Source organism: Podarcis liolepis (genome assembly GCF_965112155.1).
Source record: "Podarcis liolepis genome assembly, chromosome: 8".
Classification (NCBI taxonomy): domain Eukaryota; kingdom Metazoa; phylum Chordata; class Lepidosauria; order Squamata; family Lacertidae; genus Podarcis; species Podarcis liolepis.
In genome coordinates this window covers 9090218-9162306 of record NC_139560.1, presented here as the reverse complement: position 1 = coordinate 9162306, position 72089 = coordinate 9090218, and the positions used below count along the sequence as shown (strand labels likewise).

At 44.4% G+C, this 72089-nt stretch overlaps 1 protein-coding gene across 2 annotated transcripts; it reads left to right on the top strand.

Moving 5' to 3' along the window:
• Nucleotides 1-53784: 53784 nt before the first annotated feature.
• On the top strand, nucleotides 53785-70064 carry LOC310713080 (solute carrier family 2, facilitated glucose transporter member 5-like). 2 transcript variants are annotated; one of them, XM_083516811.1, is made up of 13 exons: nucleotides 53785-53896; nucleotides 54686-54788; nucleotides 55593-55688; nucleotides 56204-56355; nucleotides 57729-57853; nucleotides 58160-58312; nucleotides 58412-58537; nucleotides 62278-62465; nucleotides 62807-62917; nucleotides 63440-63541; nucleotides 66388-66463; nucleotides 66573-66700; nucleotides 69730-70064. In XM_083516811.1, the coding sequence occupies exons 2-13, from the start codon at nucleotides 54699-54701 to the stop codon at nucleotides 69895-69897; spliced, it is 1515 nt and encodes a 504-aa protein (XP_083372937.1). In that variant the 5' UTR covers nucleotides 53785-53896; nucleotides 54686-54698; the 3' UTR covers nucleotides 69898-70064. The 2 variants fall into 2 exon arrangements, with proteins under 2 accessions (XP_083372937.1, XP_083372938.1); XM_083516812.1 differs by lacking the exon at nucleotides 55593-55688.
• Nucleotides 70065-72089: the final 2025 nt, after the last annotated feature.

Below are 72089 nucleotides of genomic sequence, written 5' to 3'. Positions count from 1 at the left end.
AGCTAAAAGTTGCTAACAGTGATTTAGAAGGTCTCTTGTCCTCTCATGCCTGCTGTGTAAGGGTTGGATCTGGTTGCCTTATGGTGGAAGAAATGCCCTTTGCACATGCTCGGAGGTACCTTTTATTTCTTCTTCTTTTTCTTTGGTGATCACTCGTAGCCAAGTAAGATTGTCTTCCATAAACATGGTTTTAACAATGAGTCCGTATGTGACTGTGAAGGCCAATTCTGGACCAAGAAACACCAGGACTGGTTTGATGAGAATGACAATGAGATTGAGTGCATGGTTGACAAGAAAAAGAAGGCCTTTCAGATCTGGCAAAGAGATAGAAACTGTGCCACTAAGAAAAAAACACCCTATGCCAATGCTAAGGTTGAGGTTCAAAGAAGAACCAGAGAACTAAAAAAACACCTGGTGGATTAAAAAAAGCTGAAGAGATCCAGCACTTAGCCAACACAGAGTTTCTTTAAAGCCACAAAGACCATCTATGGGTCAATAAATCATGGCATATGCCCCCTACGCTCAGCAGACGGTACCACACTTCTAAAAGATAAAGAAGCTATTGCACTGCGCTGGAAAGAACATTCTCAACATCTCCTTAACCGCAACTCCCATCATCTTTAAGGTTTCAGTTTAGGTTACAACAAAATAATCATATGGTTATGCAAACGAGCTGGGTTCAGGAGTTTTTTTGGACGTTCTCCAAGTTGGTGAGGTTCATTTGACAGCAGCAAGAAACTGAGCCTCTGGTGTAACCAGTCCAGTCTTGTGGAAGATTTTGGCACCTTCTGTTTTAACATCTGCTGAAAAAGGTAACCACCCTCATCATTTCATGACCAAGGGGACATTGAAGGGATGGGACTCAGAGGCTTTGTAGGTGGCAGAAGAAGACCTCAGGGGCATTCATGTACCAGCGGGCACACTGTGGGTGCCGAGTTGCGAGGTACATGGATGACTAATTCTGACTATAGCCAGGCAACGCCACTTCCATGACTATAGCCAGTCAACGCCACTTTCATATATTCTCTCACTTATCAGAGCACATTTCTAAAAGTGTGTATCTTTTCTTAAAGTTTCAGTGGATATTTTGATACATGTGTCAAGAGTGTTCTTCTGTTCCTTCGCTGTTCACTTTTATCCTGCAATCCATTTCATCTCTAAAAGGAGTAGACGATTTGCAGAAAAATTAGGTGCAGCGTATATAGGTAGGTGTAAGAGCGGCTTCAGTATTAATAAGAGGGGGTGAAAGTGTATTTCACCTATTACAAATATGGATGGATCAATAGGTAAAGGTAAAGGTACCCCTGCCTGTATGAGCCAGTTGTGTCCAACTCTGGGGTTGCGTGCTCATCTCTGTGGGATGTAAACACAGGAGCAGTCAATGACAACATTCCTAGAGTGTACATGTTAGAACATGGGGAGGGATGTCTGTCCAGCAAGCAGGTAAACTTCCTGGGGACGGACTTCCTCCGCATGTGACCAGAGGTGGGTGTGGCTCCACCTGTGCAGGTAATGACAAAAGCACAGGGCAGGCAGCCACTCTCTCTCTCTCTGCCATTTTCCTTCAAAGAAGAAACATCTAAGGATGCTCTCTTGGCTCCCAGCCAAGAGAGGAGATAAGGACTATCTTGCTACAAGATAGATTCTGAATGTATGTAACCTTTTTAAGCTGTCTGCCTTCTGGGATCATATTGTGAACAGAACGTGAGTAAACTCTTTTATACTTTTATAAAGACTGTGTCGTGTCTTGTATTTGAAGAGGGAACAAAGGGGAAATTACCAGAGTAATTATTATAGAGGTTCTAGCAAACCTGTGCAGACGTTACCGTTGCGAACTTAAAGGGGAATGTCTATAAACTCTGCTGATATTTTGGGAACTTGTTAGCACAAGTTGGATAAGGATAGAATTAGTCAATATATCCTCTCCTGCACCCCTGAACATTCCCACAATCTCGCTCTAGAGGCCGTGAGCCGGCGCCGTCCGAAGACACTTCCGGGTCACGTGGCCAGCGTGACGAAGCTGCAGCTGGCGAGCCAGCACCAGCGCAGCACACGGAAATGCCGTTTACCTTCCCGCTATAAAGCGGCCCCTATTTATCTACTTGCACTTAAGAGTGCTTTCGAACTGCTAGGTGGGCAGGAGCTGGGACCGAACGACGGGAGCTCACCCCGCCGCGGGGATTCAAACCGCCGACCATACGATCGGCAAGTCCTAGGCGCTGAGGTTTTACCCACAGCGCCACCCGCGTCCCTTGGATGGATCAATACTATCTATCTAATCTACACCTCTTCCACATTTTACCCATAATTCTGCTCCATTCTTTCCCCACATTAATCTGAAGACACCCCCAACTTCCCCTCCACAAAATACTTGCTTAAATATGTATTTCTTCCACTCACAACACATGCTTAAATGTGCATTTCCCCTCAAAAATTCAGTAGATATTTTGATATATTTCAAGTGCCAAGAACAGTGGTGCAACATCTGGAGAAATATGAAATCCCCTGGGTGGTTAATGTCTAGTCCATACTTCTAAGTCTGAGCAGGGTAGAACAGAGAGGGCATCAGGTGGGCCAATTTGCATGGGCATACGATTTTGAGGGTGCTTACTCTGTGTCTCCCGGGTATACAGTGGTACCTCAGGTTAAGATTTAATTTGTTCCGGAGGTCCGTTCTTAACCTGAAACTGTTCTTAACCTGAGGTACCACTATAGCTAATGGGGCCTCCCGCTGCCGCCGCACGATTTCTGTTCTCATCCTGAAGTAAAGTTCTTAACTCGAGGTACTATTTCTGGGTCAACAGAGTCTGTAACCTGAAGTGTCTGTACAGTGGTGCCTCGCAAGACGAAATTAATTCATTCCGCGAGTTTTGTCATCTTGCGATTTTTCCCGTCTTGCGAAGCACGGTGTCGGGAAAGTTTTGGAAAAGCTTCAAAAATCACCAAAGTCTTTAAAAACCTCAAAAAAGGCTACCACACCGCGTTCTATGAGTTGCTCCTCGAAGTCAAGTCGCAACTGTATTAACGGTGTCAAGAAAAAGGAAACAAACTTGCAAGACGTTTCCGTCTTGTGAAGCAAGCCCATAGGGAAAATCGTCTTGTGAAGCAGCTCAAAAAACAAAAACCCCTTTCGTCTAGCGAGTTTTTTGTCTTGCGAGGCATTCGTCTTGCGAGGTACCACTGTAACCTGAAGCATCTGTAACCCAAGGTACCACTGTATTACTGAAATGGGGCTTACATTCCCTATCTGGCCAGTTTCCAGCTTTGTACAACCTTGAGTCTGAGGGGTGTCGATCAGGTCATTTAATACAAGAATTCACAAAGATGGGCAGAGTTGCCCAAACTATAGGAAGCTGGGGTAGATTATGTTGACATTTCCATTCCACCTTAAGGAACAGGCATGGGATTGTTGTGCATCACATGTATGTTTACATTCCAGCACAGTATGCTAGGAACTTCGTTTGTGTATAGCTATTGCTTTTAGCCGTTCTCTCTGAGACGACACGAGAGAGAGACGACATGTTTCTTTGTCCTGAATTATGTTTAATAAATATGTAATTGTAGTATGACTTCACAAACCTCATGCCTATTCTGTGTGCACAGTACATTCTGTGAATAGCGTGCCCTGGCTTTTGAAGTCCAGGTCACTGATTTATGTCAGAGCATGGGCCAATGGATGGAGGTGGCACAGCTGGGGCTTGCCAGCTAGCCTCCCGGCTCTCTGCATGCCAACACATTGTGCCAGGGTAACCTATCCCGATTCCACACCACTTTCAGGAGTGGGGCTGCTGCCACTGAATTGACCCAAGCCTGGCAGAGAGAAAAAGAAACCTTTAAAAAATAGTTTTTGACTTACACCACACTTTTTGCCAAAGTAGCATCTGCTACATTGCTGTGTCATATGAATGAGCTGAAAGGAGACAGGAGTAAAGGTAAGCTTCCCCAGCCACATTTTGCCCTCTCCTCCACAATCCAAAATGGCTGCTTTTCAGGGTTTACCCCAGATTTGGCCCAGCCAGCTGAGCTGAAGATCTGCTTACTCTAAATCCCCCTTTATCGCAGCCAGTCTTGGATCTGGATTGCTCCTTCAATCCCTTAAGCACCCTTATCATGATACTTGGAGTATAATGTGACAGTCTTATCACTACAGGGTGGGAATAGCCAACATGGTGCTCTCCAGATGTTAGGCACTCCAACTCCCATCAGCCCCAGCTAGCACAACCAATGGTCAGGGATGATGGGTGTTATAGTCCACAACAGCTGGAAGGCACTAGGTTGGCTACTCTGGACAAGAATGACTACTCCCCATAAATACATACCTTGAGCATTAGAGGTGAGGGTCTTTCAACTGTCATATAATCTTAGAGTTGGAAGAGATCCAAGGGCCATGTAGTCCAACAGCCAGCAATGTCCTAGCTCTGTGTTCGAAACACTAGTTAAAGCATATTAAAAGTAAAGGTAAAGGGACCCCTGACCATTAGCTCCAGTCGTGGCCGACTCTGGGGTTGTGGCGCTCATCTCGCTTTACTGGCTGAGGGAGCCAGCATACAGCTTCTGGGTTATGTGGCCAGCATGACTAAGCCGCTTCTGGCGAACCAGAGCACTGCACGGAAACGCCGTTTACCTTCCCACTGGAGTAGTACCTATTTATCTACTTGCACTTTGATGTGCTTTCGAACTGCTAGATTGGCAGGAGCAGGGACCGAGCAACGGGAGTTCACCCCGTTGTGGGGATTCGAACTGCTGACCTTCTGATCAGCAAGTCCTAGGCTCTGTGGTTTAACCCACAGCACCACCCGCATCCCATATTACATATTAAAGCATATTACATCATGGCTAATCCTAGAATTATAGAGCTGGAAGGGTCAAATTGTCCAACTGCCTGCAGTGCAGAGTTCACAGCTAAAGAATCCCTAACTGAGATCCCATCTCTGCTTAAAGACCTCAAATGAAGGGGAGTCCACCACCTTCTCACATAGTCTGTTTCATTGTCCAACAGCTCTTCCTTATGTTTATTCAGAATCTCCTTTCTCGAATCTCCTTTCTTCCTTAGTTCATTTGATGTTGAAAGTTGAGTATGCAAGCCCCATGATAGAAACCGAGCAATGCAAGCAAATGCCAATGGGTATTTTCTATTCTGGATATCTAACGCTTCAGTGGGTTTCGCTCACAATGCCTGTGCTTTTGAATCCTTGTGCTAATGGATGCACAGAATCTGATTTGCTTTTAGTATCTAGCTTGTCACATCTGATTTCCTAAAATGGAAATTTAAGCATTTGTCTTTTTCTTCTCTTGTCGTACAGTTGTTGACATGGGTTGAAATATTTATGCTCGGTAGTCTATGCAGTGAATAATTGATATTGTTGTACTGCATGCTTTGCGTGGTATGGGATAGCCATTTAAAACCACTCTGCTTCTCGCATGCCTCCCCCAAGCCTCATCCCCATTTGCTTCCAAGCTGAGAAAGAAGTCAAGAAGCTGCTTTCCCTAGCTTTTCCACAACATTTCCACCTTAAAGCAACATTTAGGAGCACAGGAAGCTGCTGTATACTGAGTCAAACCATTGGCCTACATAGCTTATTATTGCCTACATTGACTGGCAAAGGCAAGCATCTTCCCCAACCCTGTCAGAAGATGCCAGGCATTGAACCTTGGGCCTTCTGCATGCAAAACAGATGCTCTACCATTGAGTGAATCCAATCTGATTTTTCTCCCTTAGGAAAATTCTGAAGAGGTTGCATCCACCTAAGTTTTCATAAGAGAAGATCCACTGAAAGCAACTGATCTAAACTAGTCATGTTCATTAATTTCAGTAGATCTACTCTTGTTCTCCCAGGAGGTAATGATGGCCACCATCTTGGAAGGCTTTAAAAAGAGCAGACAAATTTGCAATGGCTGTCCAGTGCCTCAATGCCTGAGGCAGTAATGTCTCAAATCCTGCTTGCAGGTTTCTTGCAGGCATTTGGTTGGCCACTGTGAGAACAAGAATATGGACTAGGAGAGCCTTTGGCCTGATCCAGCAGTCTTTTCTTGTGTTCTTAGGACTAGCACTGTATGCAAAATAAATTTACCATGGTGGCGTTCTACAAATACCTGTACCTATGAATGAATTTATTATTTCAGTCACAGACCAGTTCCAGCCCACATGCAATATCAAGGAAGTCATAAAACATGACAGGGATACATTTGAATTTGCAATTAGGTATAACAGGGACATGGGTGGCGCTGTGGGTTAAACCACTGAGCCTAGGGCTTGCCGATCAGAAGGTCGGTGGTTCGAATCCCCACAACAGGGTGAGCTCCCGTTGCTCGGTCCCTGCTCCTGCCAACCTAGCAGTTCAAAAGCATGCCAAAGTGCAAGTAGATAAATAGGTACCACTCTGGCAGGAAGGTAAACGGCGTTTCCGTGCACTGCTCTGGTTCGTCAGAAGCGGCTTTGTCATGCTGGCTTTGTCGGCCAATGTCGGCGGCTTTGTCGGCCAATAAAGCGAGATGAGCGCCGCAACCCCAGAGTCGGTCACGACTGGACCTAATGGTCAGGGGTCCCTTTACCTTTTATAACAGGGACAATACAGATATAGCAACAGTTAAAAATATATATAAATTTAAACTAAGTCACTAAAATATAACCTAAAATTATCATTTTAGGCCTTAATCATTATGATAGCACAGCTTGTTCCCTAAGTTTTATGGCAATTGCACAGAATCTGACTACCTTTAACGTGATCTCAGGATCCTTGCCCTCTACCAGGGATTTTAGACAATGAAGTTTGGATTCATTTGGAGATTTTTGCATAGCAGGGGTAATAAATACCGGGTGTATATCCCCGTAGAAACAGCAGCGTAAAAAGGCATGAGGGACAGTTTCTACCTCCATCAAGCTGCAGGGACAGACTCGTTCCGCATATGGTTTACCCTCGAATCTGCCCTGCAATAAGGCAGATGGCAGCACGTTGAATCCAGCGAGGGTAAATGACCTTCTGTATTTAGGTATTTTGTATTTAGTTATTATTTTGACAAATATTTTGCTGGGGTAAATCCTCTCCCATTATCTGTTTGTATCTATTTGTGGAACACCACCATGATAAATTTACCTAGGATTGCATACAGTGCAAATTGCCATCAGCATGTGACTGAAGCAACAATCAAAGTGCAGTGAGGGAGAAGATCCTCTTCAGGTGTAAGAATACAGAAAGAAGCTTAAAAGAGCTTTTGATAAGTTTAGAAACATTTCTCAGGCGGACAGAGGACTTAGGTGCCTAGCAGGAAAAAGTTTGATGTCTAGGTCTTGTTCCTCTCCTCTATCCAACCTTTGCCACTGAGCAAGTTCTCCTTATAACTCTGTATAGATTACTGAAATTGCTCTTTAGCAGCAGCAAGCAAAGTAGCAGTTGCAGTATCAGGGCTGAAATGAAATGTCCACATCGTGGAGACATCCAGTGGAATCTAGCCAAGTCAGAATCCATTCTAAACAAGCTGCTTTAATTGCTTGGCAGGATAAAATATTTGCTGAGGCACTTAGAATTGTCCTGAATGACAGGGGATCCTACCTTTATTACAGCCACATCACTCAAACTGTTGTAAAGTCAAGTCACATGTCAGCCGTTCCATCACAAACTTCAATTTCCAAGGCGTAATATCTCAGTCGTTTCAAATTGCATTGGGATGAAGCTCAAAGCACGCAGTGTCAGTCTGGGTGAAACGTTATTTAATCAGTAACAATTGGGTTAAAATCCCTCTTGCAGAGTATAAAGTGGGACACAGTTTGGTCCTTGGCTCTTCACATGTGCACTCCTGCTTCCCTTCACAATTTGCTAAATGAACCACTGGAGCAACATCAGCAGGGATGGAGAGACAAGGATGTAAATGTCCGGGAGTAATCCAGGAATGGCTTATGGCAGAAGGTTCCCATTTGGAGTTTTCAGACAGAAACTGAATCTAGGTTGAAGCTTCAGACTGACATTTTCTAGCACACTTTGAGGTGATGATATCCAGGGGTCACTGAAAACCCTCCTTAAAATTGGTAGAGAATGATGTTTAGACAGGGATGGGGTTCCAGTGCTTACTGAGTGATATGTGCAGCAGTTCAAGAGCTGTCATGCTCCATGAGTTTCCTCCAGGGTTAGAACCTCAAGGAATGTACATATTACCGTACTTCTGCACCAGAGTGCATCCTCCTCTTTGATGCATTCCCCCAAACCAACCTCCATCCAATGCGATGGGAGATAACTCCAAAGTTATCTCTTCTTTGGGAAGAAGTACATTCTTTTGTCTGTCCTGAATCTTCCAACTTTCAGCTTGATTAGAAACAGAAAAGCCTTCTCTCTAACCTCCCCCCACCCCATCCCGCCATAATGAAGGCATTCTGCTAGGACAGATTAGTAGACATATCTATTGCTACAAGGCTGCTGCATTCATATGGTGGCTATTTCCTACATAATATTTCTACCAGGCTGTTTTTAGCATATTTCACCCCTTTCTTCTCGCTCAAAGCACTTCCCCGGCTGACAATCTAGGGTGAGGCACGTATGATGAGACAATCACACTGTCCCCTCAGTTCATTGTCTTCTCTGAGTCTGTGATCAGACCTGCTATCTGCCCTCTGAGCAATCAAGGTTAAGAGGTTGAAATCAATGTCTGCCGAGCCCCAATTTCTAACTGTCTCCCTTAGGCAATGGATTCAGTGACGCATTTAAGATTTTGTGGTTTCTTTGCAGAAATACATCTGAGAACAGAATTCTGAGAGGGGGCAGATCTGCCTCTTCTGAGACAGCAATGCTTGAGGGATTTGATCTTTGTGAATTCCAAGATGACCTGATCTGATATACAGCTCTGGGCTAATGAGTAGATTTGACCTTAGTCACACTTCTTGGATGTCCTAATAAAGTTCTCAGAAAAATGGAAAGAAAAAAGGGTCAAAATATGAAAGAGTATATGGAGAGAGAGAGAGAGAGAGAGAGAGAGAGAGAGAGAGAGAATCATAGAATTGAAAGGGACCCCAAGGGGCATCTAGTCCAACCCCCTGCAATACAGGAATCACAGATAAAGAAACCCTGATATATGGTCATCCAAACTCTATTTAAAAACCTCCATTGAAGGAGAGCCCACCACCTTCTCAGGTAGTCTGTTCCACTGTCAAACAGCTCTTACAGCCAGAAAGTTCTTTCTAATGTTTATTCATAATCTCTTTTCTTGACTCTCCTTTCTTCCTAGTTCATTCCCTAGTTCATTCCCTCTCCCCATCCTAATGTTTAGTCAGAATCCCCTTTCCTGCAAATTTGAATCAATTGTTTGAAGATGGCTATCACATCACCTCTCACCTCTTCATTTTAAGAGAATATACCCATACCTATGTTAGGGTTCTTGCTCCGTGTTTGCAGTCATGAGATTGTTGTCTATCACATGACGGTGTATGCTTTCATTCCACAGTGTGGGTAGTGATGGAGACAGGATGTTTTGTGTTACTGTGTTCTGTGAAGTGGGACTATTGTCCTTTGTTCTCTCTCTTTGCTGTCGGATGAGAAAGAGGAAGGAGCTAAGTCAGAATGCTCTGAGTGTATTATATATAAATAAATGTAGATTAGCCAAAATGCTGTGCTACTGAGTTCTATTACTTAAACTGTGAATGCTCTGCAGGATCCATACGTGTGCTGATGCTTCTTGGTATCAGTCGCTGAGATGTTCGGGCTGGAGAAAGCTTTTGAAGCTCCTGAACGATCGACCAGGAGGGAGAGAACATGCCAGTAGGATGGTCCTAACAACCTATATGTTGGAGTGTCATGCACACTATAAGGTAAGCGGAACAAAGGACAGTACTCAGGAGAAGAGAACCTGCCTTGTCTGCAGAGAACCTTGGATTTGATCTCAGGGATAACAGGTACGGCTGAGGGAGACTCATGTCTGAACCCACCATAAGGCAGCAGAAATCCCAGACCACTGAGCTACAGCCCTTCAGCCCATGAGGCTTCATTGTCTGCATCCTTGAACATTTATTCTAAACATGCATCACTATGATTCTTTGAAAGCTAGTCCAAATGGCTTCCTCGGAGCTCAGCATGTAATGTTGACCTGGTATCCTGGTATTTTTCAGGACCCATCTGAATGTCCCTTTGTTGTCAATACCTTTAGATCTTTTTCATTACCAGAACTGTTTAATACTAAGCACAAAAGCTGCGGGAAATATTCTGTAAACAGTTTCCTGAAATGCATCACAGATTATCTGTGTTGCTATGTTTGATACTCCTGCTGAGAGAAATGGACATCTAGTTAAAATAAATTGTTTTGAAAGAAGCGGCAATGGAAGTGCAAAATCTTGAACTGATGGGGGCTGAGGAAGAGGTAAAGGGAATAATCAGTTTGCCTTGGTGACTTGCTGCAAGGAAAGTCAGCTTTGATATATACAAGTTTTGCAATAAAACCAGACGTGTGTTTCGTTTACTTATTTAAACATGTACAAATGACACTTCCAAAGAAAACACAACAAGGTGGTGTAACATAGGAAAACACCATACTACAAGGACAATAGCAAAATAATAATATACAGTGGAACCTCAGAAGTAGAACGTAATCTGTTCCGGAAGGACGTTTGACTTCCAAAATGTTTGAATTCTGAGGCGCGGCTTCTGACTGGCTGACAGCTAGGCTTTTTTTGCAGATTGGAAGCCGTGTCAGACATTCGGGTTCCAAGGAACATTCGAAAACCAGAACACTTACTTCCGGGTTTTTGACGTTCTGGAGATGAAATGTTCTGGAGCGGAGCAGTTCGAGAACCAAAGTTCCATTGTATCAGTAAAAAATAGTCGGGGGGAAGAAAAGGCTATGTTCCAAGGCTATGTTTAAAGAATACGGTTTTTAAAAGCAGGGATAGTTCTTGCCAGACTCCTATTGTCAAAGAGTTCCACAGGGCTAAAGGCTTGGTCTCTGGCAAAGACTGACTGAATCTCTGGGACATGGGGGACAACCAGCAGTGCCTTCAGAAGATCTCAGTGATTGAGGTGGAACAAATGTCATTCCATTATGATAAATAGTGGCAGATGTAAGGGGCTTCAGATGACACACACACACACACACACACCCTGACACATACATTCAACCACATATGAAGTGTCTGGATGCTGGATCAGGCCAGAGGACCACCTAGTACAACACCTTGTTCTCACAGGGGGCCAACCAGATTCCTATGTGAAGTCCACAAGCAGGAGCTGAGCACTACAACTGCACTCTCTCCACTTGTGATGTCTAGAAACTGGTGTTCAAAGGCATCCTGCCTCAGAGTCGAGGCAGAGCAGAGCCATCATGCCTAGCAGCCAATGATAGATAGCACCATCCTCCATTCAAAGAACGTGAGAGGGCACCAGGGCACTCAAGTGCTCAGCATATAGCAGGAGGAATATAACGTGAATTTACTTACACGGAGACAGCTCCTTCATTTGAGTAATGATCTTGATTGAGCCAGGTTGCCCCTCATGCCAAATATCCTGGTACACATGTACACCTACTAATGTGTGCCAGATGTGTGGACATTGGGGGTGGGGGAATGAAAGGGTTATTGTGGTTGTTTTAGCAGCAGGCTAGCCCATATGGTCCTCTGACACTCCCTCTATAGCATCCTCACTCTGTTGCCCAGCAGATGCTTTCAACTTCAACTCCCAACATCCTATGCTAGTATTGCCTATGCTTGGGGATCATGAGAGTTGTCAGCAATAGTCTCCAGAGGGCACCAGGTTGGGGAAAGTCCTAAGGTCATGAATTAATATAGCTAAAGCCCATGATATGCGTGAGAGAGAGAGAGAGAGAGAGAGAGAGAGAGAGAGAGAGAACATCTTTAAGCCTGTCTTTCTCAAAATGACCTTGCCCACAATACACCAAAGAACTCCTCCAGAAGAACAGGATATAAGATGTGAATCTAGTTGGGTGAACTATGGAGGCGGTTGTTTCAACCAAGAACTCTAGCTAGCTGGGGCTTAATGTAGTCTCACAAGGTTCATACTGCATGGGGTACTGACTATGGCACCAACTTGGATGTCTTTAAAAAAGAATTAGACAAATTCATGGAGGATAAGATTACCAATGCCTGCTAACCACAATGGTTTTGCTATATTTCCACTGTCAGAGACAATATGGCTCTTCATACCAGTTGCTGGGAATCACAGGATAATAATAATAATAATAATAATAATAATAATAATAATAATAATAATAATAATAATAAAATAATAATATAATACTAATAATAATAATAATAAAATAATAATAAAATAATAATAAAATAATAATAATAATAATAATTTATTTATACCCCACCCATTTGGATGGGTTTCCCCAGCCACTCTGGGTGGCTTCATTATATATGGGCTGCCTTCAGATGTCTTCTAAAAGTCTGATAGTTGTTTATTTCTTTTACATCTGATGGGAGGGCATTCCACAGGGTGGGTGCCGCTACTGAGAAGGCCCTCTGCCTGGTTCCCTGTAACTTCGCTTCTCGCAGTGAGGGAGCAGCCAGAAGGCCCTCGGTGCTGGACTTCCGTAAGAAATTTGTGCCACCTTAGGAAGTCCCTCCACTACACACCCTTAGAAATAGTTTAAATGCAGATTATGGGCTAAATACCAGATGCATCTAATAACTGGGAAGAAAAAGAAATTTCTATAATAGTTAACTGCTAAGAACATTTGTGGGGGAGGGAAGCAGAGAGAGAAATGCCAGGGGAAATGTTACTGCTCTAAAACAGAGCAAACCAGGGACTTTGCAAGTTCTTCTTATGTTCTTCCTATTTAGGCTTCTTTCTCCTTCCTGGAGTGATTCTATCCAGTCACTGATCATGTAGAACCTATGATTTGACTGAGGTCACTTAGCGCAAATATATCATTCAAAGTGAGAGCAATACTTTTTTGATTATCAAGGTCATCCGAATCTATCAGAGGTCAGACATAAGATGGGGAAACTGCAGAATATCATGTAGCCAATTAGATTTGACCCCTTGCTTACATAATTTATGACAAATGAAGTCTATCCAAAATGAGGGCAGCACTTTCTGAATATGGGAAGGATTTTATCCCGTTTTAAGGCAATCCCAAAAATTACCCAAAGAGAGATACTTAGCCATGGAAATGCTCACAGAAACTTGCAAGGATCCCTTTCCTCTAAGTCTTACTGTTGACATATCTCTCTCACAACCCAGATGGGCTTTTTGTTTCCTGCTGAAAGGGAACAAAAAGAAATTAAGTCAAGGAGCTCATATCATGAAGTTGGCTTTGTTTCAGACAGCTGGGAAGTTTGATTTGATATGACAGGTTAGCTTTCCGGGCAGTTTACAAGATGTCATGAAATCTATCAAAGAATAACTGGTAAGCTCCCTTCGCAGGCTCTGAAATTCCGCTGCAGCCGCAGCCTAGGTGGTGTTTTCTGAGCAATATGAAGATGTTACACTGGTTTCCCATCATGTTTGATGGCAGAAGAAACCTAAAATTATCAGTCTACAGCAACACAGTCTGGGAAACAAGAGCAGCTGTGGACAAGAGTGAATATGGGGCAAATGGGGACACAACCACCCTTTTGATTATTTTGATTTCATTATTTAATTTCTATACCGCTTAGTATATTTAAAATATCTCTAAGTGGTGTACAAAAAACTGAAGCAACAGCAGACATCTTATTACCAAAATACACAGTTACATTAAAAAAACAACAACATTAATACAAAGTTACTAATATATAGAGAACAGTGTCAATTCATTTTCCTTCTGACACACTCTGAGCCACCAGGTTCTCTTCCAGGGTCCAAACAAACTCTCAGCTAACCCACAAAAGTCTCACAATGAGAAGAGCTCCTGAAAACACTGGGCATCACCCTAGTCTCTCACTCTAGGTTTGCTTTCTTATGGGCCGGCCCAAGGTGGATGACACTTTCCCAGGCTGCTCACAGCTATCCCATTCAATTGTATTTGCCACACACAGTTCCATGTGCAGCAGGTTGGTTTAGTATCCCAGGGAGTCCATGTTGGGAATCTGCATACGTGCAGCTACACACAGAGCCAATTAGGGTTTGGCCGACAGCCAAGGCAATGTGAAGGAGTAAGCCTGCCTAGTGATACAGAGGCATGGAGACAGTTCCATGATTGGTCAAGCTCTCTCACGGGAATAATGATTAATGACCTACTAACTGGAATGTGTACTAGAACGAGTGTGTCAGTGTAGGAGTTGTGAGTCGTGTATGAGAGAGCTAGTCAAAGATCTGTGTTCTGTTCTGTTCCTGTAAATAGTCCACTGTATATAATAAACACCTAACTACAAGTTCTTGGTTCCTGCTTGGTCCATCCTGTCTGCAGCCAAGTTGCCAATTGCTTTCGTGAGCTCTGTGTTTACTCTGCTAGGTCTGGCTAAGGTCCTGCAACTAGTCAGAATTGCGTAACACCAATAGGTTTTGCCAATAGTCCAAAGAATGGGGAAAGGAGCCCTTCTATGAAAGAGGTGTGGAAGCTGGCATAAGAGCCACTGGGCTCAGTTCAGTCAGCTGGGTCCTGGGGCAAATACACCAGCGTATCTCTGGCTGAGCCAAGGAGAGGAGTGCTATAGATCAGCTGTGCCAGGAACCTCCCACTTCAGCTAAAGTTCCACTGGATTCTAACCCGTTCGTTCTGCTGGATCTTGCTATAGAATTGCTTCTGAGCACGCACACAAAGACTCTCTCTTTTGCATTTCCCAGCAAACTAGCACTTAAGGCTTATTGCAGTATGTTAAATTTAAAGCCAATTAAGCACAATGCTAAATCAGTGGAAATCATATTTCGGGATTTATCTACAGCATAATGAATACCATGTGTGGTGAGAGAAAAAAGGGGATTTGTACTGAATGAAATAACAAAATGCACTGGCAATTTGTGCAGTTCCCCCGCCACCCTTATGTCATACATCTTCATTATTCGGAAAATCCTCACTCTAATCTTTCATTGTAGGAGCATTATAAGAACACCTAAATGTATTAACTGACTACGTCTTCTTTTTTATTCATTCCTCCTTCCCCCTCCCTGCCAGCGTTTTTTAAAAAGGATGCATAATCCAGGAAGAATTCAACCCAATAATCTTTCCAAAGAAAGACATGGGAATTAAATCTCAGAAACTGACTACTTGTGGGAAAGGTTTTAGAACCAGCTGTCCCTAAAGCTTTCAAGAAGCCTGGCAATCTTCAAGATATTGATAGCGAGCTACTCAATTTCTACTCGTGGTTCTTGCAAGTTGTCAGGCTGAGTTGAAAAGACACCTTCATATATGGTTGCACACACACACACACACACACACACACACACACACCACAGATGCTTCCAAAAACTTTCCTGGTCTTACTTCCAAAGAGGAATCAATGCATGTGAAATCCTTCCATTTTTACCCATGTTTTATTCTTCATTCTTGGGTACAAATCACTGCTTGTGAACAATTCATCACTGTCTCTAGTTGATTCGCATCTTTTCTACACTCTGTGTTAAAGAGGCATGCGATGGTGCTGAAAAACTTGATTGTCTTAATGATTGAATCAATATTCCTTTTGTGCGGTCACATCTCATGTAGGAAAAATGGGGGAGCTGAGCTGCTAGCTGGAGTATGGTTACTCTGATGTTGGAAAGCTCTGTATTGGTTGGTATTTGTTTTCCAGGCTCAATTCTCAGAATTCTGAGATCCCCAGTGAACTCTCTCTGTTGGTGGTCCCCCACAGCTCAGATGTTTGCCTTGGGGGCTCTGTGTTGTGGGGCCGATTCTGTGGAAGTCCCTCATTGCTGAGACCTGAGCTTCTGGTGCTTGATGAAGACCTTTCTGTTTCAGCAGGCATCTTACAAATAAGCTTATACAGTGGTACCCCGCAAGACGAACGCCTCGCAAGACGGAAAACCCGCTAGACGAAAGGGTTTTCCGTTTTGGAGGCGCTTCGCAAAACGAATTTCCCTATGGGCTTGCTTCGCAAGACGAAAGCCCATAGGGAAATCTCTGGGACAGCGGGGAAGCGCAGCGCATTTAGAAGCGCTCGGGGAAAGCAGCGCACTTCGCTTCTTTCCCCGGAGTGCTTTTAAATGCGGGCGGCTGGGAGGGAATCCCTTGGCCCCCCGCCGGACTTCCCGAAGCTCTTTTGAAGTCCAGCGGGGGGCCAAGGGATTCCCTCACCGCCGCCCGCATTTAGAAGCGCTCGGGGAAAGCAGCGCACTTCGCAGCTTTCCCCGGAGTGCTTTTAAATGCGGGCGGCTGGGAGGGAATCCCTTGGCCCCCCGCTGGACTTCCCGAAGCTCTTTTGAAGTCCAGCGGGGGGCCAAGGGATTCCCTCACCGCCGCCTGCATTTAGAAGCGCTCGTGGAAAGCTGCGAAGTGCGCTGCTTTCCCCGAGCGCTTCTAAATGCGGGCGGCGGTGAGGGAACCCCTTGGCCCCCCGCTGGACTTCCCGAAGCTCTTTTGAAGTCCAGCGGGGGGCCAAGGGATTCCCTCACCGCCGCCTGCATTTAGAAGCGCTCGGGGAAAGCAGCGAAGTGCGCTGCTTTCCCCGAGCGCTTCTAAATGCGGGCGGCGGTGAGGGAATCCCTTGGCCCCCCGCTGGACTTCCCGAAGCTCTTTTGAAGTCCAGCGGGGGGGCCAAGGGCCAAGCGAATGCCTGCAAGCCTCGCGCACCCGGCAGGAGGTCCCGCCGGGCGCGCGAGGCTCGGGGCGGCAGCCTGTCACCCGAAGCATGGGGAGCCCTTCGGAGAGCTCCCCTTGCTTCGGGCGAATGCCTGCAAGCCTCGCGCACCCGGCAGGAGGTCCCGCCGGGCGCGCGAGGCTCGGGGCGGCAGCCTGTCAACCGATGCACGGGGAGCCCTTCGGAGAGCTCCCCTTGCTTCGGGCGAATGCCTGCAAGCCTCGCGCACCCGGCAGGAGGTCCCGCCGGGCGCGCGAGGCTCGGGGCGGCAGCCTGTCACCCGAAGCATGGGGAGCCCTTCGGAGAGCTCCCCTTGCTTCGGGCGAATGCCTGCAAGCCTCGCGCACCCGGCAGGAGGTCCCGCCGGGCGCGCGAGGCTCGGGGCGGCAGCCTGTCAACCGATGCACGGGGAGCCCTTCGGAGAGCTCCCCTTGCTTCGGGCGAATGCCTGCAAGCCTCGCGCACCCGGCAGGAGGTCCCGCCGGGCGCGCGAGGCTCGGGCGGCAGCCTGTCACCCGAAGCACGGCCGCCCGGAGCTTGCGGGGCGGGAGGTGGGAAGAAGGGCCTCCCCTCCCACCGCCAGCCCTCAGAACAGCCTTCTGAAGGCTGGCAGTGTAAAGAAAAGCCCCTGTCCCCCCCCCCCCAGCCTTCAGAAGAGGTCGGGGGACAGACTGTCCCCGGACCTGGTCTGAAGGTGGTTTCCCTAGGAACGCATTAATTGATTTTCAATGCATTCCTATGGGAAACCGTGCATCGCAAGACGAAAAAACCGCAAGACGAAGAGAATTGCGGAACGAATTAATTTCGTCTTGCGAGGCACCACTGTAATATAGTCCAAAAATACTGATAAAAATACACTTCAGAAGCACATAATCTCTTCAATGCCTTGCTAAATTCTCCCTGGAAATCTTTAGCAATTCTGCTTTTTCACATTCCATGCACTCCTGACACTGTTACATCAACAGCACTATTCAGTCATCGTTAAAAACACTTATTCTATTCTAACAGCTTAATGCTACCTTAAGACATTTTCCTCTCAAATGCTCCTTCTAATTATGTTTCTCATAAGACTGATTGTACAAAGGACCACATTTATTCTGTTACAACAGTCTCCCCTGCACAGTTCTGCTTCATATTATTGTTATTAACACAAACATCTGCTACTAAAACTTTAAATTGTAAGCCTTTTTATTACATTATGCATGCAATTCCATATTTACAAATATTGTTAAAAGAGCACCCTGTGTCTTGCAGAGATGCAAGGGGATGCAAAGATATAATGAATAAGAACTTTTTATCCTTAGTGTAATAGGATTTCTTTTTAATTGAAATCTTTATTCACTCGTAGAAATGGAGGTGTAGAGATACATTTTTTTTTGTTATTGGGGTTCTTAAGTATAACATGGGTATAGACACATCTGTACATAGCTGTCAACTTATTTGGTGGGAAAGTCCCTTATCCCAGCGCCGTGTCCCGCTGCTGTCCCTGATTGATGATGTCCCTTAAATTTCCCGGGTTTCAAAGGAAGCAGCTCGTCTCCCTCCCTCCCTGCCGGCAGGCTCCAACTGTGTTGCTTGGCTGCGTTGCTCACCCAATAAAGAGTCTAAGAACGACTGGGGGGTGGAGCTTGCATGCCTTGTGCCGATCAAATCGGCCACGTTGCCTGGGGACTCGCCTTTGCTCAGCACTTCCCAGCAGAGAGGTGACGGCGGTTTTCCTTGCTGCATCCCCTTTGCCGGGTTGCTGCGCTGTGTGAACCACTGCTTGAGGCTTCGTTTGGCTGGGCTTTCTGCCTTTGGCTCGGAGGGGCTCAGAAGTTGAACATAGCTGTGCTCGCAAAATCCCTTATTTTGGCTCCTGATCCCTTATTTTTGAGGCTGCTGGTCCCTTAGTTTCAAATCTGTAAGTTGACAGCTATGCATCTGTAGCTCTCCTACAAACCATTTAATATATATATTATTTAATATATATATATTATTTGCAATGTACTCCTATTGGTTGAGGGAGGGGGCAGTCACATGGGACTGGCATGTGGGGGAAGGTACATCATGGGCATGTGAGCAAAATCGACTTACCAGCATTGTGATGCAGCCTGTTCCTTATAGGGGCTAGGTTGGTGAGTTGGCGCATCCCTTATTCCTGTTGGTTGGGTAGTAAGCAGGGGCATGAAAATAACAGAACACATTGGGGAATCTTAAACATGAGTCTGTACATTGTAGGGACTACATCTACGGTGTCTGCAGTGACCTAGGAGAACCAAATGTCCAGTAAGGACTCCAAGCATATTCCTTGGCATCAGGGTTGAAGGGGCAGTTTACTACTGAAAACATTCATTCATTCATTCATTCATTCATTCATTCATTCATTCATTCATTCATTTATTTCTATACAGTAGTACCTTGGTTTGCATACGTCTTGGTTTGCATTCTTTTTGGATTACAAACATGTCAAACCCAGAAGTGCGTGTCACGGTTTGCAACCTTTTTTGGGATTACAACCCATTTTTAGGGGGTTATGAACAAATTTTTTTGGGAGGCCCCATTGGTGAAAGTGCACCTTGAGTTACAACCTGTTTTGGTTTACAAATAGACCTCCGGAGCAGATTATGGTTGTAAACCAAGGTACCACTGTACTGCTTTATATTTTTAAGCGGGGGGGAAAACCTCAAAGCGGTTTGCAATCTACGTTAAAAAATCAAATACAACCATCTAGAATAAAATGATAGCTCACTTGGTTAGAGCATGATGCTGATAATGTCAAGGTTGCAAGCTTGATCCCTGTATGGGGGACAGCTGCATATTTCTTCCGACTCTATATGATTCTATTCCAGGCTTCCTCAACCTCAGCTCTCCAGATGTTTTTGGCCTACAGTTCCCATGATCCCTAGCTAGCAGGACCAGTGGTCAGGGATGATGGGAATTGTAGTCTCAAAATATCTGGAGGGCTGAGGTTGAGGAAGCCTGTCCTGTTCTATTCTATGAAAGTAAAGCATGCATTCCAAGCAACGTAGTGATCAGGAAGCGAAAATATTTTCTGAAAGATTTCAAAATAAAACATTACCTCTCAATGGACCCCTCACACTGGAGGAAAGCCCCCCTTTTCATCTATTCCTAATGGTTGTGAGGTCATCCCTTGTTCCTACTGGTGGGGCAAGGGGTGGGCCAACTTGAAAGGACTAGACACACTGGAGAATTTTAAACGCTAGCCCAGCAGTTGAAGGGACTACATCTGCAAATGAGCTCTACGTAAATCCATGTTCAGGGGAAACAACGGAAACAATTGAAATTAGCACCCACAGCTTAGGTCACGAGGACTTAACACTGGTTCCATCAGATTGGGGGCAATGAGTCGGTCATGTACATAGGTCACGCAACATCTTGAAACAAACTTTTCCCCATTTTTTTTAAAAAAATATATAATTTATGTAAAATTCATATTAAATAATATAGGCATTATTTCAAGTCATATAAGCTTTATAAAAAGGGGTGGAACATCTGGTGAAAATGTGGTAGGTCACCTGTCACTTTTTTGATGCAACATAGTAGTCCCAATATTCTTTAATTTTGATTTTATAATTACATTCATGTGATTTGTGAATGTGGGATGCTAGGCTTTAGAATTGTTTCATTTTACCAAGGCAAGATATTTACAGATAAAAGTACTTCCCTCTCCCCTTTTCTCTCTCTTTTTTTCTTGTTAAAGAAGGTAAAATCCCATGGCTACAAATTATTGATTTCAAGATAGGTGGCTATTTGTGTTAATTTCCTCCCTTCCCCTTCTGCTCTTAAAAAAGAGTGAGAAAGATTCCACATCAGTCAAAATGGATGTTTTACCTGAAGCCACTGTTAAAGTCCAGACCAAGTTCATTCCAATGAACTGAAAAGTAAAGTATTTTTAATTTTACCTCCAATTATATCCAAGAAGATGAATGAAGCAGGGCAAATCCTTGATCAGAGCCAAAAGGGAGTCATAAATCATTCACTTAGATGATCAGATAATTTACAAACTCCTCAGGGCTTTGTGGGAATGGACAAGAATAGTTAAAACCTGTCTCTTCGCCACAGAACTGGGAGTCTGTGATAAATTAGAATCTGTCTTTTTTCTCCTCTCCAGTGATTGTCTTGAATACAACGGATATGTCCAGGCACCGGTTGCTTAATTGCAGATGGAACCCTCTCTCGCACTGAATCAATTCCCATCTTTTGTCAGGAGATAATGACAACAAAGAGCGCTTCACCTTGAACAGCTAACAGGCTGTTCCACTCCGGGTCAATGAGAATGGATTCATTTCTCCAAATGGGTAGGAGGTCTAATTCGACTGGCATGCATGAAGTGGTTTATTAAACATACCATTCTTTTTTTTAAAAAAAAAGAATGCATGCATGACTCACATCCATATGAAATGGACAATCTCTTGCCAACTTGCATTTTTAAGGTAAAAAAGGACTTGGTACTTGGAAGCGTCTGTAACACATTTTGTTTGGCTAGAGATAACATTTATAAGTAGATCAGCTGTTGCCTGTGCAGAGAATCCCTACCTTTTCTAACTATGACCATCCAGATGTCTATGAGAAGCGCATAAGACAGGACATGAGTACCATAGCATTCTCCTCACCAATGATCCCAGGCAACAGGTCCTCAGGAGAACTCTGCCTCTGACACTGCAGCCTGCTGTAGATAACATTTACCTCTGCAATAGTGTACTACAAGTCAGATGGATTGCTTAGGGTTGGCATATTTCAAAAAGTGAAAAATCTGGACACAAAGGTTGTTGAGCTTTCTTTCAGAGAAGTTGGGGGAAACGACACTGTTGACATGGGTTGCCATACGGCTGGAAATAATTTTGCCAATTTTCACTCGAACACTACTTCTGACTGCAGTATTCTGGGTATGCCTGGGAAATGGCAACCCTAGCATTGCTAGATCTGACCAAGAGGTCCATCTAGCCCAGGGATGGACATCCATGTAGGCTCTGAGGGTCACATGAGTGAGGGATTGCCCACTCACATACATGCAAACACACACAGCCTTCCATCCATCCACTGTCACACATGCACTTTCTATCACATATATGAACGCACCTCTGAGTTCGGTGCAAAAACAGTGGGATACAAATGTGAATAATATCAGATTACCAGGTGCGGCACCATCTGCTATCTAGCATACTAGGATCCAGTTGATCTCTGGCTCTGTTTGTTTTGGCTATGCACTGAGCAATGAATGTGGTCCCATTGCAAGGAATCAGAGGATGCTCTGTCCATTCAAACTAAGTGTGCCCCGCTCCCAGCCAAGGAAGCTCAACCTAAGTATCAAGAGTGGTTCCTACCAAAGATAATCCTCATAGTAACTGCTGTACAGGAGAGTTTTCCCTGTCATAACCAATACACATTATGGATCATGTAAATGCAACCCTAATTAGTCCCCAGTTCTTCTATCACATTTAGAATCATAGAATCATAGAGTTGGAAGAGGTCACAAGGGCCATCGAGTCCAACCCCCTGCCAAGCAGGAAACTTTAATGCAAGTAGACATAGTTATTTAGCGTTAATTAACTCTGGACAGTAGCAGAGGCAGCCTCTGGCAAGCGTCATCCCCTGGTAATTGGATTAAGTCGAGATTTTCATTGCCTGGCAAATGTCTCCACCTTTTCCCAGGAGAGCCATCTCAGTCACGCAGCAGCATGTTCTGACCTCTCATGCCTAGCCAGCCACTCTCTGTCAGGGAAGCCATATTGCAATGTCTAATGACAGCTCCTTGACGGTTTCCTTTGTCTCTTGATGTCCCTTCCACCCTGCCCTGACCTTCAGAAGATCATCTTCTGTGTCAGAGCACATGCATGTCTTGAAGTCTCTCCATTATAACTGGGCAACTCTCAGTCCCCACTTTATTCAGCCAAATAATATCTTCCGGGAAGGTCAAAAAAGTTGGGCCAAATTCATTGGTTGCCCATTGGAACAGGTACTGTGGAAAGCATGGAGCCCACCAGTAGGTGGAGCCAAACCAATTCAGCCTCCACTGGTTGAATTCTTTAGCCTAGCACTACTTTATAGTGCTTCCTGAGAAAGATTGCCAATGACCAGCCAGGGTGGATGGAGTTCCCCCAGTAACTGGGAAACCTTTAGTATCTGAGGCAGAGGTGGGTGAGCAGTGTTCCTCCAGATGTTGGATTCCAATTCCCATCAGCTCCAGGCAGCATGGCCAATAGTCAAGGATGATGGGACTTGCATTCCAGCAACATCTGGAAGGCCATAGGAAGCTACACCAATGTCTAGGCCAAGTGGATGACAACTGCCAGACCAAGTGCTGGAGCACCCAGTTCTACTCTAGCAGATAGTTGCTGAGTTCTGAAATATGTTTTTGCACAATCCCTAACATCAGTAAGCCAAGCTTGTTTTCGCCAGCTTTGCTGGCAATTCCGTTTCGGGCTTTCAGCCAGGCTTCAGCTTAGGAAGAACAACAGAAATAGAGTTAATGGTAAAGAATAAAACAGTCCAGAGCTCTGCGCTCAGGATTTTTCCTCTTTGATTTGCGTATTCATAATCCGATTTGAAGTCAGATGCCGGGTGGCATATGTCTAATAGAGGGAGATGGGATGTGGAAGCTATTTAAAAGGATTAAAATGATACAGTGTATCACTGGAAATGGCAAGAAGGTTGGCTTCCTCTTCCCTTCATTAGAATTTCGCACATCAATCCAAAAAGTTCCAGGAAGAGATCGAGGCAGGAAGAACTTACACGGGGAAATTTTAACGCTTTAATTACTTTTGTGGGTGTTTTTTTTTTAAATGTTCCCTCCGCCCCCGCCCCCCGCCAAGTCTCTTTCATTTGCTTTCAAAGGAAGAAAGCTAGATACGTCGGGAGCTGGTGAGAGTTAATTTGCAGGTCTGGCAACAAGAGCAAAATAAAGCAGGTATTCATGAGCTGGAATGATGAGAGGGATGAGAGTTTTGCACTGGCACAGAAGTGGTGTTCAGAACAGATTGCAAGTGGAAAGGAGCCATCTCTACAAAGGAATTACAGGCACCTGCTTCCGGCACTGATTGGGCTTTGTGGGAGTTTTGGTTCCGTTCTTCTAGTCCCCATAGTCCCCAAGGCATAGAAGTTTCAGAGCGACCAAAGCTGAGCACATTCAAACACCCAAAGCACATTTAAAGCACATCCATCCCACAGAGAATCATGGGAACTGTGGTGCTTGGCACTACAGTTCCCAAGAATCTTTGGGAGGGCAGATGTGCTCTAAATTTCTGGTGTGTTGCATAAAGGTAAAGGGACCCCTGAACATTAGGTCCAGTTGTGTCTGACTCTGGGGTTGCGGCGCTCATCTCATTTTATTGGCCGAGAGAGCCGGTGTACAGCTTCCGGGTCATGTGGCCAGCATGACTAAGCTGCTTCTGGTGAACCAGAGCAGTGCATGGAAACGCCGTTTACCTTCCCGCTGGAGCGGGACCTATTTATCTACTTGCACTTTGACGTGCTTTTGAATTGCTAGGTTGGCAGGAGCAGGGACCGAGAAACGGGAGCTCACCCCATCATGAGGATTCGAACCGTCGACCTTCTGATGAGCAAGTCCTAGGCTCTGTGATTTAACCCACAACGCCACCTGCATTCCGGCGCAGGTTGGGCTGAGGGAACGTGACCGACCCAAGGTCTCCCAGTGAGCTTCATGTCAGGGTGGGAATTCAAATGTTAGTATTTATATTGTATTTGTTAGAAAATGTATTTTACAAAGCAACAAATGATACTAGGGGAGAAGGAAAGCTACGTAATGTAACAGCTGCAAAATCTTGTGGCTCCAGTTAGGATCACAGATATATCTCTGTGCTGTATTAGTAGCAGCGGAGCAGAGTGAACCCTCTGGATATGAATTTAATTCATCCTAGGGGTCTGTGTGCACCTCAAAAAATCCGTATCCAGAGGTGCTGCTTCTGCGCACGCATGGGGCACAATAGACCGCTTCTGTGCATGCATGAGTGGCGAAACCTGGAAAAATACTTCTGGGTTTGCCGCTTTCGCAACCCAAAGTTTACATTAGTTGAGAATAAAGTAACCCAAAGGTCTACTATATATAACTAGGGGTTGTGCCTCTGCTCACTTAGCTCACCAACCTCCTTGCAAAGCCACCCCCCCTTTACTCCTTGAGAAAGCTACTGAATCCGTCCCTTTACGCCTCATGCCAACCCCATCCTCTTTACTCCTCGCCAAAACCACTCCTCTCATTTACAGTATTTTATACAGTTGGGGGGGGAAATGCACCAATAAAAGAAAGATCCATTCAAAACTCATTCTCTGTGTTGGCATGCAGCCAAGGAAATGGGGGCAATTGGTAGGCCCCCAGCTGGCTCCAGCCCACCGGCCAGTGTGCCGGGTGAACTCCGGTCCTTGGTGCAGCATGAATCTGCGGCCCAAGCTTTAGAAGACTGAGCAGAGCAACACTGCGCAAACAGAAGTGGCACGGGAGGCTGTGTGAGCATACTTACAAGCAAGTTTATTCAGCGTAGATCAGGACAAAAGGAAACATGTCTGATCTCCTTCGTATCCAAAGCAAAGCAGCTAAAGCAAAAGCTATACACAAATGGAAGTTCCCAGCATACTGTGCTGGAGTGTAAACAGGCATGTGACACACAATAATCATGCCTGTTCCTTAAGGTGGAATTGAATATCCCAACACTCTGCGAATTTACTTTGAGAGAGAGACCGCAGCATCCTTGCCAAAGGGCCACACTGGAAATTTGCAAGCTGGAACTTCAAATTAACTTGCCTTCCAATCGGCGTAACTGGGAAGTCTGACAATAATCATCTTTGGGAATTGTGACAGTTCTCCTCTCGCCTGCTGAGTCCGGAGGCCAGCTGGGTGACCGAGAATGCTGGCATTGCCAGCCCCAAATGTCCAAGAATTATGAACCAGGCCTTTCTTCAAAGCTGTGATATTTTAAAGAGAAAATAAATGTGGCTTTCCCTTTTATTTGCCTTCTGCTTTCTGAGATTTTAAGGTTCGCAGTTGTTACACATAAATGACAAATGTTGCCTCTCCCTTTCTGGCAAAGAAAGTTTGAAAAGGGAAAGGTTCCTCAATGGCAAATATAGAAGAGGCAGCACAATTGGAGGCAGGGATTTCATGTTTATTAAGAAAATTTAGATTCTGAAAGCCCTCAATGTTGCATAAAAACATATTTTTCAGGCAGGGCACATCAAAGCATCTCTGGTGCCCCACTTGTGCCTCCCATCTGCCCTCCCCCCCAAGCAGTTCCCTTCAGATATTTTTGCACTACAATTTCCACCAGCACCTCCAAGCACAGCTGGTGACCAGGTTGGATAGGAGCTGTAGACCAGCAACATCATCATTGCCAGAGAATCCTGGGAGCTGCCGTTTACCCCTCACAAAGCTACAATTCCCAGCACCCTTAACAAACCACATTTACTAGGATTTATGGGGGGGAGTAATGGCTTTGAAATGGACATGGGTGGCACTGTGGGTTAAATCACAGAGCCTAGGTCTTGCCGATCAGAAGGTTGGCAGTTCGAATCCCCACGACGGGGTGAGCTCCCATTGCGTGCTGAGGTCCCCCAAAACCCCTACCCCAATAACTCAGACATCACACGTAATTTTTGTTTAAGGTTTTTGGCATAATTTTGGCCACAACTTTATTTTTATACAAACTGAGAGTGGTTGCTTAGGCATTGGTTATGACTACCTGTCCCCCCCCGCCTTGGGGGGACAGCACTGACTCCGTAGCCAGTCCCGGAGGAAGCATGGTCAGAGTCAGCTGGAGCTGCGTCACAGACTCTCACTGCTCCGCGCATGTTCCTTGAAGCTTACGCGGCCCGCACCCTGCCGTCAGGGTTTGGACGAGGGGGATGGTAAGCTTCAGAATTCCTTTAACGGAATACCCGTCTGCAGCAGCATTGGAGGGGCAGGCACAGCCAATCCATACCCCTCCACCAACCAATTTTAACCAATGCCTAACCGCCAACCTTACAAGTTGTGACGATTTGCTAAGCAGTAGGCAAAACCCAAAAGGCACGCACTAATCAGCCAATTGGACAAATTCCTACTGGGCCCCCGCACCAAGGCGAACGACCCCATGACAGGCAGAGCAAGGTCAAAGCGCAAGCCCAAGCAAGGGAGGGCGGGCGGGAGATCCGATGTCCACAGTGAAAGAGAAAGAGAAAGCTGTGGACCCTGCTTATATAAGGGGTCTGACCCCACCCCTAAATTGGCAACATCAATTTTGCCCCAGTAACAACTTCTTCCAATCTGCTCCAGCCCATTGCCATCAATGGCCTGGTCACTAACTGGGGGTTTTGTTTGGCCCCATCCGCAACACGTGCTCTCTCTTTTATGAGAACACGCTTTGTTCGGTCCCTGCTCCTGCCAACCTAGCAGTTTGAAGAACATCAAAAGTGCAAGTAGATAAATAGGTTCCGCTCTGGCGGGAAGGTAAACAGCATTTCCGTGCGCTGCTCTGGTTAGCCAGAAGCGGCTTAAGTCATGCTGGCCACATGACACAGAAGCTGTACACCCGGCTTCCTCGGCCAATAAAGTGAGATGAGCACCGCAACCCCAGAGTCGGCCACGACTGGACCTAATGGTCAGTGGTCCCTTTACCTTTACCTTAATGTGCTTTGATGTGCTTGAAATGTACAGTGTGGGTTGCATACCCTCCAACATCTCTCCAATGAAAATAGGGATGCCCTATTCCACAATAATAATTAATATAATGTTGTTATTTATACTCTGGGTGGCTTCCACCATACACAAAAACATAAGAAGAAGAAGAAGAGTTTGGATTTGATATCCCGCTTTATCACTACCCGAATGAGTCTCAAAGCGGCTAACATTCTCCTTTCCCTTCCTCCCCCACAACAAACACTCTGTGAGGTGAGTGAGGCTGAGAGACTTCAAAGAAGTGTGACTGGCCCAAGGTCACCCAGCAGCTGCATGTGGAGGAGCGGAGACGCGAACCCGATTCCCCAGATAACAAATCTACCGCTCTTAACCACTACACCACACTGGCACCACACTGGAACATCCTAAGGAAAAGCGGGACGTTCTGGGATCAAATCAGAAACCTGGGTGGCTTCTGTAAGTCCAGGACTGTCTCTGGAAAATAGGGACATTTGGAGGGTCTGGGGTTGTAGTGCAAAGCTGTATACAGAGCCCACTTTCTTGATGACACACAGAGAAAAATGCTCTTTCTGAAACCTGTGGATCTAGATCTATATGTTTCATGACCTGTCTCTTGTGGAATGGGCTGATGTAATTAGAAAGGGAGACAGTATCAATCATTCGGCTAATGGCCTTTCTTTTTTCTATCATCAATTACTCTGAATTTCTCAGACAAAGGATCAGACCAGCCCTACCTCCTCACAGCCTACGATGCTGTCACCACGGCTAATAGAATTTTAAATCTTCCGTTGCACAGAGGTTCCTGCAGAGCCTATTTGGCAACTGCCAATTAAGGGGAAGCCAATTTGTGTAATCTCAGTGGAATTAGCCATAGATTTTCATAAATGTGGTTAAGGGTCCCTTGTCTGATTCAGAGCCATTCTTCTGACATTTGCTCTGTGCTGGGAGGGGAGAGGCTCTCACACACTGACGCTCAGTTATGACTGGAGCTAAAAAAAACATGCATAGTTCTACTGCCAGCTGAGGGTTAAAAAAGCCTCTTGTAGAAAAGAGCAAATCATACAAGCTTAAAAAAAAGGAGTTCTCGGCCAGGCTTAGATATGGAAGAGTTTGTGCTAAAGTGGACTTGCATCGGTTTGGAAAAGATTCAGCGGGGTTTCAAAAAGAAGAGCCATAGGAACCCATTGGGAATTTCACCCAGAATACCAAACCCACACATAAAAGGACATATTTGTCATTTATACCCCACCCATCTGACTGGATTGCCCCAGGCACTCTGGGTGGCTTCCACCATACACAAAAACATAATAAGGGAATTCTACTCAATATTGATCCAGAGCAGATTCCAACGTATAGTAAAAACTTAAACATATTACAAGATTCCCAAAAAACAGACCAGAGGCAATTAATATTTCATCCAGCAGAGCTTTACTGCTACTTGAAGGCAAATGAGCATAATGGTCACAAATCCAATACAATCAGGATTGGCACTGTCCATAAGAAATCCAGACTTAAACTTACAGTAACTTATAAAACCTTAAAACTAAGCATACAGTGGTGCCTCGGGTTACATATGCTTCAGGTTACAGACGCTTCAGGTTACAGACTCTGCTAACCCAGAAATAGTACCTCAGGTTAAGAGCTTTGCTTCAGGATGAGAACAGAAATCGTGCTCTGGAGGTGTGGTGGCTGCGGGTGGCCCCATTAGCTAAAGTGGTGCTTCAGGTTAAGAACAGTTTCAGGTTAAGAACGGACCTCCGGAACAAATTAAGTTCTTAACCCGAGGTACCACTGTACTATGTGTAGAACACCACACCAGAAGGAATAGAGATAGAAAGAGAAAGTGAAACCCTGGCTCCTTCTTGCCTATTTTTGTAGTCAGCATAATCTTGACAGACGAGATCAGAGAACCAGTTTAAGTCAGCTGTACTCAGCTTCTCTGAAGGAATAACCCAAACATCATGAACCTCCTGCTTGTTTCTTTCACACAGAGAATCTTCCAGAACCCTCTTGAATTAATTAGAATAGGAAAAACCTCTACACATCAGATCAATACTTTATCCGCTAAGAAATGCAAACTGACATGACTGACCCAAGGTCAGGCAGTGAGCTTCAGTAGCAGGCACAGAGCGGTCCAAGCCAGGATCAAGACCATGGAATAGGGGGAGGGGAGCTTCAACAATCTTGATCAGAACTGCCTCCTACTACAACTGGTGACTGCGGTGGAAGATAAGTTCCCACCAAGGAGAGCTTTATTCCCATTGTAAATAGCAGGTCAGCAACTGAGAGAGAGAGAGAGAGAGAGAGAGAGAGAGAGAGAGAGAGAGAGAGTGTTTTTTTCACAATATACATGGATAGCTGTGATAGTACGTTTCCGATCACAGTTCAAAGTGTTCGTGTTGACCTTTAAAGCCCTAAAAGGCCTTGGCCCAGTATACCTGAAGGAGCGTCTCCACCCCCATCATTCTACCTGGACACTGAGGTCCAGTACCAAGGGCCTTCTGGCAGCTCCCTCACTGCAAGAAGCAAAGCTACAGGAAACCAGGCAGAGGGCCTTCTTGGTAGTGGCGCCCACCCTGTGGAATGCCCTCCCATCAGATGTCAAAGAGAGAAACAACTACCTGACATTTAGAAAATGTCTGAAGGCAGCCCTGTTCAGGGAAGTTTTTAATGTGTGACATTTTGTTGTATTTTTAATCTTTGTTGGAAGCCACCCAGAGTGGCTGGGAAAACCCAGCCAGATGGGCGGGGTACAAATAAATTATTTATTTATTTATTTATTATTATTATTATTATTATTATTATTATTATTATTATTATTATTTCTCCATTGCAGGAGATTGGACTAGATGATCCTCTAGATCCCTCCCAACTCTACAATTCTTGACCCCATGACACAAAACAGAACCATTAGCAAACAATGCTGGTCTGCCTCATAACAATGGAGTACGCCAAAGACAATAGGTTATTGTTATCTGCATCACAAAGGCAGCTGAAGGTATCTCCGCTGTATGATTCAAGGGAGGGCAAGAGTTTTTGTGGTGGTCATTTATTGAAACAACATATGAATGGAAACTGTGTGCTATCAAAGTGATTACGTTTAGCTTTTCTTGAACAACCCTCCCAAGTGTTTTATTATACCACCCAGACTTCATTGGAAATGCAATCCCCTTTTTCTGTTATCTATGCACATAGTTTTAGCAATGAAAATTTCTTCCATTGGTTTACATCCCTAAAATAATGATTATGACTGTGATTAAATGTAATAGTTTGCATGTTTTTAATCCAACTCACTGAGTTTGGATTTATGTTTGCGGGCAGAGAAGGCAACAGTCCTCAGAGAATTCCATTTTCTGTTTTAAAATCATTTCATATTGATTTTTAAAACACACACACACACACACCAGAAATAAATAATAACAATTATATGGGTCACGTCTGCAAGCAGCACTTACAATCAATGTCCACATCTGTTCAACACAGCCACAGTGAAAAGCTGACCATATTATTCAAGGTGGGAGAAAACTTGCAACTTTAGTTGGATTGAAAGCTCTGAAAAGTGAAAAATGAAAAATATTCTGAGGTTGATCTATGATACCCTGATTAAATTGAAAACTCTTGCTGGATGTTCCCCTCTCCCCAAAAATACCTCTTTTACAGCACCCACAAAGTAGACAGCAAGAACATTAATGACTGATAACAGCACCTAAATAAAGCTTTAAGTCTGTCTACGGCGGCTTCACTAGCGAAACGACACTGAGATTTTTGCCTCAAATAGCTAGCCAGTGAGTCCACACCAATGGAAAAAAAAAAAACAACATTCAGCTTATATCACCTGTGACTGGCAGACTAGGAAAATAAGATTTCCTTTCCAGGTCTTGCTGAGCACCCCTAGCAAAGCATAGGATCAGATTAGCACAGGTGAGCTAGGGGAGGAAATAGAGGATAATTCCTCCAGCATCCTCCAGGCCCAGCTGATACAAGTTGTTCAGAGCAGCCGAGGAAGCTTAAGAGGAGATATCCTGCTAAATGAAGAAATAATTCCCCCAGTGTGCTTTAGGCAGGAAGGGGAGATTTATCTGTTCCACTTTGAATTTAAAGTTGTTATTGGGGCCTGAACATTTTTCCTGGTGGAAAGAAAGTGATGAGTCCAAGCAGAGAACAAGAGAAGCATCTATTTCTCTGGAGACTTAGCATGGCGGCCACCTTGTGGAAACGGACAAGGTGTGGACGGGAAGAAAGACTGGTGTTTTGTGGCAAGCTTTGGTACTCATCAGACTGAGAAGAGCATTACTGAATCAGGCCAAAGGCCCATTTTGTGCAGCATCCTGTTTTCACAATGGAGGTAGAGGCCATCCATGGCTACTGTGCTGCCAAATACAGCAGTTCTTTCCAAGAATATCAGGGCAAAAGGAATGAGGAGGTCGAAGGGGAACCAAAACAGTTTTATTAACAAATAAACAGCAGGCATTCAAAGCATAAAACAAAACATACCCGACAGGGGCTACCCAATCTCCCCTTCAGCTGCCCTGAGCCCCAGGTAGAGCAGCAGGAGAAAGACCCCGACCGTTGGTCTCCCAGCATCAGGTCCTTTGATCTGGGTAGAAGCTCTCTGGGCCCCTCCCACCTATGGCTTTTATAGCCTGCCTTGATGTAATCAAGTGCAGCTGGCATTAATCATGAGCCCAGGACCCTGAGATGGAGCTAACACAGAGCGGCTGAGAGTCTCCCACTACCTGCAGCCGGGCATCCAGCCAGCACTTGCAACACAGAAGAACCCAAGAAACTCCCGACAGGTGTGTGAAACACAAGAATCCTGCAGACTTCAAACTGGGGATGTTAAAGGGAAAGGGACATGCCTCCTAACTCCTCAAAATACAGTTTGTACAAAAATGTGTACAGAGAGATACATGTACATAAATTGTCCACATATGTTGGTGAACATAACATACAAAGGTGCAGTATATTAGGGAACATTGCTTTGCAAAAGTGTATATACTAGGCAAAATTGCACACAGCTATGTGTACCTTAAGAGAAATTTGCACTAAAATTCTGAAGGATTTTCATGAGGTCCCCTTTAAAATGAAATATAATAAAACTACAGCTGCAAATTTAGACAGTCTCGGATTGCAAAAGGAAGGCTATTAGAATAGCTTGTAGTCTAGCTGTCAATCCACAATTGAGAGTTTATGTTGGGCACCCTCTCCCGCCTATGGCAATCTGGGTGTGTTTGACCCCACCAAAGATGCTGTCTTTGGGGTAGGAATTTGACACCCCTGGGAAACTTTCTCATCCTTTCATCTGTACAGAATTGATCTAGCCTGAATATTTTAATGATTTCTTCATGTACTTTGACTCTCTTGGTATGTGCACACACACATCCGTATCTGTATCTTTATGAGGCTTTGCCTTTTGACACTTGTTATTAGAATATCATCCGACTTGATCATGTGTAAGCTTTATGGAGGCTTAGCTGGCTTTGCAGTGACGATGTCAAGAGGATTTCAGTTCTGCTTGTCTGACAGATGTCAGTTTATACCATCACCACGCAAACGTGCCTCACCTCCTACGTATGTGAAATGTTGGTGGGAGGCTTTTTGAGTTAATCGTTTTGCCCCTGGATTCTAGTAGCAAATTTACACAATCAGCAGACTCGGGCAGTAAAGGACCATGGCTCAGTAGCAGAATAGCTGCCTTGCATACAGCTCCAAGCTGAATTCCATCTTAAGGCAGGGATGGGAAAGACCCCTGACAGGAACTCCTGGTCAACCACAACCAGTTGGTGTAGACTAGGGGAGGCCCATGTAGTGCCGATGTGGGACAGACAAATCCAGTCCAGTTATTCTACTTTAGTCTACTTCCTCCCCCCAACATGTTGAGAAACCTTCCTTTTGATTCTCAGCAGCCCCATTTGGGCCCTAAAGCCGTTGGCACTCACCCCCTGAGCTTGTTACTATAGGGAGTGATAGTTAGGATCATGGAGTTGAAAGGGACCCAGAGAATCATCTAGCCCACAGTTTCCCAGTTTTTGGATTACAGCTCCCATCTCCCTAGCTAGCAGGATCATTGGTCAGGGAGGATAGGAACTGTAGTCCAAAAACAGCAGGAGACCCAAGTTTGGAAAAGACTGGTGTAGTCCAGCCCCCTCCCATGCAGAAATATGCAGCTGTCCCTTTTGGGGATCAAAAACGCAACCCTGGTGTCATCAGGACCATGCCCTAACCATGCTCTAACCAGCACCATGCTCTAACCAGGGGTGGAAGGGAAAAGGAGATTGTTAGCCGCTTTGAGACTCCTTCGGGTAGTGATAAAGCGGGATATCAAATCCAAACTCTTCTTCATCTCTTCTTCAGCTGAGCTACTCAGTTAGAGTCAGGTTATTTCAAAGCAGAAGACAGGCCCAACTGGATGCTGAACAAAACAAATTTGTTAAGATCAGTCTGAAAACAGAGCATAGAGAAGAGCCATAGCTCAGTGGTGAAGCATTTGCCTTGCATAATAATAATAATTTTTATTTATACCTAGCCCTCCCCAACCAAGACCGGGCTCAGGGCAGCTAACACCAGATATAAAAACAATTGATTAAAATGTAACTTAAAAACAAGAATAAAATACAACATTAAGATGCAGCCTCATTTCATTTCAGTAGAAACTCAAATCAAAAACTTTTTGGGGATGAAAACGTCAAATCTTCACCAAGGCCAACTATCCAGACTAGTCCTACGTGGGCCAGAAAAAAGCCAGGAAAGTCTCCAAATAGGAATCCCATCACAGAAGGAGAAAGGGAAAAGGAAAGAGGGGAAGAGGATCAAGTTGATTCCAAGCCAAAGGCCAGGTGGAACAACTCTGTCTTACAGGCCCTGCAGAAAGAAATCAGATCCCGCAGGGCCCTGGTCTCATGAGACAGATCGTTTCACCAGGCGGGAGCCAGTGTTGAAAAGGCCCTGGTTCTGGCTGAGGCTAATCTGACTTCCTTAGGGCCCGGGACCTCTAGGGTGTTGCTATTTATGGACCTTAAGGTCCTCCGCGGGGCATACCGGGAGAGGCAGTCCCATAAGTATGAGAGTCCTAGGCCGTGAAGGGCTTTAAAGGTCAAACCCAGCATTCAGACAGTACCAGGTTCAATTCTCAGTATCTCCAGGTAAAAAGGTAAAGGTAAAGGGACCCTTACCATTAGGTCCAGTCATTGCCAACTCTGGGGTTGCGGCACTCATCTCGCTTTATTGGCCGAAGGAGCCGGCATACAGCTTCCGGGTCATGTGGCCAGCATGACTAAGCTGCTTCTGGTGAACCAGAGCAGTGCATGGAAACACCGTTTACCTTCCCGCCAGAGCGGTACCTATTTATCTACTTGCACTTTGAGGTGCTTTTAAACTGCTAGGTTGGCAGGAGCAGGGACTGAGTAACGGGAGCTCACCCCGTCGCGGGGATTCGAACCGCTGACCTTCTGATCGGCAAGTCCTAGGCTCTGTGGTTTAACCCACAGCGCCACCCGCGTCCCTCCAGGTAGGGCTGTCTAAACCCCAGAGGGCTACTACCACTAAGTTTTGGCAATAATGAGCTTGATCTGACTTTCTAGTGATCTTCGGTGCCTCGACTCAGGAAACAGCACTATCTGAGGTCGGCTTAGTCATGTAACAGTTGAAGCTCGATTATACTTCTGCAACCCCATTGAAACATTTGTGAACGTTGACAGAAGCAACAAACACATTCATTAATCCAATCTGGACACTTTCCTAGGAATTATCGCTGCAATTAAAATTGCCCGTTCCAGTCATTACATAGAGCATTACCCATCACCAGCACATTAGGGAATAGACTGCAGGCTTTATGTCAGTTTTGAATGTGCCCCATGTGTGCTAGTAACTTCTAATTCAGGTACAAAAGGAACTTCCGATTAGTCACCCCCATGCACGGCATTCTACACCAGAAGCCAAATCTGCACCCCAATCAGGAGCAGGCAGTATATCCGTCCTCCTGTTGATCGCCTCTGACTTGCTGGCCTATGCCTTTCCTTCTCTGAGCTGTTTCCTAACCCCTCTCTGGGCTCTTGTTGCTCGACGTCTGGCTCAGCAGCGCCTTCAGCCATTCGGAATGTTTCCTTGGCAAAGACAACGCTCAGTTGCTGAGATCAGGACTTTTAACGGCCTAGATGAAGCATCTGCAGAGTGCTTTTCCCGATTTCTGCTTGTCTTTGCAGAGGCAGCTCAGTTGGCAAGCTTCGCACATGGCTGATGGCGGTTAACGAGTTAGTACTTCGTTCGGGGCTGTTGTAAGGAGCAGCTGGCTTGCTGGGCCATTCCTTTAGGGTTGCCAAATCTTTCTCTCTCTCCCCTTCCTCTCTCTCCCCCTCCTCTTTGATTAAGAGGCCTTTCCCTTGCAATCAATTGGCTGCATTGCTTTTGATGTTCATTTTGTATGCCAGTGCCTTCTGAAGGGGATTACAGCAGGAAAGGAGATGAGAAACATTAGATACCCCCCCTTTTTTGCAAGCTATGCCATTTAACCAAACATCCATCTGGGCTCCTCTTTAATCTTAACACTGCACCAGATGCATTGGGAGGAAACGTTTACTGCCATGTTAAATCCAAAAGGAAATGGCGGGCGTAAGGTGGCATCTTCTATTGTAGCAAAGTTCAATCAGAGGTGTGCCCATCATAATGGGGAACGTAAACACAAAGGAAACAGCATAAGGGGCATCCAAAATGCACTATCAGAGATTTCCAAGTTATGTAGGCAAAAAGTCCAATCTCACAGCTTTGAGAGCTTTCTTGATACTGTTTTATCTTGGTTATTTTCAGCTTGGCTATTTGGAACTTGCTTCAAGTGTGGTCAATAAAAGGTAGCAGCAGCTAACTTACCCATTTCCATTTCTCTCCGTTGTGATTTTCTCCTGACATACACACTTTTGTGTTCAGTTTTGCCTAATATGCAGATTTTTGCAAAGCAATTTCCCCTGATGCAATTCTTTTGTTGCACACTGTTTCACCAATACATACATTTTTATGCCCACTTCATCTTAGCATATGCATTTTTGCACACATTACTTGACTGGAGAACTGCATTGCAAAATTCAAAGAAGTGCAAATTTCAAAAAATGGCTGTGTTTTGATTTGAAGGTTGTTCTGGGGGAGTGTAAATCAGGTAGCTTTGCCTTTAAATTTGAACTGAATCTAATTTCCCTTCATTCCTAGAAGGAGGTGCAAATCAAAAGAATCATAGAAATGACTGGTTCGTCTTGAAAACTCATCTTGAATTGAGTCAGACTCCTACCCTCAAATGTCTGCAATAGGGTTATTGGGTCTTTGGCTGCAATCTGTTTTTCTGTGGAAAGAGGTCTATGGGGATTTCACCCTCTCCCCCGTGTCTGGTAGGCTATGGGGCTGTAATATACTGAAGGCAGATGATCCTGGCTCAATGTAATTAGAAGATGCCCATATAGCAAAATATGAGGCCCCATGACAGTTAAATAGCACTAGTCCAGTGGTTTAACTGCAATAAGAAAGACCAGCTGCCCTCCTCTTCATATAATCCAGGTGCAGCCAACACGATGCTCTTCAGATCTTGTTGGACTGCAGTCCCCATCAGCCCTAGACATCCAGTGGTGAACAGACTAACTCCCTCAACACTAGAATTCAGCCTAAAAGCTTGAATAGCAATCATGCTTTGGGTTCTGTTGCTAGAGACTATCAACCTCATAAAACACTTAAGAAAGATAATTAGTGTTTCAATTAAATGGCCTATCATTGTTCTAAAACACTCATGCAAAAATTATCATTCCTTTCTGTGCTTCATAATTGCTCTGTTATGTGTCTGTAGAAGCACCAATCATTTGAAGTAAAGGCGAATCTATAAAAAATATATTTGATAACCAACCCACGCCTTATTGCTTAATTTTAGTTACTACTTTGGGACTTGATATTCTATTTTTACCTTAAAAAAGAAAAAGAAAATCCGTTAATTTGAGTAACAGTTCCAACTGCATGAACTAGACTCTAGCTGTCAAAGATTGCTATCATAATGTTCAAATCTAGTTTGTTGAAGCGTTGGCAATAGCATCATCTATCTGGGATTCCATCCTATAATCTTATGATTTCTGAGGATCATAGGTGTGCCGGGCACAGCAGTATGAATGAATTTTATTATTACGGTCACAGACCAGTTCCGGGTCACTTACAATATCAGGAAAATCATAAAACACAACAGGGATACATTGAATTGCAATTGGCTACAACAGAGACAATTCAGATATAGCAGCAGTTATATATATATATATATATATATATATATATATATATATATATATAATCTTGATCACTAAAATATAACCTATAATTATCATTTAAACCTTAATCATTTTGGTAGTACAGCTTGTTCCCTAAGTTTTATGGCAGTTGCACAGAATTTGGCCACCCTTAGCGTAATCTCCAGTTCCTTGTTTATATCGGGCACAGCAGTAGCTAAATACAACAAGACATAAGATCAGTGCTTTTTTTCTGGGGGGATGCAGGGGTACGCATACCCCTAAACATTTTGTGAATCTAAGTTTGGCCTCATTGAGGGGCAGTATTTCAATGTGAGTAGGAAAATGAGAGTATAGCCCTAAACATATTTTTTTTAAAAGAAAAAAAGCACTGCGTAAGATCACTTGTTTTCTTGGACCAGCTCAGCATGGCTCAGAACACAATATCTCAAGGATCACCTTTCCCCTAATGAACCAACCTAGATCCTGCAATCATCATCTGAAGCCCTTCTTCATGAGCTTCCTCCATGACACGTCCACAGGGTGGCAACACAACAACAGGGCCTTTTCTGTGGTGGCTACCCACTTGTGGAATGCTATCGCCAGGGAGGTTTGTCTGACACTTTCTTTACATATCTTTAAGTGCCAGGCAAAAGCATTCCTCTTCTCCCAGGTCTTTGGCTAATGAAATGGTCTATGGCCTTTTAAACTGGGAGGAGGGGTTATTGTTTTCGTTTGTTATTATGGTATGTGTTTTGTATTTTGATATTGTAAACCGTCCTGTGATCTATGGATGAAGGTTGGCCTAGAAAGTTAATTAACTAATTAACTAATTAATAATAAACATTTCTAGGCATACAGCTGTAACAAATCAAAATGGAAGTGAAGGGACGGGATGAGGACTGGTTAGCTACTAAGCTGGTTTTGTTCTCTCCTGGATATCTACCATGAACTTGACAGCTTGTCCAACAATACTCCAGAGTTGTGTTTACTGCTTTTTTCCATGTCATGAAATCCACATTTTTCTTGCTTAACACACGGTCTTGCGAAAAGCATAGGAATGGATGAAATGATCAGTTTTAGTTTCTGTTATTTCCCCCTTTCCACCCCCCACCAAAAAAATCTTAAATTCAGTCCATCTTATTTCTGCAGCGGTCTGCAGTTTGTAGCCAGTATACACCACACAGTGGGATAATAGGTGTGGTGTTCTTCCGAAAAAAGGATAACGTTTTTAAAGCCGCTCCAGTTTCCTGAGACTGGGAGTAGCCTCTGCCTGTTAGAATAGGAACATACTGTAGCTGTCAGACCATCTCTCAGTTTAAGGACCTAAGAACACCCAGCAAGACTTTTCAATTTAGGAAAGATACCACAAGCTCATCCCCAGATGAGCATTTCACTTCCCCCCTTCAGACTGTAAAATCCAATGAATTTTTCAACATGATAATATTGGTGGTTTTGTTGTTGTTGTTTGCTGTGGCTGTTTCAATGTGGACATAGATTAAGAACATAAAATTAGCCAGCTGAATCAAGCCAGGTGCCCATCTATACCAGCATTCTGTTCTCACAGAGGCCAACCGGGTGTCTGTGGGAAACCCACAAGCAGAATCTGAGTACAGTGGTACCTCGGGTTACATACACTTCAGGTTACATACGCTTCAGGTTACAGACTCCGCTAACCCAGAAAGAGTACCTCGACTTAATTACTTTGCTTCAGGATGAGAACAGAAATGATGCTCCAGCAGCGCTGCAACAGCAGGAGGCCCCATTAGCTAAAGTGGTGCTTCAGGTTAAGAACAGTTTCAGGTTAAGAACGGACCTACAGAATGAATTAAGTACTTAACCCAAGGTACCACTGTACAAGAGCATTCTCCCCTTCCGTGGCTTCTAGCCACTGGCATTCAGAAGCACTGCACCCTTCAAATGCTGAGAAAGGGCATAGACATTGTGGCTAGTGGCTAGTTTCTGCCAGGCAGTGTAGTATCGTCTACAGTGATTGGCAAGCACTTTCCAAAGCTCCAGGCAGGAGTCTCTCTTAGTCCTACGTGAAGCTCTTTAGCAGGGCAAACATGTAAGAAATACATTAATATGCCTGCAAAAACTCATCTCCTTTCTTTATTTCGTCCACGTGCTGCTCACAATTTGTTGTTTTCTCCTTCCCACTTCTACAGTTTGCCTTTCTGCTGCAAAATGTAGGTGTCACAACTGTGAACATAATTGTACCCATTCCACAACGCCACGCATATGTACAATTTCATGTGCTTTCCCCCTCCTCCCAAATTGCATGCTTTTTATTGATAGTTTCCTGTCGTGCTTACGAGAAGTGTGTTATTCCTCTATAACGTGATGATTCATGGCTTCCATTTCCTCTCCCCCACCTTGACGTCGGCTGCTTGCTTTGCAAACAAGAAACTCAAGAAATTGGCAAGAGGGTGCCTTGGCAAGGAATTTCACTTTTGGGTAAGCCTGCAAGGCAAAGCAATTGTGGGACTTTCAACTTGAAGTGGGAAGCATAGAGCATTTGAAGTGGTTTTCCAAGAAGTGGCTTCCTTTTTGAAGCGGTGCAATTGCTGAGATTAAATTACTTAGGATGACTGTTGTACTTTATAGAGAAATGTATATATATATTTCTCTACTGTCTTAGTGTTTGGTGGCTGCTTTGTTGCATTGATGACTGGTGTCAAATTGGTGGTGGTGGGGGTTAATGGTAAGTTATAGCACAAAACTAACTGTAATGATGATGTTGGAGAGCTTGATGGGGGGGGTAGGATTGTGTGCAGTTTATCTCTGCTAACCTCTGCTAGCAGAGAGGAGCACTACTGGGGAAGGGGTGCTCTGCTGTGATGGCGACCCCATGCTTCATACTTGGTGGTTGGGAATAGGGATGGCGAATCTCTCAATTTCAGTTTCCACCAATTTCTCATTTTTCTGACCTTAGGCTCTGTTCTGCGCCTGTCTACATCAGTTTGTGATTCTTATTATTATTTTAAAAAATATTCTCAGCATTTTAAGTCAATTTTCTCCCAATATATCTGTAGGAAATTTTGCCTAAGTACACTGGTTCCTCAGGTTAAGAACCTAATTCGTTCTTAACCTGAAATGGTTCTTAACCTAAGGTGTGCTTTCGCCAATGGGGCCTCCTGCTTGCACTTATTTTTATCATATTTTTAACCAAATATTCTCGAATGCTGCCAAATAAGCTCAGATTTAGTGGAAATGAGCCAACCATGAGATTGTTTGGTCATATAAATCACAAACAGCTTCCAAGCAGAATCAATGTCTTCCGGGGGGTCCACATCATGCCTTTTAAAACACTATTTTGCCGAGGGATTTGCACAGGGGTTTATCGGCACTGGCAATCAAATTTAAATGAGCCAGTGTTTTGCCTGCTGCCCACCATTGCTCAGAGTGCTGCTGTTGTACTGGTGAATTGAAAGACAGCCACTGATGAAGGCAGTACCTCATGAAAAGTGGAAGCTGCCTTTGCTGCTGGCCAAGGTGCATGGAAGGCAGATCAATAGATCTGCTAGTTAAAGGGTGGGAGCCCTGTGGACCTCCAATTGTCAGAGGACTACAGCCCCCATCATCCCTGACCATTGTCAGGTATGCAGGCTGAGACCCTACCCACCCACTGACTGTCTTGCCCGAGTGGTACATGCTCTGATTATCGCCCACTTGGACTACTGCAATGCGCTCTACGTGGGGCTACCTTTGAAGGTGACCCAGAAACTACAACTAATCCAGAATGTGGCAGCTTAGACCATTTAACACTGGTCCTGAAAGGCTTACATTGGCTCCCAGTACGTTTCCGAGCACAATTCAAAGTGTTGGTGCTGACCTTGAAAGCCCTAAACGGCCTCGGTGCTGTATACCTGAAGGAGCATCTCCACCCCCTCCATTCAGCCCGGACACTGAGGTCCAGTGCCGAGGGTCTTTTGGCAGTTCCCGCACTGCGAGAAGTGAGACTACAGGGAACCAGGCAGAAGGCCTTCTCAGTAGTGGCGCCCACCCTGTGGAATGCACAACCACCAGATGTCAAGGAAATAAATAACTATCTGACTTTTAGAAGACATCTGTATTGGGAAGTTTTCAATGTTTCATGTACAGTGGTACCTCGGGTTACATACGTTTCAGGTTACAGACTCCGCTAACCCAAAAATATTACCTCGAGTTAAGAACTTTGCTTCAGGATGAGAACAGAAATCGTGCTCCAGTGGCACGGCAGCAGCAGGAGGCCCCATTAGCTAAAGTGGTGCTTCAGGTTAAGGACAGTTTCAGGTTAAGAACAGACCTCCGGAACAAATTAAGTACTTAACCCAAGGTACCACTGTATTATCTTCTTCTTCTTCTTCTTCTTCTTCTTCTTCTTATTATTATTATTATTATTATTCTGTTGGGAGCCACCCAGAGTGGCTGGGGGAACCCCACCAGATGGGTGGAGTATAAATAATAATCATAAATGCTACTACTACTACTACTACTACTAATAATATTGTCCATACTGTCAGGGGAGGTGGAGTTCACCACGTTGGCTACACCTATTTTAGGGGGCTGGTATCTGCTGGGAGGGGTGTTAAGTCTGGTTGGAAGACCCTTTATAGATTATGGAGGCCAGCAGGGAGGTGTGAATAATAATAATAATAATAATAATAATAATAATAATAATAATAATAAATAATAATTTATTTATACCCCACCCATCTGGCTGGGCTTCCCCAGCCACTCTGGGCGGCTTCCAAAAGAATATTAAAATACTATAATACATCAAACATTAAAAGCTCCCCGAAACAGGGCTGCCTTCAGATGTCTTCTAAAAGCTTGGTAGTTGTTCTTCTCTTTGACATCTGATGGGAGGGCGTTCCACAGGGTGGGCGCCACTACTGAAAAGGCCCTCTGCCTGGTTCCCTGTAGCTTTGCTTCTCACAGTGAGGGAACTCCCAGAAGGCCCTCGGTGCTGGACCTCAGTGTCCGGGTAGAATGATGGGGGTGGAGACGCTCCTTCAGATATACTGGACCAAGGCCGTTTAGGGCTTTAAAGGTCAGCACCAACACTTTGAATTGTGCTCGGAAACGTACTGGGAGCCAATGTAGGTCTTTCAAGACCGGTGTTATGTGGTCTCTGCGGCCGCTCCCAGTCACCAGTCTAGCTGCCGCGTTCTGGATTAGTTGTAGTTTCCGGGTCACCTTCAAAGGTAGCCCCACGTAGAGTGCATTGCAGTAGTCCAAGCGGGAGATAACTAGAGCATGCACCACTCTGGCGAGACAGTCTGCAGGCAGGGAGGGTCTCAGCCTGCTTACCAGATGGAGCTTTTATGTTCCAGTTTTAATCTAGGAAGGAGAAGAATTATCAGGCTTTCAAAGCTCACCTCTGGTCGGATACAGGCTTTTAAGAAACCCTGAAGTTTATTTCTAAGACTGTTTTGGGAGAATATTGCAGGCAACACTAATAAACATGGGAATGAGGAACTATTAAAATACTTAAATTGGTCTGTTTTATGCAGAAATGCCACAGGTCACCAGCCAGTTTGCTCCCCTTCCTAAAATAAAAGGCGTGATCTGAGCCTAGGGTGGTTGTTTTCCCAGTGTACAAAGAAAATATAATATATTTTTAAAATTCTCTGTGACTTCATTATAGTTTGTATCCTACTGGCAGAGACTGGATTTGGCATGAAAAATCTACATAATTCTCTCGCAGCATTTTTATTAACAAGGTATTTTATTTCACGGAGTTCAAATAAGCACAAAACTATTTGGTAAGTACATTATAATTACAGATTACAGACTAATTGGAGTGTTATTTATGCTGGAAGATTATGTAGTAATTATGTATGATGTTATTATGAAAAGGGGGGAAATCTGGCGAGTGCTATAGAAAACAATTACCATAAAAATTAGAACTAGATGCCATTTGATTTTATGATTATTCCTACCATATGAAAGAAGAAAGTGCCAACCAAAAAATAAAAATAAAAAAAATCTGACCAGGTTTGCTTGTTGCAGGGAATGCCAATAAATGTTGTGCACTTTGCAGTGAATTACAATTTTGACATTCACTCTGTTATGTACTGAGTTGAATAGGATCCAAATTGCAGCAGTCTGATTGGTCCTAGAACAATAGGATCCAGAATGCAGCGGTCTGATTGGTCCGCAGGAGCCACCCAGTCCAACTCCAGGTGGAAGTGAATCTGCAACCTGATTGGCCTACAGGAGACTCCCTGAATTAGCCAATCACATGGGGCCCACTGTGTAAATAATGTATATAAAGCAGACATTTCAGGGGAACTTCCATTCCTCCTCACTACTATGAGTTGAATAAAGAGCATGAAATCCACACTCAACTCCGAGTATATTTCACACTCAAAGCTTTTTCAGATCGGGAGCAAGAATTTGATTCAGTGGGGTGGCAGATATGAATTAATTAAGCAACAAATGCCTCTAAGCCAATATATTATGTCTTCCTTTTCAGATCCACCTTTAGCACCAATCTATATTTTAGAGAAGGGTGGCACTGTGGGTTAAACCAAAGAGCCTAGGACTTGCCAATCAGAAGGTCGGCGGTTCAAATCCCTGTGATGGGGTGAGCTCCCGTTGCTTGGTCTCTGCTCCTGCCAACCTAGCAGTTCGAAAGCACGTCAAAGTGCAAGTAGATAAATAGGTACCGCTCCAGCAGGAAGGTAAACGGCGTTTCTGTGTGCTGCTCTAGTTCGCCAGAAGCGGCTTAGTTATGCTGGCCACGTGACCCGGAAGCTGTACGCTGGCTCCCTCGGCCAATAAAGCGAGATGAGTGCCGCAACCCCAGAGTCGGACATGACTGGACCTAATGGTCAGGGGTCCCTTTACCTTTACCTTAATATTTTAGAGACCCCCTGACTACATAGCCCATGTGGAGCAGCATCCTCTTCTCACAGTGGCCAACAAAATGCCCCAGGAAGCCCACAAACAGGACCTGGATGAAACTTCTCTCTCCCCGCCTAAGGTTTCCAACAACTGGCATTCAGAAGCAGGCTGCCTCCAAGCTATGAAGGAGAAATATTTTTGTTTTTATGGTGATGATCTTGTGGTTCAGAGCTACCTTCAGTCAGCAAATGAGCTTTGGTGAAAGTAAATGTAAAGACATACATTTTGGGACACCCTTTCCCCAGTTAGGGCTTTCTATCTCTCCACACTGATGTGACTACTAATGCCTGTACAGCCTTGGTTCTCAAATGCCTTGGTTCCCAAACACCAAAAACCCAGAAATAAGTGTTCTGGTTTTCAAATGTTTTTCAGAAGCAGAACGTCCGAGACGGCTGACGGCTATTGTTTCTGGGTGCCTGCACCAATCAGAAGCCGCTCCTTGGTTTTTGAACAATTTGGAAGTCAAACAAACGTCCAGAATGGATTAAGTTCGAGAACCAAGATTATTTGGCGCTTTTGGTTTTGCTATTTATTTTGCCTTTTTGTTTTTGAGGCTTTTTTGGTTAATTTGTTTTTGTGACTTTGTGGAACCCAGTTCAGCTGATTGATTTTGTGACTGCGGAAACGGATAGAAGTCCCCCCTCCAAACAAGTAAGAACAAGTAAGAAAACAAGTAAGAAAATAATAATAATTTTAATTTTCATCATCTACAAGACTTATTTATTTTATAGTACCGTACACTGATTATTGCTTTCATTTATGGATCAATGGTCTCGTTAGAGAGTAAAATTCATGTTAAAGTGCTGTTTTAGGGGTTGTTTTTAAAAGTCTGGAACAGATTAATCCATTTTGCATTACTTTCTATGGGAAAGCATGCCTTGGTTTTGGAACGCTTTGGTTTTGGAATGGACTTCCGGAACAGATTAAGTTTGAGAACCAAGGTACCACTGTACAGTGCTGTGCATGCACTTCATGAGACACAACAATCTGCTGATTGTCGTGTCTCATGAAGCACATGCCTTAGCCTGCAATGTTTGCCTTATGAACTACACCCAGCGCTCTCTTCTTCTTTTTTTAGCCAGAAAGCGCCAGAGCACACCTCGGGCATGTCTCAGTTGGGTGCCATTGCGAGCTGCTGCTCCTCCCCCCTTCTTCTTGCCTGTATGTACTTCTGAAAAGCCCAAAATGACCACTTCAAGTCAAAACAGATGCTGGCCAGCTTGTGTGAGTCTTCACTTATTAACATATCTATGAGCCCATTTAGCTCCAGCCACTCCTACCCATGATTGGTCACGCTATGGGGCAAGGCTAAGTCATATTTCCTTTTCTTCAACTCATCTCCCGTGTCACGGGGGCGGACTCTAAGCTTTCCATCCAGGTTCTCTACGAGCTGCCCTAGCCATCTGCTTGAATCTAAGAGAACGATGAAAGTGGGGGCGCATTTATTTGACCCACATCAGAACCCAGGGGAGACTCCCAAACCAGTGAGGGAGACAGCTTACCATAGTTTTTAGTGACTCGGTGGGAGGTGAACATGGCTTTTGTCAAACTAGCATCTGTTCAGCGCTGTCCCATGTTGCCTGGCGACTTACTGTAACAACTTAATGGTGAGTTCCGGCGCCCTTTCAATTGTTCTTATGAATGTTCGTGATAAACACTGTAGGCCTGGGGCCTCCAACCTGGACACATTCATCAGAACATCTGCAGAGGGCACCTCAGCAGATAGCTACAACATCCTAGCAGTTGCAGACTCTATGTATGGCCATTACCCATAGAATGAATTCCCCAAAGGGTAAAAGATTAGCCTTCTGTTGCTGGTAGCAGCTAGCCAGGAACTGGATGGCTTCCCTGATTCTCCTTCTACCAGCTGCTGGCTCCTGGTGGTGTGCTGGCAAAGACTTTCCATTTAGCGGTTATGGCTAATGATAGCTGATAGGATCATTTATGAATCAGTTCTCTGTCAATGCAGCTCCAGCACCAATGCATGTAAAATGAGCCCAGTTAAGTTTCCTCTATGGTAGGTTTCTTAATGAGATCTCTGCAAATGTCAAAACGTTTCCACTTTGACATCAGCGTTTTTCAACTTTGATGTCAGATTGCAAAGTTAATTCTTATTAAGTTAGTTAGTTAAGTTGCTTTAGCTTCTTCTACTTAAGCATTCCTTCACACAAACAGAGGTGTCCTGAATTGATTTGTCCAGGTGAAATAGAAAGGACATAAGAGATTCAATAAAACAATATGGATCCTTTATTTATGCATTGAGTTTATTTATCACTCCTCTGCCAAGGCACTCAAGGCAGTTTACAACTCTAAAACCCTACAAAATGGAGGAGTTCTCTCAGGATGACCGATGGTCCATGCAGGAGCCAATCACACTCATTCTCTAGACTGGGCTGCCTTGCGTCTGCCTTCCACCAGGCCTCATTAATAATAATTATTAGCATTAAATGTTCACTTTATTTTTAACAACAATATCAAATGCAAATGATGGCACCAGGCATATTTCTTTGGGGAGAGCATTCCACTGCGTGGTGGTTTGGGGGACTCATTCTTGTGTAGCTTCCTTCCTCCACAATCTCGGTTTGAGGCAGATGGAGAAGGGTCTTTGTTGAGGACCGCAAGGTTCAGGTTGTTTCATGTGAAGAGAGGTGGTCCTTGGGATATTGGGGTCCTAAACCTCATAGGGGTTTGTAGATTAAAAACCAGCACTTTGAACTGAACACAGAAACTACTTGGTAACCAGTGCAGCCATTGTAATATGTTCAGACCTTCTCATCCCTGTCAGTAATGTGGCTTACATAGCCCCAGGGAAAGGGTTGGGTGGTCTTCTCCTCTGGTCATTATTGATTTCTTCAGGAGCATCAGCCAAGCAGTCTCCAAGTACCCAGGCACCATTGTCAGCAGTTGAAAGACTTGCTTCCCTACTTGTTGGACACCTGACCTCACACCCAGAGGTCAGGGAAGAAACTATGCCTCTTGTTCATCACTGTCAGCTCTGATGTCTTGGCAGAGAGCTGTGTAGCATGGTTCCTGCACTTCTTGATCTTTGTCATCGATGTTAAGAGAAGCTGACTAGCATTTCTGATAAATTTAAGAAGGAGCCTTTTCACATTTCATTGTATTTGACACCGTGGATCGCAGAGCATCTTTCCTTAAACTCCTCTGCGTCACACTGGCTGAGCATCTGGTCCTCTCAATTGCTGGGGTGAGATTTATGGCTTTCCACTTTCCGCCTGTGGTCTATGACCTCTGAACTATATTTAGTGAGAATGTCTCCCTGTCTTGCACATTTCACCGTAGTTGAGTTGTAAAGAAGATTCCAGATTCAGTCCCTGACATCTCCACTTGAAAGGATCTCTAGTATAAGACATCCGCTCCTGAGTGCTTGGGGATTGTTGCCAAAGTGGGTAGACAATTGCGAGTTAGATAGATCAATGGGTTGAGTACATGACAGGTTATATGTACACAGGGCGAGCCCACCTGTAAGGCAAGCTGAGGCAGTTGCCTCAGGTAGCAGATCTCAATGATCTCAATGTTTATCTTTCTTTCCCTCTTGTTTCTGATGTAGATATTCATTTACCCCTTCTTTTCTTTCCTGGCATCATTTTGGGGTCTGCCTCAGGTACCAGAATGTATTGGGTGCCTTGTGTGTACAGATTGAGAGTATAATGTGTGTGTTCTCATTAACTAATACCTATCCCTATTTCAGCACTGGCTTTCCCCCAAAGTTGATTTATTCCATTGAAAGTTTCACAAGTTCTAATGGGACACCAGCCTGTTTCTCATTCTGTGTGCCTCACATCTCGCCATTAAAGGCCAGTAAAATGCCCTGCCAGAGCTGTAAAGTACTGATTTGTGTTTGCCAACCTGAGAATTTGGGTTAAAAGGTAATTATGCATTTTCAGAATGTTATAATAATTCACAATAAATCTTTTTGTCGGGTTGCGTGAGTTGCAAAAATGATCTGCACTGCCTGTTCTATTACTCATTGTAATAAGGGGAGGGTGCCAATAACACCCTCCCCATCTAGATGCTTTGATTATGAACAGCTGATGGGATTCACTGAGTCACTTTTCATTAGGCTTATAAAGATGCTTGGAATATCCTTATTCACAAGAGCACCGAAATGTTCTCTTGCACCTTACCAAGAGAACTGACATTTCAAAAACATACAGAGCAATGCAACAGTGGCTTAGAGCAGATATCCAGGGTCCTGCTTACCAGAATTAACAGGAGACCCCCAGCCAAAATGTAGCAAGTTCATTAACCACATATCAAGTAATATCATCTGCAGAAAGGTTTCCCAAACTTCTGAGTTTTACCTCCACATTCACCTATAAGAAATTGACTAGTGTGCTATAAATTTTCAAAGCATCTATTTCAGAGGTCTTTTGAATCCAAACTTTTATAATTAGTTAGTAAATCCATTTCTAGTTTGGTTATTATTGTGGAGGTTTGTTTTTTAATCTATGGTTTTTCTTTGATGTAGATACTTCTTGTCAATGCTTTTGTAGCCTCCCAAAAGTTGGTAGGATTAGCATTGTCATTGTCATTTTCCTTAAGCAAGGAAACATTGTCAAGTATTTCTGCTTGCCAAAATTGCACATTCATTTTGGACAGACAGGCGTTGATATTATAAATTACCCTTCTTAAGATAGAAGATGCTTCTACATGCCTCAGGCTTAGGAAATATAATTAAAAGACTCGTGGGTCACTTCACCTGTCTTCTGAATCCTGAGGGCTCCAAGTCTTTTATTGTAAAGAAACGTTTTTGATGCTAGTGAAAGAAGAACAGTTCTCTCTCTCTCTCTCTCTCTCTCTCTCTCTCTCTCTCTCTCTCTCACACACACACACACACACACACACACACACACTTTTCCCTTACCAGTAATACTTTCCCCCTTTCCTGGCTTCTGAACAAAAGGAATAGTGATATTTTGTGGAATGACTGGGAAGAATTTAGGTAATGGCTTTTAAGGCTGTTCAGTGATTTGCACTTAGAGCTAACACAAAGCACAGAGAGATGTCTTCCTCCTTCTCCTCTTCTTCTTCTTGCTTTAAATGACCTTGCTATAGAAAACAGAACTCTTGGGTTTATTATTCTCTGTTACAAAACACTGCATGTTCCCACCACCAGACCTAGAATGACCTTGAAGGTAAGGCAGCAGAGGCTTGGACTAGGATCTTATTATAGATGGTGCTCACAAGGCCTCAACCCCCACCTCTTTTAAGTAAGGGTGTATCACAAAGGGTGCGGACTGTGAGTGAACAGGTTTTGGGATCAAAATCCCTGTCAGCCATTAAAATTCAGAGAGAGGGAACTAAGGCAGGCTGCAATTTCTTGCCATCAGTCCCTACTCTTGCCAACTGATATAAAATAATAGTGATAATAAAGCCCAAATAGTTTGTATCCATTCTCTCTGAAAGACTGCATTTCCTCATATGAACCGGCCTTGGTTTTGAGATCTTCCGGGGAGGCCTTGCTGTTGGTCCTACCACCACCACCGGCTTCCTTGGTAGGGACATGGGAGAGGGCCTTCTTGGCAGAGTCTGCTACCCAACTGTGGAACTCCCTCCCTACAGACTTCTTTTCCTTCCTCCAGCAGGTGACTTATTTCTTCTTCCAACAGGTTTTTGGGAATTGGCTGCTTTTAAATAAAGGACTAGCACTGTTCAGTTTTTATTGTAATATTCTGTATGTTTTTAATATAAGATCAGATAGATAGGTGATGGGTAGATATAGATAGATAGATAGTTTATCAATGTTTAATTGTTTTTAATGATTCTTTTCCTTATTTTTTTAGCTGTTCTTATTTTTATCTGTAAACTGCCTTGAGTCCCTGTAAGGGGAAAAGGCAGGGCATTAATAATAATAATAATAATAATAATAATAATAATAACAACCATACCAGCAGGAAGCCTCCCATCCACCCTGTGTCCCACATTGCCAAAGCATATATTTCCATGCTACTTCCTTTGTCTTTTCCAAAAATCAAGGCACCGGAGAATAGAACCACAGAACTGTAGAGTTGGAAGTGTGGCTTGATGATGGCGTCCGGCACATTCTGCTGCGCGTCACTGCGCTCCTGTGCCTAGCTCTCTCTTAGCTTCGTCTCAGCAGAGTCTCCGCAGCGGTAGAAACTGTTGCAGTGTGTGGGTAATAAATCAGACTGTACGCAGGCTTTCTTGCTTATCTCCAACAGTCTTTAATCGTGTAGCAAAACATCTTCAATCAGCCCGGTGAAAGAGCGCACATCTTTCGCCTCTCGGTCAAAACCGAAAGAGAACTCACACACAGACAACATTCCCGTATGTGAACACAACCACGCCTCAGAATGTGAGACGTCACTCAGAACTGTTTAACCCTGTAAGTTCTGATTCTCTTCACAGGAAGTAACCCAAAGGATTGTCTAGTCATACCCTCTGCAGTGCAAAAATCTCAACTAAATCATCCATGACAGATGGACATCCAACCTCTGCTTGAAAACCTCCTAGGAAGGAGAGCCCACCCCCTCCTGAGGGAGACCATTCCACTGTCAAACAGCTCTTACTGATGTTCAGTCAGAATCTCCTTTCTTGTAACTTGAAGCCATTGGTTCGAGTCCTTACGCCGCGGAGGAGGAGAAAGCAAGCTTTCTCCACCTTCCTTGTGCTAGCCCTTGAGATATTTGAAGAGGGCTGTGTATCTCCTCTCAGTCTCATGAGTTCCACCACCTCCAAGTGACTTGGCCTGCTGCAAAGCCCTCACTCACACACCACCACCATGGTTTGCTCTTCACGAAAACAATGATCATCTGCTTCCATCTGCCCCTTGTATTTGTCAGTGTATCCCATCTGTTCCCCGATGCTTCCATCCCAGATGGCTATCAGCACCGACTGGCTTGAGGCAATTCTTTGAATACTGCCATGAATAACAGGAAGTTTGGAGCGTGTAATTTTTTTTTTTTTTAATCTGGCCATTGAAGAGAATCATTATAAAATTCTTCCTTTTGATGATTTCTTTCTTCTAGCCAATTTTTTAAAAAAGAAAAAAGAAACAGTATAGGAAAGGGTATGTGTGTGTTTAAGGAGATTGGTTGCTCCAAACTCCCTTCAGTTTCCTTTGATCTCACAAGTGTCTGGTGGCTGAAACCACACATTCCAATGCTCCCAATCTATCAAGGATAGGTTCTGTTATTTTGTTACCTATCCCTGGGAAATCGTTGCCAGCAAATTCTTAAAGAAGATGCAAGAAACTGTAGCTGTGGTGAAAAGGGTTCTATTTATTCAAATATAAGAACATAGAAGGTATGCAAACAAACAAACAATAAACCACAATTACCCAAATCAAACTATAGTCTGGCCACTGGAATTTCCCTGCTCCCTGAATGGGCATGCATGGCACAAGATGAGAGATCCTGGTATACTTACAATGACTTTATTGGGAATACACCAAAGCTTGCAGGCAAACCAGTCCTTTCTGCACACCCCCCCCCCAAAAAAAGAGAGTGAAACAGAATACAGAAATGCCTAAAATTTGTCAGTCTCAATTCTTGTGTACAGATATGTTTTTAGAATAATTCCTCTCTTTGAAATAGGAATACAGTCGTACCTTGGTTCTTGAACGCCTTGGTACTTATACATTTTGGCTCCTGAACGCTTCTGCTTGGCTGCAGGAAGCTCCTGCAGCCAATCAGAAGCCGCACCTTGGTTTTTGAACGGTTTCTGAAGTCAAATGGACTCCAGGAACGGATTAAGTTTGAGAACCAAGGTACCACTGTACAATATATCTCATCGTATTGGTGAAGAACATGACCTGGGGGCAGATTTTGCATGTTTAAAACTTGAATAAAAGATTTATAAGGAACACATTGTAAGACAATTTTGTAGGCAACCCCCCTAGCTTTTAAATTAATAGAGAGGCTTCAGCAGAGCAAACCATTTCATAATATGCTTCTAACAACAAAGAACTGAGAGGTACAGTGGCTGGAACACGACTGCTTGGCATGAGAATTGGAGCAATCTCAAAGCAGGTGTCTTGTTTTCAAATGGGAAAATATTGGGGTTTATATATTTGAATGTAGCACTTTCAAAAGCTTCACTGACATCAGGGGTGCCAACTTTAATAAAATATATTGGGGGGGCAGGTAAGCCCCACCACGCATAATCAATCACGTGACATGATGAACACACACCATTTGAATGGCAACACCCATCAACTTTTTTGGGGGTGGCCCCCTCAAATATTTTATGGGGGGGGAGAAGACTCCTTGGCCCCTAGGAGTTGGCTCCTATGCCTAACATCACACTGCAATCCTAATAAGGATCCTTTAAAAGTAGGTCAGTATGAGTGTACAACTCATGCTTGCTTGTTTGTTAAATTTATATCCCACCCTTCTTCTAACCCTAACCCTTCCAACTGTCCCATTCAATGTTTCTATGAAAATAAATCAACAAAGTATTTAAAACACCTTAAAAATTGCAGATGGAAAAGAAGGCTAAGGAATTATGTGGCTTGGCTAAGGCCATAAAGTCTTCTTCTTCTCTGGCAATCACTCGTAGCTGAGTAAGATTGTCTTCCATAAACACAGTTTTAACAATGAGTCCATAAGTGACTGTGGAGGCCAATTCTGGACCCACACATCCTTCCACAGTGGGGACATTGGTTCCTGGGCAGGAGTTGATCACGGTGTGGATTTGCCAAGTGTGCCTTCCTCTTAGCACGTTTCTCCCTTGCATTCTGAGTTTGAGTGTCTTCAAAGTCCATGACACCTTTGGTAAAGGCTGTTCTCCAACTGGAGCACTCACAGGCCAGTGTTTCCCAATTGTCGGTGTTTATACTACATTTTTAAAGACTTGCTTTGAGACAGTCTTTAAACCTCTTTTGTTGACCACCAGTGTTACGCTTTCCATTTTTCAGTTTGGAATAGAGTAGTTGCTTTGGAAGACGATAATCAGGCATCTGCACAACATGACCAGTCTAATGAAGTTGATGTTAACGAATAATTGCTTCAACACTGGTGATCTTTGCTGCATCCTGTATACTGATATTAGTTCACCTGTCTTCCCAAATGATGTGTAAGATTTTTTGGAGACACCGTTGATGAAATCTTTTGAGAAGTTGGAGATGGCGTTTGTAAGTGGTCCATGTTTCACATGCCTACAGTAAGGTTGGTAGTACAATAGCTTTGTAAACAAGCATTTTGGTTTCCCTGCAAATGTCCCGGTCCTCAAACACTCTGCACTTCAATCAATAATGGCAGGAGGACTTCTTGATTCATAGCTCAGTCACCTTCCAGCTCTGCCACACCAGCAGCTAATCCACATTCCATCATTGCATTGTGTCACCTTCCAACTGTCAACAGCTTTTCCTGGAACCTTCTGATGCCCTTCCCTTGATTGTCTCCCAGAATTCTCTCAGAGGTTCTGAAATGCCTTATTTCTACAGAACAGTGGTGCTGGGCTCAGTTTTCCCCTACTCACAAGTTATAGAAAGCTATGGTAAGTCTGGGTGCTCTTGGCCTATTTGCCTTCCATCCTGTGGGATCTACCCTCTGCATGGTTGAAGGGATTTCTCCAGGCAGATCTCATTACTTCCCAGTTCTCTGGCTGATCCTGTTACCTGAACCAGAGCTGTGCACCGGATTCATTCAAATCCCAAGATGAACTGGGTTGATTCAGGGGAGATGATTCAGGCTTTGGCCAGGTTGCATCAAGAGAGCCCCGGAATCACTCTGGCTCAGTTATTTATAGCCCAACATTCAGGATATAGGTTCTAGAAGGGCAGGTTAAAAGTAACGTTTATTTACATATTTTAAAGACACAGAAAAGGGTATCTATGTCTTGAAAACACACCAGGATAATTCACACAGTGCAGTTGATGGTAGATCACCTCACAGGGGGAATTCAGTTTGAGTAGGCCTGGCAGTGGTTGTCTTTGCCTGACTTCCAACCTCCCCATTTGAATAGCTAACATGATGCCCTCATGCTTAGAAGATTTCATTCCACACTACTTTTAGGGAGACCCCAGGGAAATTTGGAAATTGGATTATAAGGGATAGCCTCATGGCAATAATTGAGCCCTGTCTCATGGCAGCAGCTCTTTAAAGGGGGGGGGAGTCAGCTGAGCAGAGGCGTGCATTCTGTCTTAGCTGGGAAGACCCTAGGTAGGCTGTACGGTGGCCATCACAGAGACAAATAAATGCCTTGCCTCCATACCTTGCTTAGGGACTTCCTGCAGGCATCTGATCAGCTGCCTTCTACCAACAACACTATCTTATTTCCCCCCAGGTGAGCCTTTTTTATGACTTCTACTCGGGAAACCATGGACAAAAAGGGGGCGCCAACTAGTAAAAAACCCAAGAAACGGGTGAGGCTGGAGGCTGCATTCAAGGTACTGGGTTTATAACACATTGAAAATCAAAGTTTCTGTGTAATTGTTTCCCAGGTTTCAGATACAGCATTACTTATAAGCTAATAGTACAGTTTGGTTCATAATATATTGGGTGGGGTCTAGAAATAATCATGGTGAAAGTAGACCCACTGGACTCATTTCAACGGGCCTTCTTTAAGCATGACTAAGTCCGAATCCAACCCATTATACTACAGTATTATTTTTCATGTTTTTAAAAAAGTTTTATTTACATTATGTAAGTGATTTTGCTAACATTTAATTTCCTTCACTAAATTGTTTTTCCAGGTCTGGTTTTAGGCAGATTTTAAATGGGTTTTCTGTTGTTGAGTTTGTTCTGGCTTTGATATGGTTTTATATACTGATTGGCATTTGTGTTGCTTATAGTCAATATTTATTTATTCTTGTTTATTTATTTGTTTTTAATCTTGTATTTGGTGTTTTACTAATGTTGAAAACTGTTCAGGGGAATAAGTAAACCATCATAATCAGATTTCTCCTTCTTTAAATCCCTGGGATCTTCAGAACTCCAAGTGGCCTCTTAGTATCAAAGACCCCTTGGGATGATGATGATGATGATGATTTTGGATTGTTACATCTCCACAAAAGTTGTAATTGTCAAGGAATATCTGCATGTCCACCAAATGTACCTCCCTTGAGGACTGAATGCACCTCTGTCTTTATTCTATCTTTCTGCTTCTTGGTTGTAAATACACGTAATTAACAAGAAAGAAATGCAAGTATTTTGCCCTGTCTCATCACAGTATCTCGTACTTCGTCCTGTAGGACTTTTCAATTACACTTCTTTGGGTGTTGTTTGCTGCCTGCCTCCTGTCTGCAACCTATGGTTACAACATCTGGCTGATCTACTCCCCTTCTGTGGTACAAATGGCTTCTTTTATTTTGTGGGCTGTGTTCCCTAAGGGGTAATTTGTTGTGCCTCTGAAAGTGGAGGTAAGCCATAGCTATTGTGGCTAGCAGTCACTGACAGTCTAATACTACATGAGTTTGTCCAAGTTAGTGACTGTCAGTGCCATCAACAGCGACTGTGCTGCTTGAAGGAGTGCTTTCTTTTGACTCTCCTGAATCTTCCAACATTTAGATCCATCGGATTTCCTCAATTTCTGGTGTTATAAGGGAGGGAGGGGGAGACAAAATAGCATAAGCATTTGTAAATTTAGAGAAATCCACACTTAAAGGTGGTTGAATTTTCATGAGGACTTCAAAAACATCACAAACTGATATGGACCGGAAGAGGACTGAACTTAAGAAGGGACAAATGAGAAATTGAGAGAGATTGACAGGCTCTCCTATCCCTGGTCACAACCGTTGAGATTCTGCTGTCATGTGATGTGTAGAGCTGTCCTAACATCGACTTTTCTGTGCTTCTCTCCTAGCTCATAAAAGACTTTTATAACGTAACCACTTTCCCCCCGAAGATGAACCCCAACATCAAGTTATTCTTGATGTCCTCCTCCATCGCTTTATATCCACTGGGAGGTACATTTGGGGCACTTCTGATTGGCGTCCTGGAGGATAGATGTGGCAGGTATAGACAGAACCTGGACTGATGAACTGCATGCCCTAGGCTGGTGAGAAGTGAGGGGAAATGAGTTGCTTCTGACCTACATGCCCTGATCTGTCGCATTGCTCACCACCACAGATACCAAATGGCCCATGAAGGGGGAGGAGGTCACAAGAAGAGCATAAGACGGGCCCTGCTGGATCAGGCCAAAGGCCCATCTAGTTCCAGCATCTTGTCCTCACGATAGCCTACAGGTGCCCATGGAATGTCTGCGGATGCCTATGGAAAGCCCACAGGACAGCTACTAATAACTTAAGAAAGCTTTCCCTGAAGTGTTACCCAATTCTATAATGGAATACTACCTGAAGAACTCCTGAAATGTTTCTTATTGTTCTTAGATTCTTGAGGCAGTATCTTTTGTATTGTGTTTTATCGTCTGCGGCTTTGGTAGCTTTTGGCCGCAATGTGGTTATAAATCTGCAAGATGAATGGAAATAGAATCATAGAATTGTAGAGTTGGAAGGGATCACAAGGGCCATCTAGACCAACCCCCTGCATTGCAGGAATCTTTGGCCCAATGTGGAATTCAATCCCACGACCCTGTGATTAAGAGTCTCATTCTCTACTCACTTTAAAAAGCATGCTCTGGGTGCCTCCCCACACTTGTAACCACCATCAACTGGTCTGCGATCCCCATAGTGACTCAGGTAGTTGAGGATATAGCCACCAGGGCTAAGTAAAGTTTCAAAGTTCTAGGCAGACAAGAAAGGAAGATGAGACAGGATCAGCACCTTGGAGAGGGACCAAGCAGTAAGCTTCAGGGCAGGCATACACAAACTCAGCCCTCCAGATGTTTTGGGACTACAACACCCATCATCCTTAGCGAACAGGACCAGTGGTCAGGGATGGTGGGAGTTGTAGTCCCAAAACATCTGGAGGGCTGAGTTTGCCTATGCCTGCTTCAGGGGAAGTGAGGAAATACAGTTGCTGCAGACCTACATCTCTGCAGTAGCATCTAATAACTGGCCTTATGATATACCCTTTAGAAAGGGAGCTCAGAGGTAGAGCACAAGCTTCTATGTAAATGATCCCAAGCTCTGCACCCCTCGCGGGAACATAGCAGGGTTGCAAAAGCCAACTTACTAGACCTCATGGAAATGTCTGCTGAAATCCTAGAAAGGGCTTGGATAATTTTAAAGTGTTTAAGAGTAGGGCAGTCAGTGCCTTGCAGGTCTCCACCCATAACTAGCAAAGCGCAGAACCAAGTATCCATAGAAAGCTGAAGGCCTTATTGCAATTCCATAGCTGCTCTCCTACTGCTGCTCTTTTGGTGGTATCATATCTTCACTAGCAACTCCCAACCCACACAAACTTTTCTGCTTTCCTTGTCTTTTCAGGAAAGGTACTTTGATTATTACTAATGTTTTGTCCATTCTCTCTGCTGTCCTCATGGGTTGCACACATGAGGTAACTACATATGAATTCAAAATGGTTGCACGCTTGGTGACTGGAATATGTTCAGGTGAGTCAGGGTACTGGATTGAGTGGTGATGATGATGATGGTGATTATTATTTTCATTAAACACATTCCCATAACTTATGCTGTTACCTGCCATGTCTCTGCATCATTTAACACAGTGACCTCTCATGCAGATCAGAAATAACTGGTTGGCATTTTGCATACCTTCGTGGGGAACATTTTGTGGTGCTGACCAATTCCTGTTACTTCCCACTAGGGCCTCCTATACACCGTGGAGATATTCAGATGTTTATATAAATCATGTCACATGCAGATCATGAATTATCCCTTGATTTATCATCTAACTAGGAATAATCTACAGTGCTGTTCCCATATACATTGGCGAGATATCGCCTGTAGAGCTGCGAGGATGCATAACCATGACGGCCAACTTCTTTTTTTCCATTGGTGTCTTGTTGGCTCAGACCCTCGCTCTTCGGGAAGTCCTGGGGAATGAAAGAGGTAATTTAGAGAAGAGCACCCTCTGCCGTATAGCAGATCAGAAGCACAATCCCCGTTGCTTTATTGTTTGCAATATCATCAGTTACCCTTCTTGCACAGGTTGGCCGATTCTGATGTGCTTTGCTGGGGCCATGCCAGCGTGTCAGTTCTTCCTACTGCCCTTCATTCCTGAAAGTCCTAGGTACTTATACATTCAGAAGAAGGATGAAGATGGTGCAAGAGAAGGTACAATACTATCAATTGTAGTGGGACCTTTAGGAGTGGACACCGTGCAAAACTCCTGTGATCATTCCTGGGCAACTCATATTTAGGATCTCATTAGGAATGGTGGATAGCTTTACAATACTTTGAACTGTACTGGGACCACTGGGTGTGGGCAACGTACACAGTGGGGGTACTCCAAAAGCCTGAAGAACATTTGCCCATCCCATCAGACAAGGGTGGGGAACTTTTTCAGCTCCAGGGGCCAGTGGGCCAATGTTGACATGTGGATGGGGCAAGCTACCTGTCAATCCCATAACATCCTGATGACATCACATGGTTGATGGGTGGGTTCCCCCCCCTACAGGTCAACATCTCCCATTTGAGCATGGGAAAGTGTTTCGCCTACCCTTTTAAAGATTGCTGGAGCCATCTTTTAAAGGTGGAGTAGCAGAAAGACCCAATCACTCTCCTGAGCACAGTGGTAAGTTAACTCACTTTCAACAGGGGAGGGGGAAATCCTGCTTACTGCTGAGTGCAGCTGCACCAGAGAGTTTGCTACTCAACAAGATCACTCCCCCTTTGCATCGGATGACACAAAGGAGGAGCAATCCTACTTAGTGTTTGGTCTCTGCTTTGCCCAGTGTGGTGATCACACAGGGTCCCCGGACGTTTGACGGTCTATTGACCCTGTGCCACCACTGTAATTGCTTTCTTCGCTGCCACCAACCCGCTTCTCACAGGTACACACGGAGTCCAGACAGTTGTTAACATTAACAAATAATCAAGTTTATTTTATAGGCATGAACAAGCTTATGGTTTCAGTTAATTTTTCTTGGCAGTTTCTTAATCTTAGTTCCCTAACTGTCCTATTAGTTCCTAACAACTTCAAACTGATTATCCCAACTATCTATCTATCTATCTATCTATCTATCTATCTATCTATCTATCTGATTCCACCTAACAGTCCTAACAGTTCCTCTCACTCTCTCACCACACCACTCAACCAACCCACAGACTTATATCCTCCCTCTTCCTTCTCCAACTCCCAACCCTCAACTGACTTTCACACAACACCCACTCTAACTCCCACTATCAGTTTCCACTGGCCAATCACATCACACTCATTTTAACCCTTTCCTTATGACCCACCTAGGAGGCAAACACCACACCCAGCATATCAATGGCTCTCAACAACCAGCTGGCTGTTGGGCGCTTCGTGAGCTGCACAAAGTAGTTTTGGTCAAGCACTGCCCTTTTGGTCAGGCCCCTTCCTTGCCTGTTTGGCATTCGGTGTAGGTGTGGGCGGGGACTTCCGGGGTGGCGCCATCGGCAATGGCGGATTCCCTCTGATCCGGAGGGACAAGCTCCACAGGAAACGGGTCTTTCCTGCTACGGCGAAGCAGGGACCCTTTTAAAAATCACAGGCGGATGAAGCCTGTGACCATGGGACTCGGCGGGCACCTTTAGCGCCCCCCCCAACCCGCAAAGGAACCCACTAACAGGCTCCGGAGTGAAGAGGGGGAAGTGGTGCGGAGCTGAGAGTCAACTGCTTCTTCCGTGGAGCGAAGCTGCACAGCCGTTGCCGGAGAGCGCTGCCTTTTTCCTGGGACAATTTGGCTTTTAAAACAATTACCCGTGAGAACTTTAATTTCAGACAATTGGACTTTAAATAATGATTTGCGAGTAGGAAGGAAAATTGGACTAAGAAATTTACCTCAATTTGGCACTGAAACGGGAAGGTCTAAACAGGAAGTCAGCCTTCCGTTTCTTGTAGATAGATTAAAGCAAAGACATGGTAAACTAGAGTTCAGAAAATCGCTTGTAAAGGATTAACTTTCATCATTTAAAATTGTTGAACCCCCTTCGGAAGCAGGAGAAGAGGGGGGATTTTTTCTGGACTGTTTAAACCAGCAGAAGAGAGTGTAACGCAAAGTAACTTTCCACCATCTTGATCCTGGAGCGGGGTGTCAGGACTGACGTTCTTTTGGAAGCTCATTGACCAGAGACAAACGTCTTTGACAGATAGTTAAAAGAAGAGAAACATAGTGATTCCATTGTTCCCCTTCGCATTTTAAAGGAACAAATATTGACAAAATATCAGAAAAAGGAAACTTTGCTGCTAGATTTGCCTTTAAAAGAAAAGAACAAATAGAAGCTCTTCCCCTAGAGGGAGCCTGTGAAACTGTTACCAATTCTGAATCGGGGAGCTTGCAGCTGCAACAGATTACGATCGTGGGAATAGACTTCTGACCTTGCAGAACAATGTATTCAGAAGCTCTGCTGCGTGCTTTCTGTAAAACAAGTGCCCTACTGGAACAGCTATATGAGAAGACGGACTTGATGACTGTTGCGATTAGAAATTTTGGACAGGTAGTGGGAAACTATATAGAGCCCACCCAGGAATCAAATGTGCTTTGACAGAACAGATGAGGGAAGAGGATGTTGCTGAACCTTGGGCGCCAGAGATGGAAGGAACTGTGGCCCAGCAGGAACATGAATTCTTGGATTTGACAAATGAACTTGGAAAAAGCCAGATTTGGAAAGATAAAGTTTGCTTTGGTTTGGAAATGGGGGGTTGGATAGACCCCCCTATGCAGGGATGTTTGGACTTTTCAAGTCTGGCAATGGGCCATGAGATGTTTGGGGTTGTGGGGGCTCTTAATTCTGGAGGGACTTTGAAACATGTTTTTAAATACCACATGGAGTTTAGTGTGGACTATGGAATAGGGGCTGATTTGTCGAGAAGTTTCAAAAACACTGTTAAGTTGGAGTTCCCATGAGTGAAAGGAGCAGGAGACAATGTAAAGTACAGGTATAAATATGAAGAAGAACCGCGGAAGGGACATGGAAGGGACTTAAGGGCCTCGGACATAAGATTACCAGGTTAATGCGCTAGATTGATGGGATAGAAAGGACTGACAAAACCCGGGACCAGGAGGAAGAGACGCTGGATGAAGATTGGAAGGGGGGAAAAATTATTAGGATTGTTTTATAAAATTGATGAACGTTAGAAAAATGTTGGAACGAAATTATTTGGCTTTAGCAAAAATGTTTAAAGAATTATGTAAGAATATTATGGTTATGAGAAATTGGTATAAATAAGATTTAAGTTTTAAGGTCTTTTATAGTAAGATAAGATTAAAATAGATTAAGGTAATGTAATGACAGAATATTATGAAATATGGAAAGGATTTGCTGTGAAAATTAATAACAAGGATACAAAAAAAGGGAGGAGTAAGGAGGTCAAAGAAAGAAGGTAATGACAGTTAAGGATTTGAGAATATTGGATTTGTTTTTAAATGTTTGTGGTATATTTTTGTCTTTTGATTGTGCTGTGTTATTTTTTGATTTTGATTTTTATCAATTTGTATTGTTTGTGGTTTGTTTTTTCTTTGTTCTTTGTTCTTTGTTTTTTGTTTTTGTTTTTCTTTTTCTTTTCTTTTGTAATTCTAAAATTCTTAATAAATATCATTTTTTTAAAAAAAAGAATAGGTGTGGGCGGGCACAGCTTGCCCAAAATAACTTCGTTGGCTAAGCAGGGAACCTCAGTGGGGCAAGAGTGACTCACAGGCTGGAGATTCCTTACTCCTGTCATGGGATCTCAGCACTCCGTCATTATTGTATCATTCCTTTTATCCTGATGTTGTGATTAACACAGGGGCTTTGCACTGCCTTTAATTAGGTGTTTAAAAAACTTCATTTCCACTGACCCCTTTGCTTATTTTGGAAGTCACCTCCTTTCTGCCTCTACTCCCACCTAGCCTTGCAGATGTTGAGAGGACGGGAAGACGTGGAGGACGAGATGGACGAGCTCCGCGAGGAGTTCTTTGCTGCGAAGGCAGAAAAGCCCTTGAACACGCCCAAATTGCTCTGGAAGAGAAGCCTGCGATGGCAAGTCATCACTGTAATTACCTTGATGGCTTCCCAGCATCTCACTGGAGTCATTGCGGTAAGAGAGATGCAAGCCAAGGTGTTCTGAGGTTGAGTCAGGTGAAATAAAGACTTGTTTTGAACACAAAGTTCACAGGCGATGACACCAGTCATTCATGCTGTGTATCTAGGGAGATGGTCATATTCTCTGCACTCGGTTGATATTCTGTTCTCCAGGTCTGCAACTATCAAGCACCCCAGCACTTTTAATAATTAAATCATTACAGTTTTAATTGATTGTACTTCTTTTAACATTTGATGTTCTCGGCCATGGACTCCATTGGGAGGGAGGGTGGGACAGAAATGTAATAAACAAATTACTTTGAGCTAAAACCTCTGATTGTTCTGGTCTAATTTCAGGCTTACTATTATTCAGAGAGAACCTACACGTATACACATATGGGAAAAGACAATGTCCGCTTCATGAGTATAGCTACCACTTTGAGTTTCTGCCTGGCAAACATATTTTCGGTAAGCATCTCCCGACTCCTCTCTCTCTCATCATAGCTCATTCGGTAGAGCATGAGACTCTAAAATCTCAGGGTTGTGGGTTTAAGCCACACAAAGATTCTTGCATTGCAGAGAGTCGGACTAGATGATCCCCGCGGTCCCTCCCAACTGTACAATTATTGGATTCTAAGGTTTCATCACCACACATTTAACGCACATGGCTTCTCCCCAAGGAACCATTGGTGCTGTAGATTATCCTTCTTGGAGCTGCAGTTCCTGGTACCCATAGGCACCAACTCCTTAGGGCTGACTTGTCTTCAGCCCCCTCAATATTGTTGATCAGGGGGCTCAGCACCCCCCAATACTGAGGGGGCGGAGGAGGCCAAGCGCTGAGTGGACTGTGGTAAAGCATCAGTAGCAGGCTCTTCTGGAGCGAAAGAGAGGAGCAGCCGTGGCCACTGAGGGGACAGTGAGCAAACATTGATTTATGAACCTTGGCCAGGCAAGTGTTTGAACTGCTTCTTTGCCTCTTTCTCTCTCTAGATGTTTTTAGTTGATTCTGTGGGGCGGAAGATTCTGCTTCTCTCTGGCTTTGGCATCTGCGGCATCCTCTGTGTTCTGTTAGCAATTACTGTGGAATTGCAGGTGGGTAATTCAAAAACTTTGGGCATCTGTATAGCCATTTGAACCTGGGCACCCTTCCCTTTAGTATGTTCAGAGTAACTGGTAGCCATTGTTAGCCTTCTCCTCCACGAACTAGTCTAATCCCCTTTGAAAGCCATCCAAGCTTGTGGCCATCACTGTGGGGAGTGAGTACCATAGTTCAACTGTGTGCTGCAAGAAGGACTTCATTTTTTCCGTCCTGAATCTTCCAATATTCAGCTTCGTTTGAAGTCCAATGCATACTCTGAAATTTAAAATCCAATAGGTTTGTCTGTGAAAGCTTCAAGACGTGACTGACAAGGAATTGCACATTTTTCCTGGAAAAGTCACTTGGATAATAATAGAATCATAGAATCATAGAATCATAGAATCATAGAATCATAGAATCATAGAATCATAGAATCATAGAGTTGGAAGAGACCACAAGGGCCATCGAGTCCAACCCCCTGCCAAGCAGGAAACACCATCAGAGCACTCCTGACATATGGTTGTCAAGCCTCTGCTTAAAGACCTCCAAAGTAGGAGACTCCACCACACTCCTTGGCAGCAAATTCCACTGTCGAACAGCTCTTACTGTCAGGAAGTTCTTCCTAATGTTTAGGTGGAATCTTCTTTCTTGTAGTTTGGATCCATTGCTCCGTGTCCGCTTCTCTGGAGCAGCAGAAAACAACCTTTCTCCCTCCTCGATGTGACATCCTTTTATATATTTGAACATGGCTATCATATCACCCCTTAACCTCCTCTTCTCCAGGCTAAACATGCCCAGCTCCCTTAGCCGTTCCTCATAAGGCATCGTTTCCAGGCCTTGGACCATTTTGGTTGCCCTCCTCTGGACACGTTCCAGTTTGTCAGTGTCCTTCTTGAATTGTGGTGCCCAGAACTGGACACAGTACTCCAGGTGAGGTCTGACCAGAGCAGAATACAGTGGCACTATTACTTCCCTTGATCTAGATGCTATACTCCTATTGATGCAGCCCAGAATTGCATTGGCTTTTTTAGCTGCCGCGTCACACTGTTGGCTCATGTCAAGTTTGTGGTCAACCAAGACTCCTAGATCCTTTTCACATGTACTGCTCTCAAGCCAGGTGTCACCCATCTTGTATTTGTACCTCTCATTTTTTTTTGCCCAAGTGCAATACTTTACATTTCTCCCTGTTAAAATTCATCTTGTTTGTTTTTGCCCAGTTCTCTAATCTGTCAAGGTCGTTTTGAAGTGTGATCCTGTCCACTGGGGTGTTAGCCACCCCTCCCAGTTTGGTGTCATCTGCAAATTTGATCAGGATGCCCTTGAGTCCATCATCCAAGTCATTGATAAAGATGTTGAATAAGACCGGGCCCAAGACAGAACCCTGTGGCACCCCACTAGTCACTCTTCTCCAGGATGAAGAGGAACCATTGATGAGCACCCTTTGGGGTTAATAATAATAATAATAATAATAATAATAATAATAATAATTTATATATACCCCACCCATCTGGCTGAGTTTCCCCAGCCAATCTGGGCAGCTTCCAATCGAATGTTAAAAACAATACAGCATTAAATATTAAAAACTTCTCTAAACAGGGCTGCCTTCAGATGTCTTTTAAAGATAAGATAGCTACAGTGGTGCCTCGCAAGACGAAAAGAATCCGTTCTGTGATTCTCTTCGTCTAGCGGTTTTTCGTCTTGCGAAGCAAGCCCATTGACGGATTAGCGGATTAGCGCTATTAGCGGCTTTTAGCGGCTTATCAGCTTATCGGATCAGCTGATAAGCGGCTTAGCGGCTTAGAAAAAGGGGGGGGGAGAAAAAACCCCCGCAGGAACTCGCAAGACATTTTCGTCTTGCGAAGCAAGCCCATAGGAGATTCGTTTTGCGAAGCACCTCCAAAACGGAAAACTCTTTCATCTAGCGAGTTTTCCGTCTTGCGAGGCATTCGTCTTGCAGGGCACCACTGTACTTATTTCCTTCACATCTGAAGGGAGGGCGTTCCATAGGGCAGGCACCACTACCGTGAAGGTGCTCTACCTGGTTCCCTGTAACCTCACTTCTCGCAATGAGGGAACCGCCAGAAGGCCCTCGCCACTGGACCTCAGTGTCCGGGCTGAATGTTGGGGGTGGAGACGCTCTTTCAGGTATACAGGACCGAGGCCATTTAGGGCTTTAAAGGTCAACACCAACACTTTGAATTGTGCTCAGAAACGTACTGGGAGCCAATGCAGATCTCTCAGGACCGGTGTTATGTTGTCCTGGCAGCCACTCCCAGTCACCAGTCTAGCTGCCGCATTCTGGATTAATTGCAGTTTCCAGGTCACCTTCAAAGGTAGCCCCATATAGAGCGCATTGCAGTAGTCCAAGCGGGAGATAACTAGAGTATGCACCACTCTGGCAAGACAGTCCGCAGGCAGGTAGGGTCTCAGCCTGCGTACCAGATGGAGCTGGTAGACAGCCGCCCTGGACATAGAATTAACCTGCGCCTCCATGGACAGCTGTGAGTCCAAAATGACTCCCAGGATCATGTATTTTGATTTTCCCCATTACAAGGGATCTCACAGGGGCTTCACTCTTGATTTTCTGTGGCACCTGCTGCATTCCGTGGGCCAGCAGTGCTGTGGGAAAAGACATGGAAATTGTAAAGAAGGGACATCCTTGAAGATCAAGGGGGTAATCAGTGTGGTAGACCCCAAACTCCCATCATCCTCAATCAGCATGGTGAAATGGACAGGGATGACTGGAGTTGTGGCTTCGCAACTTGTGGAGGGCACCATGTTGGCTACCCCTACCCTATGTAAATGTTAGTTAGCAACTTTAGTAATACATAACTGACATATACCCAACTTTCCCTAACAGGACACCATAAGTGAGATGGCGTATTTCAGCACAGTTTTTATTCTCCTATTTCTCCTTGCACAGTGCATTGGCCCAAGTAAGTACCAAGCTCCATGGAGGACGTAAAGGATATGAATAGGAAAGATAAATTACTGAGTCAGTGAAAACGTTGCATTCAATGTTCTGAATCCTTTCTCTCTACCAAGATTCAACTCCGTGTCTAATTGTATTGGAGCTGTTCCTTCAGACATCGCGAGCCTCAGGCTTTGTGATTGCGGGCTTTGTGCACTGGTTCATGAACTTTATATCAGGAGTCCTTTTTTATCACACAGAGGTGAGTGATTTTGATGGTCAGTTTTGACGGGGAGTTCATGGTTTGCTTTAGGGCTGTGCAGCAGATTTGGCTGAGGCCTGAAACAAATCGGGCCTATTTGGAGGGACTCCGTTTTTGGATGAGTCAGGTTCAGACGGCCACAGTTGACTGCAGGTCATGTTGCATGGCCCAGAACAATCCATGGCTGTTGGGGGTGGGGAATTAGGCATGAGGGAGAGGCAGGCAGGGTGGGGGAAAACTGCATGACTGCTGGATGCTTCCTCCTCCCCACATGTCCCCTTCCGCTCAACAGCTGGGTGTGGGTGATACTGTGCAAGCAGCTTTCCTTTAGGATCTGGGTGTCAGGAGTGAGCCAGCAATAAATCACACTGTGCATGTTGGAGTTAACTCATTATTACCAGGTATACTACAGACTTGGTTGAATGTCAGGCCTAATGAGCAGAAGAGTTCATTCCCTGTGGTCTTACTCCATGAAGAGAAGAAGAAGAAGAAGAAGAAGAAGAAGAAGAAGAAGAAGAAGAAGAAGAAGAAGAAGTTGATTAAAATACAATTTAAAAAACAAGATTAAAATACAACATTAAAACATTAGGATGCAGCCTCTTCACAGGAGGTGAAAGGAAAAAGAAAGAGAGGAAGGGAATCAAACTGATTCTAAGCCAGAGGCCAGGTGGAACAACTCTTTCTAACAGGCCCTGCAGAAAGAAATCAGATCCTGCCGGGCCCTGGTCTCATGAGACAGAGCGTTCCACCAGGCCGGAGCCAGTGTTGAGAAGGCCCTGGCTCTGGTTGAGGCTAATCTAACTTCCTTAGGGCCTGGGACCTCTAGGGTGTTGCTATTTATGGACCTTAAGGTCCTCCATGGGGCATTCCAGGAGAGGCGGTCCTGTAGGTACGAGGGTTCTAGGCCATGAAGGGCTTTAAAGGTCAAAACCGGCACCTTAAATCTGACCCTGTACTCCACCGGGAGCCAGTGCAGCTGGAAAAGCACTGGGTGAATATGCTCCCATGGCAGAGACCCTGTGAGGAGCCTCACTGCAGCATTCTGCAGCCACTGGAGTTTCTGGGACAGCTTCAAGGGCAGCCCTGTGTAGAGCAAATTACAGTAGTCAAGCCTGGAGGTGACTGTCGCATGGATCACTGTGGCCAGGTCGGGGTGGGAAAGGTAAGGGACCAACTGTTGTCAAAAATCAGTTGTCAAGGCTGAAAGTCCCCTCTTCCCCACAACAGTCTTAAGTCCCTTCCTCTCTAGGGCTTTTTCCAAGCAATCTGAGACTGTGCCTGTATGCAGCCAATCTCTCCTCTGCCCTTTTCATGCCACTTCTGGTTCAGGGAGAAAAGGAGGGAGGGGAGCTTGTCACAGCAGAAGGAGGAGACACTTGTGACTCCTCACCAGCCGAACTCATCTTGGCCTCTTGGCCTCCCTCCTCCTCTGCTTCAGCTTCTGCCTTTGATTCTAGATTTCACTCTGCCACAGACTCTCCCAGCTCACCAGGTCCTGCTACCCCTTCAGCTTCTGGCATCTCCTCTTCCCAGCCTTCTCCCTGTGACCACTCATCGTCATCCCACCACCACTCCCTGGGCTCTGAGCTTTCCTTGGTGCTTCCTCAGCTTGTTCCTCCCACCATTCCTCTGTGCCCAACCAGTCCATGACACCGGGGATGGGGTGGCACCCTGGTCTCGGTAGGGAGAGGGGAAGGAGACACAAGGTTCCTTCCTGCACCCAACTCCTGACGGTGTTTAGAAAAGCTTTAAAAACCCTAATTAAAAATTAGCCCTGGCCACAAACGTATTCAGGAACAGATTGGGGTGAGAAGTTGGTCCCCAGGTTGACCCTGGATTGGAACCATAACTCTGGTTAATTAATCCCATCCACATGTAGCACCATTACCTCCCCCTCTAATTAAATCCACACAAATATAAAGTAATATGGTTGTACCCCCCTCCCATTTGCTTGCCCCTAGAAGCTTTAAGCTGTGAAGCAGTTTATAAATTTCTGGGTTGTTTTCTTTAAAAAGTTATTTGATGCCATATAAAGCATCAAACTATCAAGTCATTGTGCAACCACATTCCTTCATCTGCCCCAAACATGCCTCTCCCAAATCGGTCTCTATAGCCACAGCAGGCACTGTAATGGTCCAGTGGTTTGGCTTCACTCACCTACCCACCCCAAGGCACATCTGAGACAGATGGATGCCAACTATTGCATCGTGGACTGGGGCTCGGAGCTACTGTGTAGATGCCCATGCTTTGGTGCCTTCTGCAGTAGTGATGTATGGAAGTGAGAGCTGGACCATAAAGAAGGCTGATCACCAAACAATTGATGCTTTTGAATTATGGTGCTGGAGGAGACTATTGAGAGTCCCATGGACTGCAAGAAGATCAAACCTATCCCTTCTGAAGGAAATCAGCCCTGAGTGCTCACTAGAAGGACAGATTCTGAAGCTGAGGCTCCAGTACCTTGGCCACCTCAAGAGAAGAGAGGACTACCTGGAAAAGACCCTGATGCTGGGAAAGATTGAGGGCACAAGGAGAAGGGGACGACAGAGGATGATATGGTTGGACAGTGTTCTTGAAGCCACTAACATGAGTTTGACCAAACTGCGGGAGGCAGTGGAAGACAGGAGTGCCTGGCGTGCTCTGGTCCATGGGGTCACAAAGACGTGACTAAATGACTAAAGAACAACACGGTCATGGAAGGGTATAGTAATACCTAAATTCAGGCTGTGTGATTGGTGGGCCATGTCTAAGCTCTGGATTGCTTCTTTCACATATTGTACTTCTCCGGACTCCGTATCAAAACATGACGTTGATAAACTGACTGGGTTGAAGAATTCGCACTGATTCTGTAGCCTAAGCTAAAGCTTCCCCAGACTGACCCTCATTCCCCTCTTCCAGGGTGTGAATGAGGATCTAAACACACAAACACATACACTATGTGCATGATAGATACAGTAAGTAAATAAGCTTCCGTGATATGCTCATCTCTCTCTCTTCCCAACCTTCCTCCCCCATTTCCTTTCCAACTCTAGAAGTCGATTGGATCCTACTGCTTTCTGCTTTACTTCCCTGTCTGCCTAGCCACCTTTTTGTTCATCTTGAAGTTTCTCCCAGAAACCAAGAAGAAGACCTTTGTGGATATCAAGAAAATCATGTTGCTGCGGTCAGTCAAGAAGGTCTCAGCCACGGTGGTTGATTAGAAACTCGAGAATCACCCTATGCAGTTATTTAGTTGGTATTTTTTTGTTTTTGTTTTTGTTTTTGAATTTCCAAACAAACGATTCTAAGAAAGCTCTTATTGATATCCTCCAATTGCCTTAGTTCAGGTAATGTAGTAATAATATAAGATTCCCTGCTGATCTAAAAACAGTCTTCTTCTTTTTTACATTCAGTCTTATCTGTGAAAACAGGGACAAACTGAGAAAGCAGCTTACCTACATTTTATTAGCTGCCATCGTTTCAATATTTTGGCTGAGTCAAAATATATGGAGATCGGAGATGGGCAGTAGCTCAGTGGGTTTACAGGAAAGAGGTCCTAGGAGAACTTCCTGAGAACTTCCAGGTGGAGCTAGGAAGGATTTTAACCTGAAGACCTGGAGAAGTGCAGCCAGTCCTTACAGACAGTATTGGACATACCAGTTGCCCAGCTTCAGCATAAAACAGCTTCCTCTGTTCATTGATTGTTATCTCAATGGCTTTGTTTGAGCTGCTTGTGTACAGAAATGGATACATTGGTGTAATGGCTGGGAGTTACTCGTGCGTAATCCTGCCCCGTTTGGGCATTAGGTTGCCTGGTTAACCCTTCGGACTGCACAGCCCATCTCAGCGTGGCTGCCCTTAGTCACTCGTAGAATCTGTCTGTGGGCGTTTCTTAAACCGCTGCCAACATAAGAGTTGTTTGACACCCAATCGTCTCCGCCTCTCACTGCGCGGGAGTCTCCTGCGCAGGGTGGGCGTGGGTAGCGGGGTGCCTGGGCTCTCCTCACTGACTTCCAGAGAAGAGTCCTGGAGCCCCTCCACCTCCTCGTCCTGTTGCTCTCCTGGATCCCTGGTGTTACACTTATTTCCTTCCCCTTCTCCCAAGCTGAGTCTCCCCCTGGTGCTGGGACCTTCGCCTGCAGAATCAGAGACCCTCTCCTTCTCCCGTGTCTCTGATGTCAGTTCCCTGACAATTGGGGAGCAACTTGCTTGCAAAAATGTGCTCTCAGGCAAAATTGCATACACGATGTGCATTTTAGGAGAAATGTATGCTAAATTGCTGGGAAATTTTCATTAGGCAAAGGGAATGTGGTGAACTGAACCTAAGACTGGAATAATGAAATATATGTATAAACTGAAATTCATCATCCCTAGGGACACTTCTACATTTCGTTTTCTGAGTTTCATATTTAAATATATAACAAATCAGTTTGTCAGAGAAGTGTTTACCCACCTCTGCTTTCTGTGACTGGTAAATGGCTCTGTTTTGTCCCCCCTTTTCGTCTTTTCGAGATGTCTTTGTTTGTTTAATACCCTGCCTTTCTCCCGGTTCAGCACCCAAAGGGGCACATAGCGTGAATGAAAACAGCTAAAAACACACACTATTACAAACAACACTGAAAACACTGAAAACCTTTTAAGCACACAAGTCAATGTACAACACTCAGCCTCAGAAAACCCAGCCAGAACAGTAACTGAGCACCCGAAGGCCTGTCTTAACAACAACAGCAACAAGTGTTTGTCTACCGGTGAAAGTAAAGCAATGGATGGGGGGGCAGGTCCTAGTTTCCCATGGAAGGGAGTCAGCTCCACAATCTGAGAGCAGCTACCGAGAAGGCCTTATTTGCTGTTAACATATCGCTAGCATGGTTTGCCTGTAATGTCTCTTTTAATGGTTCAGTTACATCCCTGGGATTTTTAGAAGGTAAATTTCTAAGACGCATCTTGTCTCTTAATGCATAATGTATGTAGAATGCACACACACAAATACTAAACTGCCATTTAACAGGCTTATGACATATGTTTTGGGCAGATGATAATAGATCATTGGACAACTGTTGTTCCCACCCCAAATCTTACCAGCCTAAAGAGTAAATGCTACATTGGGCTTTAAAGGAGGATGCTATACAGAATACAACAGTCTTCAGCAATATGTTATGAGAATGTTGCCCCACATTGATCCTTGGAATGAGAAAAAATGGTTGTCACAGTATTTCTCAGTGGAAACTTTTGAGTGGTGTTGAACATGAATGAACCCTGTAGATCCATCCAATGAGAAAATGAGCAACACAGTCTATTGACAAATCTAGAAACCAATCACACACATATGACAACTTACACACTTTGTGCCAATCCTCGAAAACTTCATGGGAAAGAAAAGGTTTAAGTTGCAATGTGCAACATGGATGTGAAA

Coding starts and splice junctions, on each gene's coding strand:
- LOC310713080 (XM_083516811.1), top strand. CDS start 54,699: ATGACTTCTACTCGGGAAACCATGGACAAAAAGGGGGCGCCAACTAGT. Junction 62,918..63,439: donor GCCTGGCAAACATATTTTCG/GTAAGCATCTCC, acceptor TTCTCTCTCTAG/ATGTTTTTAGTTGATTCTGT. Junction 66,701..69,729: donor TCCTTTTTTATCACACAGAG/GTGAGTGATTTT, acceptor TTCCAACTCTAG/AAGTCGATTGGATCCTACTG.